This window comes from Populus alba, chromosome 4, assembly GCF_005239225.2.
Source record: "Populus alba chromosome 4, ASM523922v2, whole genome shotgun sequence".
In the NCBI taxonomy this organism is placed as follows: domain Eukaryota; kingdom Viridiplantae; phylum Streptophyta; class Magnoliopsida; order Malpighiales; family Salicaceae; genus Populus; species Populus alba.
Genome location: NC_133287.1, coordinates 5,309,547 through 5,369,389, shown reverse-complemented (window position 1 = coordinate 5,369,389; position 59,843 = coordinate 5,309,547). Strand labels below are relative to the sequence as shown.

At 34.9% G+C, this 59,843-nt stretch overlaps 3 protein-coding genes across 3 annotated transcripts; all 3 read left to right on the top strand.

Moving 5' to 3' along the window:
* The first annotated feature begins 12,587 nt into the window (after positions 1-12,587).
* On the top strand, positions 12,588-14,380 carry LOC118053653 (senescence-specific cysteine protease SAG12). Its single transcript, XM_035064962.2, has 2 exons — positions 12,588-13,141; positions 13,642-14,380. Exons 1-2 carry the CDS (start codon positions 12,706-12,708, stop codon positions 14,226-14,228), a joined length of 1,023 nt encoding a protein of 340 aa, XP_034920853.1. The 5' UTR covers positions 12,588-12,705; the 3' UTR covers positions 14,229-14,380.
* Positions 14,381-30,231: 15,851 nt separating this feature from the next.
* LOC118053652 (senescence-specific cysteine protease SAG12) lies at positions 30,232-32,534 on the top strand. Its single transcript, XM_035064960.2, has 2 exons — positions 30,232-30,713; positions 31,681-32,534. The coding sequence occupies exons 1-2, from the start codon at positions 30,278-30,280 to the stop codon at positions 32,271-32,273; spliced, it is 1,029 nt and encodes a 342-aa protein (XP_034920851.1). The 5' UTR covers positions 30,232-30,277; the 3' UTR covers positions 32,274-32,534.
* Positions 32,535-37,067: 4,533 nt separating this feature from the next.
* On the top strand, positions 37,068-38,087 carry LOC118053654 (senescence-specific cysteine protease SAG12). Its single transcript, XM_035064963.2, has one exon. It carries the CDS (start codon positions 37,255-37,257, stop codon positions 37,852-37,854), a length of 600 nt encoding a protein of 199 aa, XP_034920854.2. The 5' UTR covers positions 37,068-37,254; the 3' UTR covers positions 37,855-38,087.
* Positions 38,088-59,843: the final 21,756 nt, after the last annotated feature.

Below are 59,843 nucleotides of genomic sequence, written 5' to 3'. Positions count from 1 at the left end.
CCATGCGCGACAATAATGAGCCTCGCTCCTTTGGCTCTATAAATAGAGGCTCAATGCCAACACAAAAGAGGGAGGAGAGAAGGAACCGAATAGAGGGACGAACCAAAGAAAAAAAAAGAAAAAAGAAAACGCAGAGAAAGACGTAGAACCGAAAAGGGGGAGAAACAACCAAACAAGAGAGAACCACTGAAAAGCCAAAACTGAGAGAAAGGGGAAAGCTTGAAACCGGGAGGGAAACTTAAAAACGAAAACAAAACACAGAACCAAGAGAACACATAACCGTTTGAAACTGCCGCAGCGCCGCCTAGATCCGCCATCCGTGAGCCACAACACTGCCACCGGCCTCCACCGCAGCACCACCAGCGAAGCAGGCCGACCAGAAAGCCACCACCTCCTCCACGCCAGGTAAGCTCTTCTTCCCCCCTCATTGTGGCGTTTCTGTTGGTGTTTTCCTGCATGCAGAACGAATAGCGTTATGCATGCAGGAGGGCATGGGGGAAAATAATTCCCCCTCCCCCCACGTCAGCTATGTCGCTGGGCTAGGCTAATTCTGGCCCAGCATTTGTTTTTTTCTTCTCTGGGCCAGGCTAGTTCTGGCCCGGCTATATTGTCTTCTAGGCCGGGTATGGCCCAGATTAAAAAGAAAGATTTTGTTGGGCCGAGATCGGCCCAATCCCTTTTGGGCCAAGACCGGCCCAATCCCCTTTGGGGTCGAGTCCGGCCCAACCCACATAATATTTTATATTATTTATTATATTGTTTTATATTATTTATACATATATGGATATATATAAAAAAAAATTAAAAAATATTCTGAAAAATCCTTGAAAAATATTGTTGATTTTCCTGCATATTTTTTATCAAAATTGCCTAATATTGGTTTGTATTTTTATACCGTAAAGATACAAATCCAGTATTAAAATACCCGGTTTTCGTCAAAAACATCAAAAAAATTTAAAAAATAAAAAATGTTTTGCTTTAAAAAATTCTAAAAAATCCTTAAAAAATATTATTGATTTTCCTGCATATTTTTATCAAAATGACTTAATATTGGTTTGTATTTTTATACTGTAAAGATACAAATTCAATATTAAAATACCACTTTTCGTCAAGACATCAAAATATATATATATATATATATATATATATATATATATCATGTTTTTTGTTTTAATGCATACGGCCTAGTCTCTCCAAAATAAAGAAAAATCATCGCATCATATTTTCATACAACAAAAGAAATTTCAAAAAAATATATGTATTAGCATGCATTTTGGCTTTAACAACGAGTTTGTTAGAACCACGAGAACTAGGACAATATTTCAAAAATTCTAAAAAATCTTTTTTTTTTTTTAGTATTTAGGATTACGAATTTATACGTAAAACGTATTTCTGATATTAAAAATATAGTTTTTATATAGACGTTAGAACGATTACAATTTTACCCGATAAGATAAGGACCTCCTTATTGAGGAAGACTTTTCTTGAGCCGTAAATAGACCAACAATTGAAATAGGATAATACCTTAGTTTTTATCAGACAATCAAACAATGCAGCTTACCTTAGGTAAGGTGTATTTGGGGTGCTAATACCTTCCCTTTACCCAACCAGTCCTCGTACCCGATCTCTGAGACTAGTTAGGGTTCCTAGTGACCAAAATACTAAGTGGCGACTCCCATTACATTTTCTACCAATAAACGACAAGAATTTCTTGTCCTCCTATATTTGCCAGATATAGATTTACATTTTAGATTTAAAGTGGGACATATAATTTCGCCATGACGCCGCACACGTGCGACAGCGTCAATGAATATTTTATCTCGAATGTTTCCAACTCTGGCGTTAGTAAATATTCCACCATAAATAATTTGCACCCCTAGCACACCCTACCTAAGGTAATCTGCATTGTTGTTTTAGTCTTAAATTGCTAAAAAATATTTGTTGATTTGTGTGTAACAACGTATGATATTATTGACTCTAACTTAAATGAAAAAACCTATGAAATAAATTTAAATCAATGCATGTGTATTTTATTTTTATTTTTTTAAATGATGGTTTAATCATAATATTCATGACTCTGGCGTCAATGAATATTTGATCTCGAATGTTTCCAACTTTGGCGTCGGTAAATATTCCACCATAAATAATTTGCACTCCTAGCGCACCCTACCTGAGGTAAGCTGTATTGTTGTTTTAATCTTAAATTGCTAATTTTTTTTTGTTGATTTGTGTGTAAAAACATATGATATTATTGACTCTAAATTCAATGAATAAACCTAAGAAATAAATTTAAATCAATGCACGTGTATTTTTTATTTTTTTTTAAATGATGGTTTAATCATAATATTCCTAACTCTGGTGTCAATGAATATTTGATCTTGAATGTTTCCAACTCTGGCGTCAGTAAATATTCCACCATAAATAATTCCAACTTTGACGTTGGTAAAAATTCCACCATGAATAATTCCAACTCTGGCGTTGGTAAAGCTTGCAGCACAGTGATTTTGCTCTCATCTGTGTATGACTTTCCCCTTTTGTTTTCCTTTTGTTTCGGTGATGATGAAGGTGACGATTTGCTGCTTAGGTTCTTCCTTTTTCTGATTTGCAGAGGGCGATTGAGAAGACGGTGATATTAATGTTGGTTTTCTAGGTTTACTGCTTGCATTGGTCTCTGTTTTTTTTTTTTTTTATGTGTGTACTATTTTGTCTTTGTTTTAGGGGTTTCTTATTTCTGCTCGGTGTTTTCTCTCCTCTTCCCTCCCGCGAGGTCACCTTTGCCCAGCCTTTATAAAGCCAGTGGCAACCTCGGTGGTAGTAAGGACCGGCCTCCTAAATGCTCTGTAATCGATGCCTTCAATGAAGAAACGTACGCATTGGCTACCAACGAATGAAACGTCTCTGCTAGAGGAAAAAGATAGTGAACAGTCGCTGCAAAACGACTCCGTTTTCTAGTTCTAAAGGCTGCTTTCAATTTGGTCCTTGTAATTCTTATAATTTTACAATCAAGCCCCTGATTAAAATGTAATTGGATCCTTGCATTTTTGCGCCATTTTCAAGCTGGTCCTTGGATTTTAATTTTTGCAATTTGGACCCCAATTAAACCCAAAACTTTGATATTTCTTCAATTAAGTCCCTGATTGGATTAATTAAATTAATTTCAAGCTTAATTAAGTCTCAAAACTTATCAATTCTCTAATTAAACCCTTGATTAGATTAATTAAATTAATTCCAAGCTTAATTAAGTCTCAAAACTTATCAATTGTCCAATTAAACCCTTGATTGGATTAATTAAATTAATTCCAAGCTTAATTAAGTATCAAAACTTGTCAATTCTCCAATTAAACCCTTGAGTTGAGTAATTAAACTAGTCAAAAGTTTAATGAAATCCTTAAACTTCTAATTATGTCGCCCTTAACCCAAATTTTAATTCATTCTTCATTTTATTTTTCACTTGTTTTTCATAATCATAATTTTTTATCATTTTTCATTAAATAATAATTAAAACAAAAGGGTAAAAAATTGGGTTATGAAAAAAAAATTTCTTCAATTTTATTGTTTTATATTACATTGCCTTTGAATTGGACTTCATGATTTATTTTTCTTTGTTTTCAATGAGGTCATTTAAATGTCAAAGGAATATAGCCCAACATTATATTGATGCTTGATGTCGCGGGGGGTCGCGACGTCGTCTGGCGATGGCGGAGGCTCTTTGTTGTGCCTCCTGATGTGAGGTGTGTGTTGTGTGTTGAGAAGAGTTTTTTGGTTTTAATCATAAAATTATGATTAATTTTTAGGAGTCGCCACCTAGTATTATGGTCACTAGAAAACTATGGTCTACGAGAGTCTGAGTAAGGGACTTGTTGTGCAAGGGGAAGACGCATCACCCCTAGTGCACCCTACCTAAGGTAAGCTGCGTTGTTGTTTGATTGTTTTTCTAGGTCGGGTTTCTATTCGTTGGTCTTTTCTAAGGCTTAAGGCAGATCTTTCTTCATGAGAGGGTCTCTATCTTATCGGGTTAAATCCTAACCGTTCTAAAGTCTGAACTTTAGCATTGCATTTTTACACTTTTGTATCTTTAATACCTGAGGGTATACTTTATCGTGTAATTTTACACCCCACAAATATTAAAGTCTACATCTAGACCCTAAAAAAAGATTGGAAAAGGTTTTTGACATTTTGGCCAAATCCTAATGGATAATCATAAACTGGTTATGATATCCATTTTTTTTAAAATGAAAAAGATGCAATTTTTGTTTTTTTGTTTTCATGAAAAATATGCTTGAAAAATTTTAGGATTTTACCGTATGCAACAAAATATTTCTTTTTAAAATGTTTTGAATTTTTTTTAAAAAAAAAATTTGGAGAAAAACTGGGTATTTTAATACTGGATTTGTATTTTACAATGTAAATATACAACCCGATATTATGCAAAATGGATAGAAAAATATTTGAGAAAATAAAAAAAAATTAAAATGATTTTTGAAATTTTTTTTGATTTTATTTATTTATTTAAAAATAATATTATAATATATATTATATTATATTACATAAAATATGTGGGCTGGGTCGGCCCAGCTGACTTTTGGGTTGGGCCAATCTTGGCCCAACATATCTTTTTTTAGGCCAGGCCAGAACCAAATGGTCCGCCCCAGGCCCGCATGGTTGCTTGTCCAACCCAGCAACCATGCTAATTATTCATGCTGCATGCAGAAATGAATTCTGCATGCAGTAGTCATGGCGAGGAAGGATGCAAAGCTGGGAGGAGGAAGTTGCCTGGCGTTGCTCTTGATCGTGATGAGGTGGTTCGGCCGGTGGCTCAGGCGGCGTTGGCTGAGGTGTGGTGGCCAAAGTCGGCTGTGGGAGGAAAAAGAAAACGTTGCAGAGGAGAGAGAAAAGGTGGAAAGAGAAGAGAGAGAAGGTCACAGTGGCTGCTCTGTGATCGGTTGGCGGTTTACTGTGGTGGAGTTGGTGGTGGAGAAGCCAATTGTGGCTCTGTTTGGAGGCTGGGACGGCGAAGAGAGAGGGGGGGGGGGCTGCAAAAACCTGGGCAGTGAAGGTTTTTTTCCGACTTTAGACCCAAATTTCTCCTCCCTCAGGCCATCAACTCCGCCTCTATTTATAGGCGGTGGAAGAGGGTAATCTTGTCTTCACCGGGGTAAAATATGAGCCCTTGATTACCTTGTGAAAGATCCCAACCGTTGGTTCAAAATAGTCTCCCTGAGTTGTCAAATCTGCAGGTAAAGGTTGCCTGAGTTGACCGCTTCACGCCGTCACCAGCGTCGCCATGCTGGCAATCATCCTGACCTGTTCACATGGTGTTGTAGATGAACTGCAGGGGATCCGTTTCGTGCAAGTTTTGTTAAATTTGATGGACGTTTGGTGCATTAAATGCACCTCAAAAGTAGGCGGTCGGGCAGTTTCTTTCGGGTAAAAGAAGAAGACAATGAACAGTAAACAGATGCCGCGTCGTCTGGTCCTCTTTTTTTTTTTTTATGTAAAACGGCGTCGTTTTGGGCTTGAATTAGGAATTTAAACTGAATTTCAATTTAGTCCTTCAGCTTTCAATTGATTTCAATTGAACCCCTAATTGACCCTAAACTTTTGATTTAATGCAATTAAGCCCATGATGAACTTCAATTGGAACCCCGAAGTTACGCGCCTTTTACAACATGGTCCTTGGTCTTGGAATTTATCAATTTAACCCCTAATTAATCATTAAACTTTCAATTTCTTCAATTTAGCCCCCGGTTTTTGTCAATTAAGCCCCTAAAGTGTGGCGCCCCTTGCAATATGGTCATTGGTCTCGGATTTTGTCAATTTAACCCCTAATTGACCCCAAAACTTTAATTTTCTTGCAATTTTACCCTTGATTTCAATCAATTAACTTGTTAAAAATTAAATTTGGTCTCTTAAAATTCTAATCTTCTCAATTAAGCCCAAATTAAGCTCCAAAACTTAATTTTTCACCAATTAAGCCTCAAATAAAATTAATTTGACCCATTTAAAGTACAACTAAGTCCTTGCACTTAATTAAATTCTTCAATTGGACCCATATTAATTCTTAAACATAATTAAAATTTTAATTTGTTCCATTGATTAAATCAAAGTGGCCTATTAAAAATTTAATTATGTCCTTGGACTTAATTTTTCACTAATTAAGCCCCAAATAAAATTAATTTGACCCATTTAAAGTATAATTAAGTCCTTGAACTTAATTAAATCCTTTAATTGAACCAAAATTAATTCTCAAACATAATTAAAATTCAATTTGGCCCATTATTAAATCAAATTGGCCTATTAAAAATTTAATTATGTACTTGGACTTAATTTTTATGCAAGTACGTCCAATAATAATTTAATTTGACCTTGAATTTGCATTGTATTCCTATTTTTTGGGCATAGTGGGGGGCAAGTTAGGCTTTGAATTTCCTCCAAAAATTACAGCTTGATTTTACCAACCTTTATTTTTTTTATTTTTATTTTGAAAAACAGATTAATTTTTTTTTTTTTGGGGAATAACCCAGAATTGGGTTATGACACTTGATACACACACACACACTCTCAATTTTGTTGCTTGTTAAAGAAAAAAACAATTTTAGAGGACCAAATTTAACAAAGATGAAACGATACGGACTTCTTTGTCTACTTTTCAAAACCATGCCTTTTGAAAAATTTGTGCCTAAATATTTTGAGCAAATTTATTTTTGATCCTTTTGGTTTGATAGTTACATTTTCAAATTTAACACTTTTGTTATTTATCCAAAAGTTTATTTTATTTATATTTCAATCTTTCAGTTGAAAAGAGAAGAAAGAAAATCATCAAAAAACATGAATTAGAGATAAAATTATTAGTTTATCACATTCCAATCATAAAAGCCTAATCTTGGTGTCAGCAGGTTTTATTTAACAAAAAGAGTTTCATTAAGGTATTTTTTTGGTCTTTATCTTACTAGAAAATGTTTTCTAAGTGTTTGTCATAACCCATTTTTGGGTTAATTTGCCAATTCATATTTTTTTTTCTCTTCAAAAAACAAATAAAATACAAAAAAATAATATAAAAAATATAAAAGTGAAAAAAAGGATGTCAGAATGCTCAAAAAATGGTCAAAACTTGGTTGAGGAGGTTTAAAAATACAAAGACTGAAATTTGATAGTATTTTTTTTGACTAATGATAGCCCTGTTGACAAAGAAAAATCAAATTGAGGAAGAAAAGTCCTCAATTAAAATTGAATAATTGAGAGATTGAAGAAAAAAAAAGTCAAGGGCTTTAATTGGAAGAAAGGGAAGTTAATTTGAGAAGGTTTGAGCCAATTATGGACTTAATTGAAGAAATCTGAAACCAAGGATCAAACTGGAGAAGCCAAGGGCAAAACCAAATCGCCTTTATTACTCAATTGAAGGTCAAATTGCACTAATTCGAGATCAAGGACCAATTTGGAAATAACAACCAACTTCAAGGCTGCTGATGCAATTTAATTGATTTTTACAATCAAAATTGCAATTAAGGACTCGATTGAACAAATCACAAATTAAGGACCACTCTGACTAATTTTTTGCCGTCTTTTCCTTAAAAGAACACCAAAATGGCACATACACTGTTCATTAGATGTTTTGACATGCACAATATAGCCTTTCTTCTTCGCAAAACAGGGGAAGAAGAAGCACCGACGTTTCTGTCCCCGCTAAAACTCAAAAAGATGCTAACCCAATACCCCATTGCCTGAATACTGGGCCTACCACGGATGAGAGCCCCCAGTTGGTGCCCGAGTAACCAGACAGAGGTAGGGCATATTCAGGGCAAACAAAAAAAAAAAAAAAAAAAATAAAATAAAACCGCCATGGCCATCATATACTGAGGCTTCTTCATAAACCCTCCACCCGCTTTTATTTCTTATATGCTAGATATGCACAATAATTATATGTGGGCTATGGATATAATATATATATATATATATATAACATTGATTTCCCAGCATTTTGTTTTACATATTTTGTTTAAATATCGATCTATATTTTATGTCGTAAAAAATACAAATCCAGTAGTAAAATACCTGGTTTTCATCAACTTAAAAAAAAAATTAAAAAAATATTTTTGTGCATATGGCAAAGTGTCTCAAAGCTAAGAGATCATATTGTGCTTTTCATACAAAAAAACAATGTAAAATGAATTATCAAAGTATAAGGAATTAAAGTCAAGAGAAAATTGGCAAAATTATATATATAATATATATATATATATATATATATTAATTTTGTGTTGTTTTAGTAGAAGAGGGATTATGAATTTATACGTAAAACGTATTCCCGATATTAAAAAGGTATTTTCTTTTGACAACATAAACAATTAAGTTTTTTACCCGATAAGATAAGGATCTCCTTATAGAGGAGGACTTTTTTTAAACCGTAAACATACTAACAATTAGAGAAACACAACAAGTTTCAACATAGTTTTTTTAAAAGTTAGAAACAGACAGCCACAACTAATGACAATAAAAGATGCATCATTTATCACCTTAGGTTAGGAAGCTACAAGTTTGTTTTAATACTACATCTACTTTTACTATAAAAACAATAAAATCCATCGGTAAATGAGAACACAGAACCAGAAAACTTCAAGAAATATGACTTGTTATGCTGAGAAGAGGGAGATTTTTTTTTGGGGGGAGGTGGTTGTTTGCGGTTGGGGAGAGTTGGGATAGGGAAGAAGAAGGAAAAATAGGGGAGGAGAGGATCGGCAGAGTGGGCATATATTAACTTTTACCAATGGATTCACCAAAAGAATTATTTTGTCTATGAGTCCGTCGGCTATTCTGACGACAAACAGGACACGTCACCATATGGAGCTACCGTTTTGAATCACTCGATGATTCCATCACCATTTTAACTGGTTAATTGGTCACGTCACTGTACGAAGCTTCCATTTTGAATCCCTCGATGATTTCGTCGAAAAAAATCACCCGTAAAATCCTCCAAGTTAGTGAACCATCTCTTTTTTTTTAATGCTGAACATTTTGTCTGTAATTTCGTCGGTAACTACCGACTGAATGTTTTTGTTGGTATATACAGATGGAATGACGGACGGAAAAAATTTTGTCGATAAATGCGACCTCAAATTACCGACAGAAGTATTCCGTCGGTAAATCTGTTGGTATTAAGCAAATTTCTGGTAGTGTCCAAGGAAGCAAAACTTCTTGAGTTGGTGTCTAAGGGCATTTTCATCTTTTCACACTAGTATTTTGGTGATGGTTATGTTGGATAAGGGGCAATTTGGTATTTTAATAAATGTAAAGTATAATTAAAAAAAATTACTAGTGCATGTAAGGCACTTGTCAGCGCACACGCACCTCCTAGAGGCAAAATAAATGCTCTTTTATCGTGTCGCTAAAATCCTTGTAGCTTCCTCTTCTTGTTAGAGCATTGCTCGTAGTCGTTGGTGAGATGGTTTTCGTTGGTGTTTTTTTTTTCAATTTAATCTTTACTTTTATATTTGATTTTGCTCCTTTTGTTAAATAAATTTTTCTTTTAAATTTCACCATTCAATTAAAAAAACTAGTTCCCCTGTAATTTATTTATTTTTATTTCAGTATCGATCATTATTCTTTTAATTATAATTTTTTGTTTTAGATCCTTTTGTATAATTAAAATTTTTCTCAATTTCATCCCTCAACATTTGATTGGTTAGGCGTTGGAACTCATGGTTTTACCAGGTGGAGTGCTTCCGGTCTAATAACCTGAGTCGCAGGTTTGGAAAGTTAATGGCCATTGACATTTTTTTTTTTATAGCTAATTGTTCTTTGATACCATTATTTGACATTGTTTATATATATATATTAGGCTTTGTAATTCTCTTTGTTTTCTTTTCTTTTGGGTTATCATTATCTCATGATCTTGGGCTGCGGGTTTGGCATGTTAACCTGAGTTCACTCGGTCTTTTTTATAGAGCCATTCTTTTAAAAGAAAATTTAATCTTTTTTCAGTCATGTCCTTCAAAATCTGTGTTGTTCCTTTTATATTTAATTGGTTGGGAATTGAGCCATATTGTTTTTTCCCTTTTGAAAAAGGATTTTTTGTTGCCAAATTATCACAATTACTTCTTTTTTGGTCTAATCGATATCATTGCTTTTTTTAAATAAAATCAACTTATTTAACTCAGTTGAACCTGTATTGCATATTTTGTTTTTAAACATGCTTGCGCCGCTTGAATATCATTTTTTTATACGAGAATAAGTAGCTCTACATGCGGTGTACGTAGTGCAGGTTGTTGAGCTAGTAGTGTTTTAGCTAACACATCAATTTAAGGAACCTAGAAGTTTTGTAATAAAGTTTTCTTCCTTGGAATGATCCTGAAATCAATGGAAATTAAGTTATGACCAATCAATATCACAAATAAAAATAATTGCATGCATATTTCAATTATTTGGATGGAGCTGTGCCCAGGCTGTTCTAAATGGAATATTAATTTCATCCACGAAAATAAAGGAATCCAAACTTATTGATTACAGTATACAGTATCGTACTTGAAAAGTCAATTAATGAAGGTTCACTTGATTAGTACAGTGCTGTCTTTGGCATTGGTCGTTAAAAACATCTTCCCACTTATCGGTTGGTTCGTCTCGGTTTTAAGGAGATGGAATCTTCCCCCATTCCATTAATTGACAGTGATGGTTCGATCGTTGATCACACGTAAACTGGCAAGAAGAAGAAGATGATGGAAGTTCTAACCCATGGGATGTGTTGGCCTGTCCCATGATCAAAATCCCAAATTTCCACTGATCTTCTTGACTCCTAGGACCCTTCCTTGGTTGCCGTGATTTGCTCTCTTCTAGTTCTTTTTTATTTAGATCTCATCTAAATCTTGATTCATTTGTCCACACAAGCCGGTGATTGTGCAAGTTTGATGCTTGATTTTGTAGTGAGCATGCGTGATTACTGGCTAAACGAAAGAAGTACCTGTTTCTTTCGTCTTCCACATAGATTTTGTAGTGAGCATGCGTGATTAATGTGAAGATGCCAAGGAAATTATATATATATATATATATATATATATATTATATATATATATATGCGCGCGCATAATAGGCTTTGTAATTTTCTTTTCTTTTGGATTATTATTATTTCATGATCTAGGCTACATGTTTCACAAGTCAACCCGAAGTTGACTCGGTTTTTTTATATTATTTTTTTAAAAAAGGAAAATTTAATCCTTTTAAGTCATGTCCTTCAAAATCTAATTTCATCCTTTTGTATTTAATTGGTTGGGAATTGAGCTACATTGTTTTTTCCTTTTGAAAAATGGTTTTTTTTGTTGTTAGATTATCACAATTACTTTTTTTTGCTCTATTCAATATCATTGCTTTTTTAAAAAAAGAAAAACAAAACAAAATTTAATTAAAATAAAATCAACTTATTTTACAACAATAGGATGTTAAATCATGAAATTTTACAACAGTTTTCAACATTACCATCGACTATATATGAGCCTTTATTATGCCTAATTTTTTTACTCTTATTTATACACGTAGTCATGCTTCTTTATTTATTAGCAGTTCTATTGAAATTTTAGCAAGCTTTTCTTTATATATAGACGTACCAAGTTATTGACTTCTCCTTCCATATTAATTACAAGTTATTATCACAAATATGGTCTAGTTGTCCTACACCTTATTTCATATCATTTCAACAAAGAATCGACCCCACTTATTCCTTCAACTGTCGTTATATTTTACATAATTTGGTAATTACATCATGATCATCCCACAAAAATTTAATACTAAATAAAAGCTAAAAGAGTAATAAATCAAATTTCATACACTTAAATTTTGAATTATATATATATAATTTGTCTTCTAAACATGTATGAAAGTTAGAGCACCCATCCTTTTTATCTAACTCTATAGAAAAGTTCAAGAATAATAGTTATAAATTTCACAATAATAATATATCAAGATATTCATACTCGACATGAGCAAGGTTTTACTTTCAATTTCAAGTTTATTAGTGTATTTTGATTTATATATATAGTTGTCAAATATTTCATAACAATTTGTTATCAACCTTTAATTTATAAAAAAACAACTTAATTTATCATAATTCTCAAAACAACTTGGGAAATAACACAACATTGGCTTCAAAGATAATTAGTAGTGTAGGAGACATTAGGGCTAGCACATGGCCCTTGCTTCTTCTAATTAATAATTAATCGTAATTACTATACAACTCCACCCTTTTAACTTTCCCGATGTAACAAAAGGAATGCTGCTCTTGCTTACTATAAGAAAATAGAAAGAAAAAACAAAGAAGAGAGAGAAGAAAGAGAACTCCCTCCTCCCTATATAAATGCGAAAATCACATCGATTAATCCTCGTGAGCAAAAAGAGCTGATAATAATAAATAAATTAAGGAGATGGAATCTTCCCCCATAAATGCCAAAATCACATCGATTAATTGACAGTGATGGTTCGATCGTTGATCTTGTTGTTACGCTAGCTCAAGATACCTTTCCCACAGTACCAATCAATTAACTGGGTCACATATTACTCCAAACGTCTTCTAAGCTCCAAACGTAGAATTAAGGCTAGTCACATAGAAAGAAGATGGTTACAAAACTGTGTCTATAAAACCCCATTGCGCTGTTTTGAATTTGCAGTGCCAGTAGAAAAACACTCACTTACAAGGCTGTAGACGCATATACTCTTACACGTACCATGGCCGCAAAGAAATGCAATACTCATATTTTTCTGCCATTTCTCCTTATTTTAGCTGCATGGGCAACAAAAATAGCTTGTCGTCCTCTTGATGAGCAGGAATATATGTTGAAGAGGCATGAAGAATGGATGGCTCAATATGGACGTGCCTATGGAGACATGAAAGAGAAGGAGAAACGATACTTGATTTTTAAGGAAAACATTGAACGCATAGAAGCATTTAACAACGGTTCTGACCGCGGATACAAGCTTGGTGTGAACAAATTCGCAGACTTGACCAATGAAGAGTTTCGTGCTATGTATCATGGGTACAAGAGACAATCATCCAAAGTGATGTCTTCATCATTTAAATATGAAAATCTAAGTGACATGCCAACTTCAAAGGATTGGAGAGATGCTGGTGCAGTCACCCCAGTTAAATACCAAGGCAGATGTGGTAAGTACACATAATAATTTATCATAATAAACGCAATGTTGCCTTTTGGGTATATCAGTTTTGTTTTTTGCTTTTTGCTTTTTTCTCGAGTCCTTGAGGTTTGTTTGTTCTTCATTTAGGTACCCCAAATATTCTGGTTGTGCACCTAAACTAAAAACTATTTTGTATGAATTTAAACTAATAAAAAATTCCTAAATTGATATTTTGTCACAAAATAATTGTGGTCAAAATATTAATTCTTGTATTTTCTTCCAAAATTTCTAGTCAAAGCTACTTTGTAAAAGACATATAATTGGAAAGAGGTATATTTTAGAAAATAATAAATAAAAATAGCTAACAGGTGCCTCAAAATTTGTTTGGTATTGCTGTGACGTGGGGGTAAAAAACAGTGTTTGGTAACTAGTTGTTTTATTATATAATTCTTTAATTGCCATAATTAAATACGGGAAGTTTCACAGAGTTCTGATCCTTGCTCGTTGATTTATTATGTTGAATGGTAGGGTCTTGCTGGGCATTTTCCGCAGTGGCAGCAATAGAAGGGATTATAAAGCTTAAGACAGGCAACTTAATATCATTATCGGAGCAACAGCTTGTGGACTGTGATGGTGGAAATAAAGGCTGTGGAGGTGGTTTCATGGACAATGCTTTCAAATATATTATACAAAACGGAGGGCTAGCAAGTGAAGACAATTACCCCTACCAAGGAGTAGATGGCACTTGCAGTAGCGAGAAGGCAGCATCTATTGCAGCAGAAATAACCGGGTATGAAGACGTGCCACGTAATAATGAAAACGCTCTTCAGCAAGCTGTGGCCCAACAGCCAGTATCTGTTATTGTTGACGGTGCCGGGCACGATTTCCAGTTTTATAAAAGTGGTGTCTTCAATGGGGATTGTGGGACAGCGCAAAGCCACGCGGTTACTGCAATTGGATATGGTACTGACAGTGATGGGACTGATTATTGGTTGGTGAAGAATTCTTGGGGAACCGATTGGGGTGAAAGTGGGTATATGAGGATGCAAAGAGGCATTGGTGCAAGCGAAGGCCTGTGTGGCATTGCCATGTATCCTTCGTATCCGACTGCATGAGTAAACGTCAAGGGTCGTGTGATTAATATTATACTGAATATGTAGTACTTGATTATAGATATCGTTTGGAAAGTTTGTAAACACACTTAGTATGTGTTTGGTATTGTGGTAACTTTTACAAGCACGGTTTAAAAAAAGTAAGTTTAAGAAAATCACTTTTTAGTTTAAAATACGATTGAAATTATTATTAAATAAAAAGTAATTAAAAGGTGTTTGGTTAAAACTGTTGTTAAAATATGTTGTTATATTCCGATTATTTTTGTGGATGAATCTTAATTTAAGTAGTTAAATATAAAATATGACTGATGCGACAAGATGGATTGTGATGTTATGAGTTCAAGAAGATTAGATAATGAATGGAACTTGAATTGATTGTTTATTGAAGTATAACAGGTTGAGTCAATAATTTGGAATCTCCTAGCATAGGAGAGACTTTGCTCAAATTTCGATAGATTCTAAAATCATAAAAAAAAAACAATTACATTGTTTTCAGACGTATTACATGGAAATTGTACCTAAATAATTGGTGATGTTATAGTGTGTTTGCACAATCTTTTCTGTTGTAGTTTCTGATGTGAACTTCGAGGTGGGGTGACGTGTAAGAGGGGTAAAATAGGAAGAAAAAAAAATTATACACAAGTTTAATAATAACTAAAAACCTTAACTGGTTTTAAGAGTTTCTGGGTAAATAATTGATTGTGTAATAGGGAAAATAGACGTCACCTTATACATCATAGCTAAAATAAGCTGCATTGTTGTTTGTTTTCAATAATAAATGAGTTTTAATATGGTTTGCCTAGATTGGTATGTATGTTATTCAAGGTATTGTGAGTGTTTGGCGTTATGGATGTGGTTGCAAGAAAACATGGGTTACAAGTGTTTGGTTAAATATTAACCATATTTTTATTGTACGAGGGTCCCACACAAAACTAAGGACGGACCTCAGTTTGTGAAAATCAATTTGCAAGTGCTTTTTTCTCGTCTCCTCTCTCTCACCGACAATGTAGATTACCATTGAAAAAATTTCTTAAAACATTGTTCTCCTCTGATCCCTTCTCTCGTTTCTTGCCAAAAGACAACGAAACCATTGAAATTTTTTTTCCAAAACAACCTGAGAGGCTTCACTTTTCAGATCTGGCAAAATCCTGTCCTTATTTCCCAAATTTTTCATCATTGTTCCCCTCTGTTCTCTTCTCTCATATCCTTCTAAACGACAGCGAAAAGTAGCATATCATTTGCCATGTTCCCCCTTGTTCCCTTCTTTGAAATGAAGATTTGTCACCTTTACACATATAAATTGTGCCGAGAGGTCTCCATTGTTCTGATTTGCAGAAAAAAGGAGCAGAAAAACACTAGCTGGGAAAACTCACACGAGAGAGAGAGAACCGTATGTTCCTACCTTATCTCCATCTTGAAATTTATTTTAATTAACTCTAAATTTAATTTGTGTTTTGCTTCATTAATTTTATTTATTGTGATTAATTATATGTTGTTTTGCGATTAAATGGGTTTCTTATTTGTTTGTTTATAATAGTTGACACTATTACTGCTTTATTTTTCTTTTGTATACTAGAAACAATGTGATTCATCCATGTTAATTATTGTTGAATTTGACACTAAAAGCTATAGAGTTCTTTACAATTGTTTTTTTTTTTTTTTATAAATTGTTGTAATCCTATTAGTGGCCTGATTAACCAAGTAGAAAAGTAATTTTATGTGTTGTGTGCTTGATTCTTTTATGTTAACAAGCATATTAGGTTTTTTCATCCTTTGTTTTTCATAAAAATTCCTATGCAATGTTGAACTTTAGATTTACAATAACATTTTAAAGCCATTATCAACAAGAAATGTTTCAATTTTTGCCTTGCCACAATCTTTCCTGGAAAATTTTAACTAATCAATTATAGTTAACCGTGGCTTGTGATGAAAGGATAGAATATTGCAATGAAATTGGAACCTCCTTCAATTTTGTTACCCTATAAGCCTGTTTTTTTTCCCTCCAAAACCTAAATAAATTTGTTGTCTTGAATTGAAAATCAAATTTATGTTTTCATGTGCTTTAGTTTCTGTAGTCGATAAAAGAATCCATTCTCAGTTGTTTAAGAAAACTATAATAAGGTAAAATAGAAGTTTCATTTGTTCATTTATTGGAACTTCAATATTTCAAACTTCTTCCAAAACATAAATCTTAGACCGACAGATATGTCCAAAACAATTTTGACTTGAGCAATTACAGCTAAAGAGACAAATCACCAACAAGCAAGCATGAAAAAAAAATTGTGGATTCTTCTGTTGTATTGGTTGAATCGATGATTATAATATTTCTCTAGCGCTAATCAATATTCAACTACGAATATTTCCAACTTTGATTTTAGTAAATATTACGTAGCTATAAAATAAAATAAATTTAAATCATTATTTTTATTCCTGACTTTAGTGTTAGTAAATAAAAATAAAAATAAAATTTATTTTTATGCACACAAATTTCTTTATTTTTTTTTAAATCTAGATTTACATTTCACAGTAAAAAATCCATAGATTAAACATACAATGAAATACCTAAAAAATACAAGCGACCTACAAATAAATTCATAGGGACCCACGAATATTTTTGGATTTTTTTATATATTAAAAAAATAACTTGTTTGACTAAAAATAAAAGAAAAATAAAATAAAATAACTAAAAAAAAAGCTAGACCCAGCCCGGTCACTGGTTCAAACCAGTGACCCAGCTGTTCACTTGGTCACTGCGCATGCATGCGTGAATGATTCACGCATGCTTTGCACAGTGACAGGGTAATTACATTTCTAAAGGCAGGGAGAACGAAAGCTTACCTGCGTAGCTGGGGACGAAGCCGAAGATGATGGTGTATCGGACAATGCTCCCTCTGTTCCTGTGTTCGTCTGTTTTCTCTCTGGTTGGTCTTTTCTTCGGCTCTGTTTCCTTCGTTCGTATTCTCTGGTCTCTCCTTTTTTATTCTTGTTTCCCTGTTTTCTCTCTATCTCTCTGCGTCCTGGTTCAGGTGCTGCGGAGAAGACTGGCCAATGTTCCCTGTTTCTGTTTCTCGCTAGCCTATCCTCTCTGTTTATCTTCTCTGTTCTCTTTGGTCTCTCCCTCTCTGTATGTCCCGTTCGTCCTCTCCTCCCCTGTTTTTCCTCAGCCTCCTGTCTGTTCTTTTTCTCTGGCTTTTATAAAGCCAGAGAACATTGTAATCATTTTGGGGGTGAGCCACGTTCATCCATGCGTGCTTCAGAAAAGAAAATTGAGGAACCCCTACATCGTGTCCCACGATCTACAGTTACAGGTCTCCTGCTGAAACTGTCCTGGGCGACGAAGAAGGTGGAGCATCTGATTCAGAAACGGCGTCGTTCATATCTGGGAGTGGCAATTTTCAACTTGGCCTCTGAATTTCTGACATTTAACAATTGGGTCCCTGATCTCATTAATTAAATAATTTCAAGTTCAATTAAGTCCCTTAACTTCCAATTTATGTTGTCTTGTCCCAAATTTCAATTTATTCCTCATTTTTATCATTTCACACATTATTTTTTATAAAATAGAAAAAGTCAAAAATTAGGTTATGACACACACTATGAGGAACTTTTTTTTTTTTCCCCCTTATAGAATGATCTTGTTAATTTCCATGCAGACAACATGTTAAATAATGATATCTAAGAAATGGAGACAAAAAGTCACTCACAATGTAACGAAAGAGAGATCAAAATGAACAAGGAGATTTTGGTGATGGAAATGAGGGTGGCTGGAGAGGTAATGGCTGATTAAACAAGGAGATTACGTCGAAGTTGTTATAAACAATCATTGGACCAGTGTCAATTGTGAGGATAGGGCTTTAGACCAATATGCATGGTGAGAATGAGGTTTTGAAATTCATATATGCCGACCCAATGGGCCTTTTGATTTCGGCCGAATCTTAACGGACATAATAAACTTGTAATTTAGTTCAAATATACATATACAAATTTTTTAATTTTTTAAAAAGGGAAACTAGACTTTTTATTCAAAAGTTAATGCAAAAAAAATAAAAAAATTGGACCTTTTGAAAGACAATTTTTTTTTTTTTATCAAATGTTAAACTATTTTTGGCATTTTCTTTTCTTTTCTCATTTTTTTTTTCTTTTTCACGATCAAACTAGAAAGAAGATTAACAATCCCATCAAACCCATGAATACAGCCCACAGAATTTATCCCAGATTAACAAAGCCATGGCCCAAACTTATTAACATTTATGAAAGAAGATTTAAACCCAACCCGACGTAGATTGAAGCCCACAAACCATCACATGCAGCACAAGCCTCACTAAAAATCAAACCCGTGTGTTTGAGCTATCCTTTTTCCCAAACCCGTAGCCTACCACCACTTCTCCACGAAATACAGTAGTCTTTTATGAACAGGACCAAAAACATAATCACGCCAGTCATAAATTTATTTTTCATGACAAGTTGACTTTCCATACAAGATTCAACGAATTAATCTCTTTTGACGGCATTTGTCAGAAGAACAAAGACCATTTCATCAAGTTCAATCACATTTGGGGTCTTATCTAAGCAACAATCATGAAAAAAATAAAATGATGAGTGAAAAAATAAAAAATTCTTTTAAAAGCTAACTTAGCCCTCGCTTAGTTTCACGGGTAGAGCCAACAACACATTATGTGTAAATTTAGATGAGTGAAAAAATTATTCAACACATGAGCTATAACTGGGAACCATAGAATTTAATCATAATGAAGAGAATGGAGAGAAGACTATAGAAAACACAAAGTAACATATAAAAGGGGAAACACTCATATCCAAATAATAAAACCCCCTCCTCGGTATATATTGGTGGGCTAATTTCCAACAAAGTTCTAAGAATCTAAAAATCATACCATATATTTTTCATGCGCGCATGGACTAAGGAGCCGTTTGGCTCTGCGTTTTAACCGGCGTTTTCATCAATTTCAATTTTATTTTTTTTGCTAAAAATTGAGTGTGGTTTATACTTTTTGGATCGTTTTGATGTGCTAATGTCAAAAATGATTTTAAAAAAATGAAAAAACATCATTGGCATGTATTTCGTCACGAAAAACTATTTGAAAAGCAACTGCTACCACACTGCCAAACACGCTTTAACGAGCTAGTGGAATTCTGTTCTTGGGTTGGGGATTCCAAATCATATAGAAGTTTCTATATTGGAGCTATAATTTCAAATATCTCCACAATCCATATTCATATCTAAATCTCCTCTAGGTTTTACTTTAACACGTGAGAAGAAATATTTTGAATTTGCTTAGTGTTTTTTTTAGTCCTTCAATTATTTTTTAATTCAATTATTAATTTTTTTCTTTAATTTTATCTTTTTATATTATGTTGCTTTGAATTGAACTTCATGATTTAATTATTTTTTTTTGTTTTTAATGAGGTTATTTAAATGTCAAAGGAATATTCCAAGATTATATTGATGCTTGATCTTATATATATATATATATAAAAACTCAATTTTGGTGCTTGTGAAAAAAAAAAAAAAAAACAAGTTTAGAGGGCCAAATTTAACAAAGATGAAACAATACAAGGCTTTTTTGTCTACTTTTCAAAAACCATGCCTTTTGAAAAATTTATTCCTGAATATTTTGAGCAAATTTATTTTTGATACCTTTGGTTTGATAGTTTAATATTTTGGTTTAAAATTTTATTTTATTTATATTTTAATTTTTAAATTGGAAAGAGAAGAGAGAAAATCATCCAAAAAACATAAATTAAAGATAAAGTTGTTAGTTTATCACATTCCAATCATAAAAATCAATATTAGTTTTAATAGATTTCATTCAAAAAAAAAAGTTTTATTGAGGTGTTTTTTATTATTTTCTAAGTGTTTTCAAAACAAAAAAAGTTAAAATAGTTTTGTTTTAAATTTATAAGTTAGAAACATGACTTTTTAGCCACCATAGCCACCATAGATGGCTAGATTTTGACAATAAAAGATGCATAATTGGCCAATGCATATGATGGTTATTTGATTTTTTTTTTGAAACAAGGTTGAGAAAAATGACGCGTCATTGGTCTAATCTAATTAAAAAAAATAAAAATATGTCAGGTGCACAGACCTACTCTTGCAAGCCCACCTTGCACTTTACCTGCTTTTGTTTTTTGTTTTTAAAAAAATTAGCCTAGGAGACCACGGTTGTTAGAATATTTTTTTTAGCCCTTTGTTGTTTTTTTTTTTTAATTATAATTGGTTAAATAAAATAAATAAGTTACTTTTAGGATATCATTCCATTAAATACCATTCTTAAAAAAACAATATTATAATATCTTTTATTATAGTAGCAAGCCTTGTTTTTGTACATCCCTTATTGATTGTTTTTTTTTTTAACTATTTTTTCTTAAAGTTTAATCAAAATAAATTATTATGATAAAAAAAATTATTGTTTTTCAAAATTCTATTTCTTTTTATTCAATGAGCTACGCTTCTTATAGTTTAGTAAAAAGAATTACATGAATCACAAAAGTAGGTTTCAACCAAAAAAAAAATACAATTTAGTTCCAAAATTTTATTCATTGTATTGCGTGCTAATGCGTTTTTTATTTTCATTTGATTAGTTAAAAAATAGATTTCAAAAGGTTTTTTTTTTTTTGTGACAACACATGAAAAGTATGTTATTCTTTTATATTTGCATAAAAAATATTAAAACGTAATTGTTTTATTTATTTTAACACTTGGTTTTAAAGTTATGATAAGTTGTTTTAAAAAATAATTATTCTAATAAAGCAAATGTGGCAAAAAAAGGTTTGCATTAATAAGATATAAGGGGTGTTAATTAAAGAGATGCCTTTTATCCTTATTTCTTTCCTTTAATATATATTTTTTAAAAAATCATTAATTTCCTCCATATCTCAAAATGCTATATTAAAAAAATCATGATAGGAAAATGAGGAATTATACTAGAAAGTTATTTTGTTTTTGTTGAAATTTAAATTAGTGCTTTTCTTTTGAAAGAAAAAAAATATTTGACATTGTTTTTATATAAAAAATTATTCTAGAGATGTAATAACGATTGTTCACCCAGACTCAAGAACCATGTTCATTGGAACAATGTAATAACAATTTTTTTCTTTCCATAAAATATAATTGAACTAGCTATTGGCGGTTGTGAGGTTTTTGCCTAAGGTTCATTCATCATTATCAAATTTTCGGGGTGCAAGTACAACTTTTTTCATTTTAAAAGAATAGTGAAACAATTAAAATATCCCATTATAAGATTTCACAGTTTTACCAACGAAAATATTATGTTGGTATGTGATTCATAGTTTGTTGGTAATTTTATTACCGATAACATCACCGACGGAAACCGTTTGTCGGCTTTTCTTTCCTCGGTAATACCTCATTTTGTCGCTAATGCGGTCGGTAAAAAAAAAAAACATTGTTGATGGTTTTACAGACAAAAATTGCATGAAAAAAAAAATGGTTCTCGCTTGAAATATACTGACGGATTTATTCTGTCAGTGAGTGTATGAAATACCAAAGACTATTTCTGTTGGGAACCTCGTTGCTGATTGTGAAATTTGCACCAAGCTAATGTGAAATGCCAACGGATTTATTCCGTCGATAAATTCATCACTAAGATTGACATTTCCCCGCTCTCTGTCAAATGCCGACGGATACATTCCGTCGGTAAAACCCTTGGTGAGTATTTTTAAATATTTTTTAAAAAAATTACTTAGAATACATAATATAAAATTATATAAATTAATAGTAAAATAACCAATTATGCAAATAAAATTTTTATTAAACATCAAAAACAAAAAAAAATAAAGTTAAATAATATTCATTACAAACTGAATGTGTTTCAAAAAAAAATATTAAATTAACTATTTAAATTAAATAATATTCATTACAAATTAACATAATGGTGGAGCTGAAGGAGGAGGAGGAGGCTGGTTGTTATACGACTAAAAAGGAGTAGGCGCACATGGATCACCACTCTGTAATGCCATGTTCATAACTATTTGGCGAAGCTATTCATGATTCGCTTTGAGTTCTGTATACTCTGCTGATAGGTGGTCGTATTTTTCGATGAACTGAGCCGTGTGTTGCTTCAAGGCCACAAACTCCTTAGATTGGGTGCTCGATACCGATTGGGAGTTCCCAACAGTTGAGACACTACAGGCCGCCCGCAAGTTCTCGATCGTAGTGTTGGAGATCCTGTAAACCTGATTTATCGGATTTGTATACGTGTGTGGCGTCGCGGTGAAAACATCCACCCTTAAAATGTGTTATCTTCTATCTATTTGGCAAATATTCAGAGACAAGGAATTCTCATCTCTTATCAATGAAAAATTGGAATGAGAGTCGCCACCTAGTATTTTGGTCACTAGGAACCCTAATTGGTCTTAGAGATTAGGTACGGGAACTGGTTGCGTAAAGGGAAGGTATTAGCACCCCAAATACACCCTACCTAAGGTAAGCTGCGTTGTTTTATTGTTTGATAAAATCTAAGGTCTTGTCGTGTTTTCTAGTTGTTCGTTCATCTATGGTTAAGAAAAGTCCTCCTTGATAAGGAGATTCTTATCTTATCGGGTAAAATCTAATTGTTCTAACGTTAGCAAAACAATTTAATATCCAGAATACGTCTTACGTATAAGGTTGTAACCACATATATTAAAAGAAAACAAAATAATGTTTTTGGAATTTTTGAAATATTGGCCTAGTTCTCGTGGCTTTAATAAATTGGTTATTAAAGCCAAAATGTATGCTAATACATATTTTTTTGAAATTTTCTTTGTTGTATGAAAATACAACAAGATGATTTTGTTTTTAAATTTTGAGAGACTTGACTGTATGCATGAAAACGAAAACATTTTTTTAATGTCTTGACGAAAACTAGGTATTTTAATACCGGATTTGTATCTTTATAATATAAAAATACAAACTGATATTGATCAAAATGCAATAAAACATATACGAGAAAACCATAAATCTTTTTTTGAAAAGATTTTCGAAATTTTTTTTTCCGAACTGGGCCCAGCTTGACCCATGTGGCGGGGCTGCAACCAGCTGGTTTCTACCAACAAGCATGCGTGAACAATTCACGCACGCCTGCTATAGTCACGGTGTAATTAATCTTCAAGTGCACAGTGTTTGTGCATTATCTGCAAAGTTGAAGAAGTTTACCTGGAAACAACGAAGGCAACAACATGCTTTGGACCTCTATCTTCTTCTTTTCGTTTGTTTTTCTTCAGGTTATTCCGGTTCTTCCTTTTTTTTTTTTCTTGTTTCTGTTTGCCATCTCTCTTGTTTTCTTGTTCCCTGTTCCCTGGTGCAACTGGAGGCGAAGCTGGCGCTTGGTGATAAAGACGATGGTTGACAATGCTTCTCTTCGTGTTTTTGTTTTTCTCTTCCCTTCTACCCCTTTTTGTATTTTATTTTTTTTTAATGTTTTTTTCTTTTGTGCTCTTTGTTTTCTCTCGCACTTCCTCCTCTTGGTTTTCTCCTACCCTGCTTGCTCTGCCCCTCTGTTCTTCTTTCTCCTCTTTTATTGCTTCCTCTCTTGCCCAGTTCTTCCTTATGTCTCCCTTTACTTTTTTATTTCTCACTGTTCTCTCTCCTTTTCTTTCTTCCCCCCTGTCTCCTTGTTTTTTTTTCTTCCCCTCGGGTCCTCTTCTCTGACTGCTTCTTTCCTCTGGCTTTTATAGCCAGATGATGCAGACGTTTTCCGGCAACAAAGTAACGGCCGGCGTATATGGTGGCGTGAGACATGCCCCCTGATTAAAGTGGCTCCATTATCGCTGCTAACATCTCTTGCCTTTATCGCCACAACTGTTATGTTTAAAAAGATAGTGAATAGTGCTTCAATGGAAACGACGTCATTTGGATTCTTTTGTTTGTAATCAAACCCTTAAAAAATTGTAATTGGGTCCCTTAATGTTAGCACCTTTTCTGGTTTCATCTTTAGTTTCAGATTGTTTCAATTAAGTTCCTAATTGGCCATCAAACTTCAATAATTATGCAATTAAGCCCTTGATTTGACCAAATTAACTCTTCAAAATTATAATTGGACCCCATAACTTTAATTTCTTCCAATAAAAGCCTAAATTGACTTAAAAGATCAATTTTCTTGCAATCAAACCCTCTATAAATTCAATTATACCTTGGATAAAATTTAATTGAGTCCATAAACATCTGATTTTGGACTTTTCTTTCTCAAATTGAATTTTCCTTGTCCCCAAGGCTCTCATCAGTAAAAATATACTGTCAAATATTAACCTTTTATATTTTTGAACCTCCGAAATCAATTTTGACCTTTTTTTTTGGCATTCCAGCATCCTTTTCTTGCTCCTATTATTTTTTTGGATTTCTTCTGAATATTTTCTTTGTATTTTCTCATTTTTTGTGTGGAAACCTAAAAATAGATAACAAGGTCTACTGGATGATCCAACCTCCATCCACAAATACGGATTGGATTCTGAATAGGTCGAAGGATCGTCCCCATATCTCTCCCCCAGCCAGCTATTATTGGTCTCTTAAAAATGAAAAAAAAGTAATCATCATATTCAATTCAATAAAAATAATAACTTACAAAATAAAATGGTTGAACAAATATACCACAATGTGTTGAGCACAGTTGTCAATGAACTATTGCGCCCCCTTTTGATGGTCTTGACTCCGCATATGCGTCTTAACAAACAGGTCCATCGGGCTCGGCTCACGTCCAAGAGATGTAGCCTATAATGAAAAAAAAATAATTAACAACAAATTAATTTAACAATCTATTTTGTTTAAATTAATCTTACCATTTGTTTCGCATGTGCAGCAAACGGAACAGAGCCGCCGGTGTGCGTTGTCATCGAGCCATGAAGTGGCTGATTCCGGTTGCTAGCATCGGATGGTGTGCGTCCTGTGAACCGCTCAGATGTCACGTCCTCAAGATAAAGCGACTATATATCTGTCGGGATGTATATCGGTTTGAAAACCCTCCAAACCACCAAATCGTTCCAGCTTTGGAGACCATTATCTCTCGCGTTTTTTTTTGCCTTTTTTTGTGCGTCATACCAAAAAACACACAACCTGCTTCCATAGCGAGAAATTAAATTTTGAAACATAAATTTTTTTCTAAAAAAATGTCGTATAGTTTTCGATGTTACCTAGTTGCTGCGAGATTTTCCCACACCCTCCTCACAACAGTGTCATGCGCACTGTCCCAGTCGAATTTGTCTTGTGTATAAATAATTAATTTTAAATAAAAATAATAATTTATTTACAATTATATTAATAATTTATTAGAAATAAGCTAGAAATTATAAATTAACACCAACCTCAAATCTGTCAAACCATGCATTGATTCGAGGTGTCCATTCAAGATGTCTAGATATCAAACTCTATTGAAATAATAGAATCTTCATCAATGATTTAAACGCCGATGATATTACTCAAGCGGCCTCAATGTTTGTGAACCTGAAAATAAATTAAATTAATGATATAGTGATTAGTTATTCATAAATTATGTTATAATTAAAAAAAAAAAAAAACTAAAACCTTAACAAACATACATTGAAAGGTCGTCCTTCCACTGTGCCTCGTACTTGCGGGTGAATTTAATTATTTCAAAACAGCACATGTAATTCGGTAATTCAATAAAGTTTCAACAATTTACAAACAAATACAATCTTACAAAATATAAAACAAACCATAACAAGTATAAAATTATACATTCATATACAATAAGTTTGTTTGAGAAACAACAATAAAATATTTACATCTACTAACAAAATACATATACTATAAAAACAATAAAATTCACTTTTAAATGTTAAAATTTAAAAGTATAGAATTACTTACAAAAAATGATAAAATCCGTCGGTAAATCAGAACACAAATCCTATGACCACAAAACTTCAAGAAATATGACTTGTTATGATGAGAAGAGGGAGATTTTTTTTTTGGGGGTGGTTGTTTGCAGTTGGGGAGAGTTGGGATGAGGAGGAAGAAGGAGAAATAGGGGAGGAGAGGGTCGGTAGAGTGAGCATATATTAACTTTTACCGATGGATTCACCGATGAAATTATTTTGTCTGTGAGTCCATCGGCTATTCTGATGGCAAACAAGACACGTCACTGTACGAAGCTGCCGTTTTGAATCACTCGGTGATTCCGTCACCATTTTAACCGGTTAACCGGTCATGTCACTGTACGGAGCTTTCGTTTTGAATCCCTCGATGATTCCATCGAAAAAAATCACTCGCAAAATCCTCCATGTCAGCGAACCGCTTTTTTTTTTTTTTTAATTCTGAACTTTTCATCCGTAATTCCATCGGTAACTATCGACTGAATGTTTCCATTGGTATATATAGATGGAATGATGGACGGAAAAAATTCCGTCGGTAATTGCGACCTCAAATTACCTACAGAAGTATTCTGTCGGTAAATCCGTTGATATTAAGCGAATTTCTGGTAGTGTCCAAGGAAGCAAAACTTCTTGAGTTGGCGTCTAAGGGCATTTTCATCTTTTCACACTAGTATTTTGGTGATGGTTATGTTGGATAAGGGGCAATTTGGTCTTTTAATAAATGTAAAGTATAATTAAAAAAAGTAACTAGTGCATGCAAGGCACTCATCAGCGCATGGGAGGCGCGTGTAATGCCTCCTGGAGGCAAAATAAATGCTCTTTTACAATGTCGCTAAAGTCCTCATAGCTTCCTCTTCTTGTTAGAGCATTGTCCGTAGTCGTTGGTGAGATGGTTTTCGTTGGTGGTTTTGTTTTTTCAATTTAATCCTTATTTTTTAATTTGATTTTGCTCCTTTTGTTAAATTAATTTTTTAAAAAAATTTCACCATTCAATTAAAAAAACTACTTCCCCTCTAATTTATTTATTTTTATTTCAATATCGATCATTATTCTTTTAATTGTAATTTTTTGTTTTAGATCCTTTTGTATAATTGAATTTTTTATCGATTTCATCCCTCAACATTTGATTGGTTAGGTGTTGGAACTCATGGTTTTACCAGGTGGAGTGCTTCTGGTCTAATAACCTGAGTCGCAGGTTTGGAAAGTTAATGCCCATTGACTTTGTTTTTTTGATAACTAATTGTTCTTTGATACCATCATTTGACATTGTTTATATATATATATATATATATATATATATATATTAGGCTTTGTAATTTTCTTTGTTTTTTTTTCTTTTGAGTTATCATTATCTCATGATCTTGGACTGCGGGTTTCGCATGTTAACCTAAGTTGACTCGGTCTTTTTTTAAAGAGCCATTCTTTTAAAAAGAAAATTTAATCTTTTTTTAGTCATGTCCTTCAAAATCCGTATTGTTCCTTTTATATTTAATTGGTTGGGAATTGAGCTACAATGTTTTTTCCCTTTTGAAAAACATTTTTTTGTTGCCAAATTATCACAATTACTTCTTTTTTGGTCTAATCGATATCATTGTATTTTTTAAATAAAATCAACTTATTTAACTCAGTTGAATATATGACTTGTATTGCATATTTTGTTTTTAAACATGCTTGCGCCGCTTGAATATCATTTTTTTATACGAGAATAAGTAGCTCTACATGCGGTGTACGTAGTGCAGGTTGTTGAGCTAGTAGTGTTTTAGCTAACACATCAATTTAAGGAACCTAGAAGTTTTGTAATAAAGTTTTCTTCCTTGGAATGATCGTGAAATCAATGGAAATTAAGTTATGACCAATCAATATCACAAATAAAAATAATTGCATGCATATTTCAATTATTTGGATGGAGCTGTGCCCAGGCTGTTCTAAATGGAATATTAATTTCATCCACGAAAATAAAGGAATCCAAACTTATTGATTACAGTATACAGTATCGTACTTGAAAAGTCAATTAATGAAGGTTCACTTGATTAGTACAGTGCTGTCTTTGGCATTGGTCGTTAAAAACATCTTCCCACTTATCGGTTGGTTCGTCTCGGTTTTAAGGAGATGGAATCTTCCCCCATTCCATTAATTGACAGTGATGGTTCGATCGTTGATCACACGTAAACTGGCAAGAAGAAGAAGATGATGGAAGTTCTAACCCATGGGATGTGTTGGTCTGTCCCATGATCAAAATCCCAAATTTCCACTGATCTTCTTGACTCCTAGGACCCTTCCTTGGTTGCCGTGATTTGCTCTCTTCTAGTTCTTTTTTATTTAGATCTCATCTAAATCTTGATTCATTTGTCCACACAAGCCGGTGATTGTGCAAGTTTGATGCTTGATTTTGTAGTGAGCATCCGTGATTACTGGCTAAACGAAAGAAGTACCTGTTTCTTTCGTCTTCCACATAGATTTTGTAGTGAGCATGCGTGATTAATGTGAAGATGCCAAGGAAATTATATATATATATATATATATATATTATATATATATATATATGCGCGCGCATAATAGGCTTTGTAATTTTCTTTTCTTTTGGATTATTATTATTTCATGATCTAGACTACATGTTTCACAAGTCAACCCGAGTTGACTCGGTTTTTTTTATATTATTTTTTTAAAAAAGAAAATTTAATCCTTTTAAGTCATGTCCTTCAAAATCTAGTTTCATCCTTTTGTATTTAATTGGTTGGAAATTGAGCTACAATATTTTTTCCTTTTGAAAAATGGTTTTTTTTTTGTTGTTAGATTATCACAATTACTTTTTTTTGCTCTATTCAATATCATTCCTTTTTTAAAAAAAGAAAAACAAAACAAAATTTAATTAAAATAAAATCAACTTATTTTACAACAATAGAATGTTAAAACATGAAATTTTACAACAGTTTTCAACATTACCATCGACTATATATGAGCCTTTATTATGCCTAATTTTTTTACTCTTATTTATACACGTAGTCATGCTTCTTTATTTATTAGCAGTTCTACTGAAATTTTAGCAAGCTTTTCTTTATATATAGACGTACCAAGTTATTGACTTCTCCTTCCATATTAATTACAAGTTATTATCACAAATATGGTCTAGTTGTCCTGCACCTTATTTCATATCATTTCAACCAAGAATCGACCCCACTTATTCCTTCAACTGTCGTTATATTTTACATAATTTGGTAATTACATCATGATCATCCCACAAAAATTTAATACTAAATAAAAGCTAAAAGAGTAATAAATCAAATTTCATACACTTAAATTTTGAATTATATATATATATATATATATATATATATATATATATATAATTTGTCTTCTAAACATGTATGAAAGTTAGAGCACCCATCCTTTTTATCTAACTCTATAGAAAAGTTCAAGAATAATAGTTATAAATTTCACAATAATAATATATCGAGATATTCATACTCGACATGAGCAAGGTTTTACTTTCAATTTCAAGTTTATTAGTGTATTTTGATTTATATAGTTGTCAAATATTTCATAACAATTTGTTATCAACCTTTAATTTATAAAAAAACAACTTAATTTATCATAATTCTCAAAACAACTTGGGAAATAACACAACATTGGCTTCAAAGACAATTAGTAGTGTAGGAGACATTAGGGCTAGCACATGACCCTTGCTTCTTCTAATTAATAATTAATCGTAATTACTATACAACTCCACCCTTTTAACTTTCCCGATGTAACAAAAGGAATGCTGCTCTTGCTTACTATAAGAAAATAGAAAGAAAAACAAAGAAGAGAGAGAAGAAAGAGAACTCCCTCCTCCCTATATAAATGCGAAAATCACATCGATTAATCCTCGTGAGCAAAAAGAGCTGATAATAATAAATAAATTAAGGAGATGGAATCTTCCCCCATAAATGCCAAAATCACATCGATTAATTGACAGTGATGGTTCGATCGTTGATCTTGTTGTTACGCTAGCTCAAGATACCTTTCCCACAGTACCAATCAATTAACTGGGTCACATATTACTCCAAACGTCTTCTAAGCTCCAAACGTAGAATTAAGGCTAGTCACATAGAAAGAAGATGGTTACAAAACTGTGTCTATAAAACCCCATTGCGCTGTTTTGAATTTGCAGTGCCAGTAGAAAAACACTCACTTACAAGGCTGTAGACGCATATACTCTTACACGTACCATGGCCGCAAAGAAATGCAATACTCATATTTTTCTGCAATTTCTCCTTATTTTAGCTGCATGGGCAACAAAAATAGCTTGTCGTCCTCTTGATGAGCAGGAATATATGTTGAAGAGGCATGAAGAATGGATGGCTCAATATGGACGTGCCTATGGAGACATGAAAGAGAAGGATAAACGATACTTGATTTTTAAGGAAAACATTGAACGCATAGAAGCATTTAACAACGGTTCTGACCGCGGATACAAGCTTGGTGTGAACAAATTCGCAGACTTGACCAATGAAGAGTTTCGTGCTATGTATCATGGGTACAAGAGACAATCATCCAAAGTGATGTCTTCATCATTTAAATATGAAAATCTAAGTGACATGCCAACTTCAAAGGATTGGAGAAAAGCCGGTGCAGTCACCCCAGTTAAAGATCAAGGTGCTTGTGGTAAGTATACTTAATTTATCATAATAAGAATGCTGTCTTTTGGGTATATCAATTTTGTTTTTTGCTTTATCTCGAGAGTCCTTGAGGTTTATTTGTTTTTCATTTTGGTACCCCAAATATTCTGGTTGTGCACCTAAACTAAAACTATTTTGTAAGAATTTAAACTAATAAAAAACTCCAAACTTGAAGTCTTAAGTAGATAAATTGATATTTTGTCACACAAAATAATTGTGGTCAAAATATTAATTCTTGTATTTTCTTCCAAAATTTATAATCAAAGCTACTTTGTAAAAGACATAGAGTTGTTTTATTTTATTATGTTTCGTTAATTCTTTTTGTTGTGCTTTTGAGGTATAGAATAATCAAAAAGTATTATAATATATTAAAAATACTTTTTAAGAAATAATAAGTTATTTATGATTATTTAATCGTGAATATATTTTTTATAATAGTGATTTTTAAGTGTAAAAGGCTAGAAAAATAAAATTTGATTAGAATGATAATATATATATATATATATATAATTAAAATTTATTAAAAAGATTAAATAAATGTTATTTTATAAGGTGGTATTTTTTAAATAAAAACATATTATGATTAATTATAAGTACTCTTAAATGATTCTTAACACGTACTCTAAAAAGACCATTAGCTATACCCAATAATAAGGAGAAAATTGACGTAACTATATCAATTAATGATATTTTTAATCTGCATGGAAAGTCATACACAAAGTGTAACAATATCAGATCCTTTTAAGTTATTAAGACTTGAGAAAAACTAGAGTCCGATTTGATATAATTCATAAATAATGACCTTCATAAACTTGTTTGTATATAAAGTGGGGATATATAATATTACTCCTAGTATTCTTTAATTGCCGTAAGTAAATACGGGAAGTTTCACAGAGTTCTGATCCCTGCTTCGATGATTCTGCTCGTTGATTTATAATTATGTTGAATGGTAGGGTGTTGCTGGGCATTTTCCACGGTGGCAGCAATGGAAGGAATTATAAAGCTTAAGACAAGTAAGTTAATATCATTATCAGAACAACAGCTTGTGGACTGTGATGTTGGAAATAAAGGCTGTGAAGGTGGTCTCATGGACACTGCTTTCAAATACATTAAACAAAACGGAGGGCTAACAAGTGAAGACAATTACCCCTACCAAGGAGTAGATGGCACTTGCAATAGCGAGAAGGAAGCATCTATTGCAGCAGAAATAACTGGGTATGAAGACGTGCCACAGAATAATGAAAACGCTCTCCTGCAAGCTGTGGCCAAACAGCCAGTATCTGTTGCTGTTGACGGTGGGGGGCACGATTTCCAGTTTTATAAAAGTGGTGTCTTCAAAGGGGATTGTGGGACAAATCTAAACCACGCGGTTACTGCAATTGGATATGGTACTGATAGTGATGGGACTGATTATTGGTTGGTAAAGAATTCATGGGGAACCAGTTGGGGTGAAAGTGGGTATATGAGGATGCGAAGAGGCATCGGTTCAAGCGAAGGCCTATGTGGCGTTGCCATGGATGCTTCTTATCCAACTGCACGAGAGTAAACGTTAAGGGTCGTGCGAGTAATATTATACTAAATAGTCAAAAAATATATAGTACTTGATTAGAGGTACGGTTTGGAAAGTTTGGAAAAGCAATTAGAGTGTGTTTGTGATTGTGATAGCTTTCACGATTCTAGTATTTTAAAAAATAGGTTTTAAAAAGTCATTTTTAGATGTTGTTAGTTGCGTTAAATTATGTGTTTTGTTAAAAATATGGTTGAAATTATTATTAAATAAAAATAATTGAAAGGTGTTTGGTTAAAATTGTTGTTGAAAGTGTTGTTAATAATAAAATGATTAAAAAACACATGTAGTAATTTTGTAGTTTTGAATTATATTATTCTACTTGAGATTATTTATACGTCATTAAAACAACAATGTAATATTATAATTTTATTTTTATTGTTTCATTAAACTAGCTGTAATATCATCATTAACATAATCTATTTGAGAAGGTCTCTTATATCCATTACTTTATTAGCATGTAACGACATCAGTTAAAACATCTTCTCTTCTGGTGGTATATATGTATTGTGAATGGCTCTCTCACATTTTTAGTCAGCGAAGACAAATTGAAAGAAACGTAATGGGGAAGGGTAAAGGTTAAGGTTATTTTGGTTTCACTATATTTTCAACGATCGTTTTTTGTTTTGGAAATATAAGCTTGCAAAGATAAACTAATAACTAAGATCAGATTTCAATAAAAGCAAGTTAAAGTTGAGGTCAGACCTCAGTTATTGGTGGAACTCACTATTTTTATCGCAACTTCTTATAATTAACTAAACTCTATATGTTTATGGTTGAGAGGAAAAGCAAATGCAAACTCATTCTTATATAGAATACATGTTTAATATTTAATATAATAATTATTATGCTAGGAATTTTATGACATGTTGGGATTAAATATTAGTTAAATATTGTCGCACCCGATATCGCGGCGGCCTTAAAAAATATATTTTTTGAAAAGAACGGATTTCTAGCATCCTGTTCTTTAATGGGAAATGGTCTTATTTAAGGAGTCGCCACCTAATATTATAGTCACTAGGAACCCTAATTGATCAACAGAGATTCAATGGTTCGGGACTGATTACATAAAAGAGAAGATATTATCACCCCTTAAACGTTCTGCCTGAGGCAGACTGCATTACTGGTTTTGTCTTATATTGCTAAATGTTTATTAGTTTTTTGTGCTATGATAATTTGCTTATAATATTCCTAACTCTGGCGCCAATGAATATTCAACTACGGATACTTCCAACTCTGGCGTTGATAAATATTACGTAGCTATAAAAACAAAATAAATTTAAATAATATTTATTTTTATTCCTGACTCTGGTGTCATGAATAAACAAACAAAATAAATTTATTTTTACACATGCACAATTTTTATTTTTTCTTGCTAAATAAAAATAAAAATACAATGAATAATATAAATTTAAACTAGTTTTTTTATTCATGACTCTGACATCAGTGAATAAACCAATAAATTTATATTATTTTTATTCATGCATACATGTTTTATTTTTTATATATATTTTTTATTTTTTTAAGCTGGGCTGGGCAAAGCTCAATTCAGCATATATTTTTTGGGGTTGGGCCAGCTTGACCCGGCCACTAGCCCAAGCGAGTGGCCCGGCTGGGCCTAAGCCAGCAGGAGGCACGCGTGGAGTGTCCACGCGTGCATACACAGCGCGAAGGTAATTAATTACCTTCGCACAGTGCAATGCTCCTCATTTAAATGAATCAAAGAAAACGAAAGGAGAAAGAATGGCTTACCTGGGCGCAGGGAAGCAGAGACGCGATGGAGGACATCGGGTCGTTACTTTCTTCCTCCGATTTTGTTCCCTTCGCCCTCTGTTTCCAATCCTCTTCTCTCCTGCTCTTTCTCTCTCTCTCTTCTGCTTCTCCACTCGTGGCCTCCTCTGTTTCTTTGAGAAGAAACAGGGGGGGAAAAACTTGGCTCCCTTCTGTGTTCGTTTTTTTTCTGTATGCTCCCTCTCTCGTTCCTATTTCTTTCTTTTTTCTCTGTATAATCTCTTTCGTTCTGTTTTAATGCCCTGTGTTTCCCCTTTTTTTTCTGTGTACTCCCCTCTTCTGGTTCTTTTTTCCCGTCTCTCACCCCTCTGTTTTCTGGGTTCCTTCTCTTCTGTTTTTTCGTCCGTTTAGCTGGAGTTTTTCCTCTGTTTCTCGTCCAAAATCCCACTGTTGCTGAGGCCTTTCTACGATTTCCCCTGCTCGTTCCTCTGCCCCCCTGGGTTTTTGCCTCCACCCTTTTTTTTCCTTTTTCTCTGGCTTTTATAAAGCCAGAGAACGTGGTAATCATGGTGAGCCACGTTCGTCCATGCGTCCCACGATCTGCCGTTACCGATCTCCTGCTGAAACGGTCTTGAGCGACGAAGAAGGTGGAGCGTTTGATTCAGAAACGGCGCCGTTCACAACTGGAAATGGCAACTTTCATTTTGGACCTTGAATTTTGGAAAGTTTTGTAATTAAGCCCCTAGTTAAATTGAAATTGGAGCCCTGCATTTCGGCATCTTTTACAAGTTAGTCCTTGGATTTTAATCTGTTTGCAATTGTGCCCCCAATTAACCCCAAACTTTGCTATTTCTTCAATTAAGTCCTTGATTTCATTAATTAAATTAAATCCAAGTCCAATTAAGTTCCAAATTTATCAACTCTCCAATTAAACCCTTTGGTTTGATTAATTAAATTAATTCCAAGCTCAATTAAGTCTCAAAACTTATCAATTCTACAATTAAGCTCTTGATTTAATTAATTAAATTAGTCAAGAGTTTAATTAAATCTTTAAACTTCCAATCATGTTGCCCTTAACCCAAATTTTAATTTATTCTTTATTTATTTTATTTTTACTTGTTTTTCATCATTTTTTAGTAAATAAAATAATTAAAATAAAAAGGTCAAAAATTGGGTTATGAAAAATCTCTTATTACCTAATGTAGAATTTCCTTTAATACTATTTGTATTAACTCTAAACATGGTAGTTAAATGATACTTAATTTAAATTATATGTTGTTCATATTTCGATTATTTTGTGGATGAATCTTAATCTAATTAATGTCGTAGTTAAATGTGTCATATAAAATATGACTAGTATGTTGGGATGAACTGTGATGTGATGAGTTCAAGAAGATTGGATAATGAATGGAATGTGAATTGACTATTTATTGAAGCAAGATGCATTGTTGTTTGATTGTTTTTTCTAAGTCGGGTTTCTATTCGTTGGTCTTTTTTAAGGTTCAAGGTTAATCTCTCTTCATGAGAGAGTCTCTACCTTATCGGGTTAAATCCTAACCGTTTTAAAGTTAAAATTTTAGCATCGCATTTTACACCTTGTATCTTTATTACCTGAGGGTGTACCCATTCGGGTCATTTGCTGCACCTTATTTTTGTTGGTCGGTCATAAAGCCAGAGAACGTGGTAATCAGGGTGAGCCACGTTCATCCATGTGTCCCATGATCTGCCGTTACCGATATCCTGCTGAAACGGTCTTGAGTGATGAAGAAGGTGGAGCGTTTGATTCAGAAACGGCGCCTTTGAGCCCTCGCTTCTCTTCAAGCGCCTTTGAGCCCTCGCTTTCATTTTTTTAGCGCGCCTTTGAGCCCTCACTTCTTTTTTGAGCGCCTTTGTGCCCTCGCTTTCTCTTCGAGCCCCTTCGAGCGCCTATGAGTCCTCACCTCCCTTCGAGCGCCTTTGAGCCCTCACCTCCCTTCGAGCGCCTTTGAGCCCTCATTTCCTGTTCGAGCGCCTTTAAGCGCTCGCTATCCTCTTCGAGCGCCTTTGAGCGCTCGCTTCCTCTTCGAGCGCTCGCTTCCTCTTCGAGCGCCTTTGAGCCCTCATTTCCTCTTCGAGCACCTTTGAGCCCTTACTAACAAAGAGTATATTTTGTTCCTTGCCTTTACCGCTTTGTTCTTTTCATTAGCTACTGTGTTGCTTTGTTCTTTTCATGAGCTGCTATTCTTTGCCTCCCTGGTATGCAAATTTCTCATAAAGTATAGTTAAACAATTGATCTTCTTTTTTTTTTTTTGTGGTTTTTGCTTTATATTTTAGGTAAATTTTCTTTATTTTTTTTATTTCATTGTTTAATTTTAATTTTATTATTTTATAATTAGTTATTAAAAATATTAGGGTTTATGATAATTTAGGGGTTTTGATATGAATATGTTCAAATATGTTTAAAATAAATGTTTAAATCTACTAATATAATTAATTAAATGTTTCTTTTTTTATTATAAAGGAATAAATTAATATTCATGCAAAACCACTATTATTGATATCTCTTGCATTGGTAGAGTTGTTTTATTTTATTATGTTTCGTTAATTCTTTTTGTTGTGCTTTTGAGGTATAGAATAATCAAAAAGTATTATAATATATTAAAAATACTTTTTAAGAAATAATAAGTTATTTATGATTATTTAATCGTGAATATATTTTTTATAATAGTGATTTTTAAGTGTAAAAGGCTAGAAAAATAAAATTTGATTAGAATGATAATATATATATATATATATATATATATATATATAAAATTAAAATTTTTAAAGAGATTAAATAAATGTTATTTTATAAGGTGGTATTTTTTAAATAAAAACATATTATGATTAATTATAAGTACTCTTAAATGATTCTTAACACGTACTCTAAAAAGACCATTAGCTATACCCAATAATAAGGAGAAAATTGACGTAACTATATCAATTAATGATATTTTTAATCTGCATGGAAAGTCATACATAAAGTGTAACAATATCAGATCCTTTTAAGTAATTAAGACCCGAGAAAAACTAGAGTCCGATTTGATATAATTCATAAATAATGACCTTCATAAACTTGTTTGTATATAAAGCGGGGATATATAATATTACTCCTAGTATTCTTTAGTTGCCGTAAGTAAATACGGGAAGTTTCACAGAGTTCTGATCCCTGCTTCGATGACTCTGCTCGTTGATTTATAATTATGTTGAATGGTAGGGTGTTGCTGGGCATTTTCCACGGTGGCAGCAATGGAAGGAATTATAATGCTTAAGACAGGTAACTTAATATCATTATCAGAGCAACAGCTTGTGGACTGTGATGTTGGAAATAAAGGCTGTGAAGGTGGTCTCATGGACAATGCTTTCAAATATATTATACGAAACGGAGGGCTAACAAGCGAAGATAATTACCCCTACCAAGGAGCAGATGGCACTTGCTATAGCGAGAAGGCAGCCTCTATTGCAGCAGAAATAACTGGGTATGAAGACGTGCCACAGAATAATGAAAACGCTCTCCTGCAAGCTGTGGCCAAACAGCCAGTATCTGTCGCTATTGACGGTGGTGGGAACGATTTCCGGTTTTACAGCAGCGGTGTCTTCGAAGGGGATTGTGGGACAAATCTAAACCACGCGGTTACTGCAATTGGATATGGTACTGACAGTGATGGGACTGATTATTGGTTGGTAAAGAATTCATGGGGAACCAGTTGGGGTGAAAGCGGGTATATGAGGATGCGAAGAGGCATCGGTTCAAGCGAAGGCCTATGTGGCGTTGCCAAGGATGCTTCTTATCCAACTGTGCATGAGTAAACGTTAAGGGTCGTGCGATTAATATTATACTAAATAGTCAAAAATATATAGTACTTGATTAGAGGTACGGTTTGGAAAGTTTGTAAGCACATTTACTATGTTTGTCACTGTTATAACTTTTACTATTATAGTTTGAAAAAAATAAGTTTTAAAAAGTTATTTTTAGTTGTTGTTAGTTGCGTTCAGCTATGTATTTTGTTAAAAATACGGTTGAAATTATTATTAAATAAAAATAATTAAAAGATATTTGGTTAAAACTGTTGTTGAAAGTGTTCTTAATAATAAAATGACTAAAAAAACATGTAGTAATTTTTTAGTTTTCAATTATATTATTCTGCATGGGATTATTAATACGTCATTAAAATAACAGAGCGATATTACATTTTGATTTTTATTGTTTCATTAAACTAGCTGTAATCTCATAATGAACATGATCTATTTGAGAAGATCTCTGATATCCATTGATTTATTAGCATGTAACGACATCAGTTGAAAAATCTTCTCTTCTCTAGAGCTAACATTGGATTTATTAGAGACTTGAAACTTGGTGAGCTGTGTTAGTCCAAAACAAAAGAAATGAATGTCGTTGATATGCTAAGGTATTGAAAGTTTGTTAGTTAACGAAAAAAATCCAAGAGTTACTTTGAATTTTGAAAAAAGAATTTATCCAATTGTTTAACTATGAAACTTGACAAACATCTTCATTCAGGTATTTTGGCATATGTATTGCTAAAGTATGTGTCTTGTGAATGGCTCTCTCTCTTTTTTTTTGTTAGCGAAGACAAATTGAAAGAAACGTAAAGGGGAAGGGTAAAGGTTAAGGTTATTTTGGTTTCACTATATTTTCAACGATCGTTTTTTGTTTTAGAAATATAAGCTTGCAAAGATAAACTAATAACTAAGATCAGATTTCAATAAAAGCAAGTTAAAGTTGAGGTCAGACCTCAGTTATTGGTGGGACTCACTATTTTTATCGCAACTTCTTATAATTCAGGATAAGAAGCTGAATTATATCTTATAATTCAGATATCAAATCTCTGTGCCTTTTATACTGATAATGTTAAGCTTCAAAATTCCTACACAAAGAAACCAATTTCATGTTCCGTTATCGACCACCCATCTTTGCACCGCATATTCCCTGTCTTCTCCGCAGATTCAAGTTCGTTGACAAGTATCGGTCAGCTAATTCGATGCCCTGTAACTATCGGAGGCCACTATCAGAGCAACTTGAGAAAAGCAACTCTGCAAATTGCTTTGTTTCCTTGTTGGACCAGCGATGGGTTTTGACAAATTGAGAGGCCTCAAGTTATTGTGAGTTTGAAAGCATAGTAATTGATTTGAGGAGCTGACCTGAGATGGAAAGCGTCGACTACAAGAAGGTCAGCAGACAATGTTATGAGAGGAATTGAGCAAGTTAAGATGGGCCCAGTCTTAAGTTCAGGCTTAATCCATTGCAGCCCGCCAATTCTTCAGAGCCCGATTGTTTTAGTAACTCATATAGATATTATTTTTTTTTATTGGAATCTGGAAATATGGCATTTCCATTCGCGATTGCAATTTGAAGTGCAGTTTCATTTAAATCTGAAGTAAGTATTTTGTTTAAGGATTAGTGTCTTGTTCAAGGCTATGAAACTAGATACCTTGGATGAGAGTTTACTATCAGATCAGAGTTTATTACTAGTAATTAAGTTATTTATTAACTTAATTTTTGTTGGAAGTGCATCCCTTAGTTACTTAGAAAATTCATTAAATTGTATATATATAAAAATATTATGTTATATTAATTAATTGATTGTAGTATAAAATGATTTTAGAGCCTTTGTAGCATTGTAGACATTAGTAGATTATGGAGCACTTTGTGTTTTGTATCATACAAGAACATAATTGATGTTGTATATTTGGAGAGATTTTGGGATGATAAACATATATGTTAAATATTTAATATAATTATTATTATGCTAGGAATTTTATGACATGTTGGGATTAAATATTAGTTAAATCTCTTATTACCTAATGTATAATTTCCTTTAATACTATTTGTATTAACTCTAAACATCGTAGTTAAATGATTCTTAATTTAAATTATATGTTGCCATTCATATTTCAATTATTTTTATGGATGAATCTTAATTTAATTCATGTGGTAGTTAAATGTGTTATATAAAATATGACTAATGTGATGGGATGAATTGTGATGTGATGAGTTCAAGAAGATTGGATAATGAATAGAATGTGAATTGATTGTTTATTGAAGTAAAATTTATTGTTGTTTGATTGTTTTTTCTAAGTCAGGTTTTTATTCGTTAGTCTTTTTTAAGGTTCAAGGCCGATCTCTTTTCATGAGAGAATCTCTACCTTATCGCGTTAAATCCTAGCCATTCTAAAGTCGGAATTTTAGCATTGCATTTTACACCTTGTATCTTTATTACCTGAGGGTGTACCCATTGGGGTTATTTGCTGCACCTTATTCTTGTTAGTCGGTCATACTCACCGTTTATAACTTGCCACTATGGATGTTTATAAGGCCAGAGTTCATGATTTTATCTACTGTCATACCCAATCCTAGCAGTCCGGGCCGGAATATAGATGTTTGTCTTCGATCGTTGATTTATGAGTTGATGTAGTTGTGGTCCTCCGAAGCTTTGACTTATGATATATCGAGGAAGCATAATTTTGTTATGAGGGTGGCTTTAATGTGGATTATTAATGATTTTCTAGTTTATGGAATGGTTTCTGGTTGGAGCATGTATGGAAAACTAAAATGTTCATATTGCATGGAAAACAATAAGGCATTCACTCTAACAAACAGAGGTAAAACCTTTTTTTTTTATTGTCACCATTGTTTCTTGCCAACGAATCACAAGTATAGAAAGAATAAAAAAGATTTTTTTATTGGAAGAATTGAAAAGGATGTTGCACCCCCGCATCTTTCTAGTAAAGAATTGCATGATGTTTGTTATAACCCAATTTTTTACCATTTTTATTTTAATTATTATTATTATTTTATTTACTAAAAAGGATAAAAAAAATAATGAAAAAAAAAATGTTGGAAAAACAAGTAAAATGAAATAAATGAAGAATGAATATAAATTTGGTTTAAGGGCAACATGATTGAAAGTTTTGGGGTCTAATTAAACTTTGAAATTAATCTAATTAAGCTTGGGATTAATTTAATTCATCCAATCAAGGATTTAATTAGAGAATTGATAAGTTTTGAGACTTAATTAAGCTTGGGATTGATTTAATTCATCCAATCAAGGATTTAATTGGAGAATTAATAAGTTTTGAGACTTAATTAAGCTTGGAATTGATTTAATTAATCCAATTAAGGGTTTAATTGGAGAATTGATAAGTTTTGAGACTTAATTGGACTTCGATTTAATTAAATTAATGAAATCAGGGACTTAATTGAAGAAATATTAACGTTTGGGGTCAAATTGCGAAATTAAAATCCAAGGATTACATTGAAAATGACGCGCAAATGCAGGGGGGCAATTACAGTTTAAACCAGGGGCTTAATTATAAAATTTTTGAAACTTCGTGGGTCAAAGTGAAAATGGCCACTGTTATCCCAAAACGACGTCATTTTGAAGACGTTGTTCATCTTCTTCTTCTTTAAGCCAGCAACGGTTGTCGACAGTAAAGGCAGAGAGGCGTTGCAGCAGTAATCGTCCGTTGGCTTCAGTTATGGGTGCTTTAATGGTGGTCGACCCTTAGCCTACCACCCGTTACCAACCCGCCGACCTCTATATAAACCGAGAGAACCCGAAGAACAGGGGGCTGGTTGGAGAGTTAGAGAGAGAAAGGAGGGGCATAACCGAAAAGCCCCTGGAGAAACATAGAACCGGGGGGGAAGAATAGAAAAAACTTTCATTCCTCTGTTTCTTCTCAAAGAAAGAGAGGAGGCCGCGGAGAGAGACCACGAGCAGCGGAGGAAGAAAGCAGCTAGCCCACCAGTCCTCCATCACGTCTCCGTTTCTCTGCTTCCAGAGAGGAAGTAACACCGGGAACATAACAAGGCGCAAGAACAGAAACTGTACAGAGGGAGGCAAGTTTTCTGCCCCTGTTTCTTCTCACAGAAACAGAGGCGTTCGTGCCTCACGATCATGAGGCATGAACGTGTGAAGAAAGGCCATTCTATGGCTTTATAAGCCAGAGAAGGCCACATAGAAGGAAGAAGAACTGAGGAGAAACACGAAAAAGAAGAGGACAGAACCAGTGGACGAGAAGAACAACACAGACGGATGCAGACGAGTGAGGAAGACGACGAGCAGGGGAACAAACCGAAACAAAAAAGAAGAAGAAAACCGAACAAGGAAAGCTAAAACAAAGGAGTAGATAGAAAGCAGTCACAGAGAAGAGTAACGCTAGTCAGTTGTCATCCCCGTCTTCAAGTGCAGCAACAGGTAAGTTGCGTTGCCCCTCCCTGCATTTTAATTGCATGTTGCTGTAACAGGCGTGCGTGAGAGGTTCACACACGCCTGCGGGTAAAAAAAAAATAGAAAAATGGCCAGCTGGGTCAAGCCTGTGACCCGGCTAGGCCTGATGGGTCCAGCCTAGCCCATTTGGGCTGAGCTGGGCCCAGTCCCAAAAAAAAAAGAAAAAAAAAAAAATAAATAGAAAAAAAAAGAAAAAAAAAAAGAAAAATAAAAAATGTGTATGCATGAATAAAAATAATGTAAATTTATTGGTTTATTCACTGACGCCAGAGTGAGGAATAAAAATACCGGTTTAAATTTATATTATTTTTATTCGTTGTATTTTATTTTATTTAGCTAGAAAAATAAAAAATTTGTGTATGCAAAATAAATTTATTTTTATTTATTGACTAGCGCTAGAGTAAGGGATAAAAAAAATATTGATCTAATTTTATTTTTCGTAGCCACGAATTTTTACCAACGCCAGAGTTGGAATTATTCGAGCTCGAATATTCACTGGCGCCAGAGTCAGGAATATTATAAACAAATCATCACAGCATAAATTAATAAATATTTAGCAATTTAAGACAAAACCAACAATACAGTTTGCCTTAGGAAGAACGTTTAAGGGGTGATAATATCTTTCCTTTTACGTAATCAATCCCGAGTCATAGAATCTCTGTTGACCAGTTAGGGTTCCTAGTGACCATAATACTAGGTGGCGACTTCTCAAACGAGACATTTTTTCTTAAAAGAACCGGATGCTAGAAACCTGTTCTTTTTTCATAATTCAAGAGAATTATTTTTAGGGCCGCCGCGATGTCGGGTGTGACAATGTTGTATCAGAGTACGGTGGCATTATGTTTGGTTTCCAATCAGGTAAGCAGAAGTTTCCTAGTTTTGGTTTGACCCATAATTGGGAAAATCGAAGTATTTTTTGGGAGCTTCCTTATTGAAAGACCGATCTCCTCTACCATAACCTTGACGTCATGCATATAGAAAAGAATGTGTTTGAGAACATTTTCAACACCATCATGGATGTGAAGGGTGTTGTTACCCAATTTTTAACCCATCTTTTTGATAAAATTTTTGGAAAATCCAAAAATAGCGAAAAACAACAAAAATCCAAAAAAATATGTTTTTAATATATTTTGCATCGTTTTTAGCATTTTTAATGTCATCTAAAAAAAAATTAATTTTCAAAAGAGTTTCAAACGTGTTCGACTTTTCACGCGTCATTTTAAAATCATTGATTTTCCTCATTGAGTCAATGTTGATATTGCTTGTTTTTCAAAAAAATACAGAAAAAAACGAGAAAAATCAAAATTTACAAAAAAAGAAAAAGTTGAGGGACTAATTTTGATACCCGGGCAACATTTCACCTATAAATATGGGTCAAAACTTAAAGAGTAAGGGAGGGGGTAATTTTGTAATTTGGGGAAGGCAAGACAAAAAGTGGAGAAACCCTAAAAGCTAAACTTTTCTTCTCCCTCAGCAAAGAGCCGGCCGCCGCCCCCTCCTGATTTTTTCTTCTCTTTCACCCGGAGCCAAACAGAGCCGCCCCCTCACCCATCTCCTGCAGCCTCTCCATCCCCACATATCCGGCCATCTCACTTCTTCTCCCTCACCCGGAGTCGCCACCTCCCCCTCGATCAAATTTTTCTCTTGTTCTCCAACAACAACTGCCAACCGATCTTCCCCACCCTCACAAATTAGCCTCCACCGAACCCAACTGACCAGACGATCTTCATCTCCCCTCCAGAGAAACCCACCGTCCCTCTCATCTCTCAGCCCCCACCGAGAACGCCACCTTGCAACGCACGACCAACAAATCTTCCCTCTTCAATAGGCGACAGACCCACGGTCTCCCTCTTCAGCCGCAGGCGCCATTTCTTCTTTGCCCTCCGATCGGACAGCCGCTCACATCTCCACCGCAGCTTCAGCTGCCACGGACGATAGCGCCACCGCCAGATCGCACCTCCAGTAACCCTCGTTCACAGAAGATCCAAAGCAAAGGGCTCTCCTTCACAGCAGAACCATCTCCGAAGGAGATGAAAAATGGAACCAAAAGCAGATCTGTAAAAATGAAGAAGTAAAATCGACTGGCTTGTGTTTTTCTTCTTGTGTAGGTGACGGTGGGTGTCACCGCCGACAGAAAAGTGAAGAGGGGAGGAAGCCGCTCCATGCGCCCCTTTTTTTTCAGGTTTCCAGCGGCGGCGCCTGAACCCACGCACCGCCAGTGGTGGTGGCGCGTGGGAAGACGCGCCGCCACTGTTCAGGCAGACCAGAATGCTTCCCAGAATTGTTTTCAGAGTTTTAGGGCTATTTTTGTAAATTTTACATTGATTAATGTAATTTTTGTTTAGTTGTTTTGAATTTGTGTAAATGTGGATGTAAAAGAAAAGAAAAGAAAAAGAAATGTTTGTGTGCGTTTGAATTTTTTTTTTTATGTATGTTATTGAATAAAAAAAAGAATTTAATTTATATGCACAAATATCTAAAGGACAGATAAAAATCATGTTGTATTTTCCATAAAAATATAGAACATGTATCTACATATATTCTAGGAACTAATAACTGATTTATCAAAGCCTTAGAATTTGGCTAAAATTTTATTTTTAAAATCACATCAAATACGCGAAGCAGTTTACCTCAGGTAGGGTGCGTTAGGGGTGCTAATACCTTCCCTAACCACAACCAGTCCCTTACCCGGGAATCTCTGACAAGACCAGTATATTCAGTTTCCTAGTAGCCTTCAATAAATTACTAGGTGGCGACTCCAACAAACCAATTCAAGCAAACAAGAAAGAAACGAGAAAAGTCGCCTAGCCGATGCCGCGCGGATTTTTTTGACGTGCGACAGAATGGCGACTCCACTAGGGAAGGTATTGTTTTCAACACTATTGGACTAAGCTTTGTATATTTGACGTGTTTATGTTTTTGCATTTTTGTCTTATTTTATTTTTGTTTTCTCCATGCATTTTGTAGAATTGTCTCATGCATCATATAGTGTAATTTTTTAAAGCACACACAAGCTTTAGGTTAGGAAGGGGACTAACAGCTTACCTTACGACTTTTAGTCAAGGTTTAAGTTTGTGTAAACCCCAACTTTTCGTTGAGTGCTTAGACTGGTAATAGTTGGACACGTGCCATCTCATTGCCTACTAGCCCCTATATTGCCTTCAAAAGGGTGATCACTAGGACAACGAAAGACCCTTTTTAGAGACCAAGTAGTAAACCTACCTTTTGTCTCACTTAAAAAGATTAGAACCTACGTTTAGGATGTATGCTCCGTATATATTGTTTTGCATCTGAGCAAGCCCTTCTTGAAGCATCTTGAACTCTAGACTTATGGGTGACACAATGACCGTCGCTCAGAAAATTTTCATTGTAGAGTTTGTGCAAGAATCAAGATTCTTGTTTCATCATACAGGAGTTGCGACCATATGTCACCCCTTGAAGGGCGAGTTCGTCTTATAGATTACATATTCATACATTTATCATGCATGTACCGGGTTGAAAGGTAGGTCCCCCACACAAGCTGTGCTGCACATGATTGAAGAAAAATGATGGAGGTGAAGAAAGGTGTCAGATAGAGGCTCATTATCAGATTAAGGTTGAGAGCATCAAAGGTGAAGTAGCTAGACTCATATATGCTCGAACAAGGGTTGAGCATCAAATGGAAAGAGAATGTCTGCATAGTCTTCTGTGGGAACACTGCTTGTTCACGTCCAATTGAATTTGTACCTCTCCTTTTCAGTTATGAACAACAACAACAATGCCTTCAGTCATCAACTAATTACAACTCTTGTTCTTGTCTAGTTGCACTGTTAAGTGTTCATTGCCTCCACATCATCTAATGGAACCAAATGACTACTAGCCTCCTGTACATGGTGCATTAGTCTTTCTTTGAAGTTACCCCAATTATGAGCTCAATTCCAGTTTAGCAGCACAAGATATTGGTCTGAAAAACCATGATTAGACACTGAACTTCTATGTGGTAGAGCTCTCTCTATAGAGATTTATTGGTGGATCTACCAATGGGAAATGCAAGAGAGGATTTACTAATTGCATATGCTACAAATTTTCTCTCATCAGTTTCAGCACGAAGAAACTGTAGCAGGTTGAAGAGCCAGACTTGGTTTGAAGAACATGAGCAGACATAAAACTTCAACATTGCAGAGATCTCTCGGCAGGAATCTATTTGTGGATCTGTAAATGGGAAATCCAAGAAGGGATGCAGTGGTTTTAGATTGTCCATAATTTTCTCCTACCAGTATTGGCATTAAAACGCAAAGGTGGCTCTTTGCTGCATCGTTAGTGAGGAATCAAAAAGGAAATAGAGGAGTTGTGGATTCATCAGTTTCTCTTCCAATTTTGACAATATATGATTCCATACATTTTTGTTTTTACGCACTGCTAGGATTACCTAGATATTGAGAGATTTCCAACAGTCCTAAAACAACAACAACAACATTGGAAGATTGACATGATGTTGTGAGAATTGCTGAGGGAATTGAACAAGTTATAAAGAGAGGAAAGATTGAAGGTTATGCCAAGGATTCCAGAGAAACGGTGGAAAACCTTAATTATGTTGGTCTAACCAAGTCTTGTTGTATCATCGACTACTCCAATGTCTTTGCCAAAGATAGACATTCTTTTGCTATGTGGGTTTATTTACCAGAATCTGCCATATTCTAGACTTTTGCTAGACTCCGACAAATCCCATGCAACTACTGTTTTCTAGGTGGTATAATCCAGACAAGAGATGTGATGTCATGGTAGGGTCCTCAACCATTTCATATGAGTAGTTGCAAGAATTGCAAGAACTGAGTCCGAAAATTGGTGAGCAAGAGACAAGTGGAGTTAGTGAAGGAGGGTGTCATTGGCTATATTGTCCCCCGAAAATCTTCAGAATGACATATGATCGAAAATGCTTGGCAAAACACAGATATTGCTAGAAAAGCTGATTCAAGAATGGTGATGAGTAGTCAATCATATTGTTATGGAATTCTGCATTTTGTTTTGGGATCACATCTCATCCTTCAACAAAACATGCCTTGCTTTTGTCTTTTTGTTGTTTTGAAATCAACAGATGTTTAGCATTTTATTCTGATAAAATATTTTGATCAAACTCCAACATGCGATAAAGGTTAATCAATCCAGAAGATTAAAAGTGTTTTGATTACAGAAATGACTCGATGCTTGAAAATGACATGAGGTGACTAAACAATTTTGAACTCATAAATCCTGAAACTGAACCACACATCATATAGCTAAGTTTTAGCAGTATGTATAATGACATGTAGTGGATTCGATAGTTATGGACTCATGAATCATGATTCTTACAAGTCCAAATCATTATACTGGATGTGGTCAAAATTTATCGGTTCTAACCGACTTTGCTTGAAATGAGAAAAGGTCATCTTTGATATCCCTTCACTTTCTAAAAATTATATCCCTTATAGTCCCATTTTGAGTTCGATAGAATATTCTTTTTGTAAAAACCCTGACTTGGATCACACCCCACACTGGGGGCAAATGAGAGATATTTTGAAGACATTGATATAATTAATGGATAAAGGGGAAGGCTTAGAACAAAAGTCCAATGATTGAGAGAGCGTTAAAAGAAAACACATAGACTAGGGGCATATAAGAAAATTTTGAGGAAGGCTATGAAAAAAAAAAGAAAAAAAAAAGAGGAAGTTGAAATTGCCTTCACTTAAAGACAAGTCAAAGATAAAGGGAGGAGAACGCCTATCAAGTCTAGGAAGAGCAAAAGAAATTTCAATCAAGGAAAGGTACAACAAAAGTCAGTATCAGAAAAAAAAGACTAAGCTATAAACGTGACTTTTGGTATCCATTATAAAGCTATGATGTTTGTCATAACCCAATTTTTGACCATTTTATTTTAATTATTATTATTATTTTATTTACTGAAAATGATAAAAAAAAATAATGATGATGAAAAAATAAGTACAATGAAATAAATGAAGAATGAATTAAAATTTGGGTTAATGGCAAAATGATTGGAAGTTTTGGGGTTTAATTAATCTAATTAAGCTTGGAATTAATTTAATTAATCCAATTAAGGGTTTAATTGGAGAATTGATAAGTTTTGAGACTTCATTGAGCTTGGAATTAATTCAATTAATCCAATTAAGGGTTTAATTGGAGAATTGATAAATTTTGAGACTTAATTAAGCTTGGAATTAATTTAATTAATCCAATTAAGGGTTTAATTGGAGAATCGATAAGTTTTGAGACTTAATTGGACTTGGATTTAATTAAATTAATTAAAGCAGGGACTTAATTGAAGAAATAGCAATGTTTGGGGTTAATTGAGGGCACGATTGCAACAAATTAAAATCCAAGGACCAATGTGTAAATGGCGCTGAGATGCAGGGGTGCAATTACAATTTACCCAAGGACTGTACTGCAAAAATTCAAATGTCGAGGATCAAAACGCAAATTGCCATCAGCACTGTTCATCTTCTTCACCCAAAAACAAGAAGAAAACGCATGCCTTTATTGCATTAAAATCCATGAAACCGCATGGCATTCTCTGGTTATAAAAACCAGAGAAGGAGAACCGGCAGGAAGGGGAAAAGAAAGGCAGAGAGGGAGACGGGAAAGGACACGAAAAAACCCAGGAAAGGGGAAGAAATACAGGGGAGAACCAAGGGGCTGAGAGGAGAGGAAAAAAAGAAAAAAAGGGAGCCACGAACTGTGGAAAAGAAAGAACGCATGGGAGAAGACGCAGGAAGAGAAGAAAGCATAGGAGACTGAACCAGGAGGGGGAGGAGAGAACCGAAAAGCCACTGGTGATCACAGAACCGGGGAGACTTAAAAAAAAAGACTTTCGTTCCTCTGTTTCTTCTCAAAGAAACAGAGGAGGCTAAAGAAGAAAGCCACGAGCAGAAGAAAAAAAACTTGGGGGAAGACAGGGGAGACCACAGAACCGGAGAAGAAATTAGAAACCAAAGAAAAAGCTTGAGAAAAGGAGCAGAACCGAGGAGGGGAAGAAAGAACAGGGGAACTGGGAGGAGAGGGTGAACTGACGAGAGAGAGAGAGAAGCAAATAAAACAAAGAGGAAAGCAGAATAGACTAGAGAAGACGCAGAGCAACAGAAACAGAGGGGGAAGCAGTAGCAATCGGGCCAGCCTCCGTCACCATCGACATCGTCTTCGCCTTCACCCAGCAGCTGCGCCACCCCAGCAGCTCTTCCTCACCGTGACATCCAGCAGTTTTCCATTGAAGCAGCCGTCTCCCTCGGCCTTGCCAGGTAAGTCCTTCAGCTTTCCTTCTTTTGGTAAATTCATTACCTATTACTGCTGCATGCATGCGTGAGTGATTCACGCATGCATGTAACAGTGGCCAACCGGGTCACTGGTTTGGACCAGTGACCCAACCTTTTTTTTTTTTAGACCATGCAACATAAATAAATAAATAAATAGAAAAAAATAAAAATAGAAAAATAGAAAAAAATAAAAAATATGTATGCACGAATAAAAATAATGTAAATTTATTGGTTTATTCACTGACACCAGAGTCAGGAATAAAAATACCGGTTTAAATTTATATTATTTTTTATTCGTTGTATTTTTATTTTGTTTAGCCAGATAAATAAAAAATATGTGCATGCATAAAAATAAATTTATTTTTTATTTATTTATTCACGGATGCTAGAGTAGGGAATAAAAAAAATATTGATCTAATTTTTTTTTCTTAGCTACAAATTTTTACCAACGCCAGAGTTGGAATTATTCGAGCTCGAATATTCACTGGCGCCAGAGTCAGGAATATTTAAACAAATCATCATAGCATAAACTAATAAACATTTAGCAATTTAAGACAAAACTAGCAATGCAGTTTGCCTTAGGCAGAACGTTTAAGGGGTGATAATATCTTCCCTTTTACGTAACCAATCCCGAACCATAGAATCTCTGTTGACCAGTTAGGGTTCCTAGTGACCATAATACTAGGTGGCGACTCCTCAAACAAGACATTTTTCTAAAAGAACCGGATGCCAGAATCTGTTCTTTTTTCCGTAATTGAGAATTATTATTTTTAGGGCTGCCGCGATGTCGGGTGCGACAATGTTATCAGATGATTAAGGTTGGTTATTCATCAAGGAAATGGGGATTTGCATTATGACTTATGTTAAGAAAAGTCTGAACTTTGAGGTTAATAAGGTTATATGTCGTTTCATTTACAAAGACAATAATAGAAAACAAGTTGATGAATAATTGATGTTGATCCTAGGTCTTTGAAACCCTTAAACACCTTTTGAGCCTTTAAAATTCCTTTCTTTCATAGCCGTGAATCATAGCTTGCATTACATGCTTTTAAAAGCCCTTTTTAATCAAGCAAGCGATTTGAACCGATAAATGGCGCTCTCAAAACTTGAAGAGCTTTTCCATAAGGGTCATGACTTCATGAATTAAGCTATTGGTTATTATGCATGCTGATAAAACAAGTGCTAAGAAAAGAAATAACCTTTCTTGATAAAGCCTAACTGTTGACTTGGGCGCCTTGCTTTTGAAATTCACGCAAAGGTCACCTCATCATAGACTATCAAATGATATACCCAATATCAAGGATTCAAATTGATACAGAACCATGGAAAAAACCATTTTTATCCTACATTGGGTCAATTTCTGTTTTCAAAATGCATGACAATCAAAGGACTGTATATTTCAAATAATGTGTGTTGGGTCTTTGATAAAAAAGCTTGATTTTCAAAAGGTCTTTTAAAAAAGGACATCTCTGATTTCATTTCAACAAATTAGACTTTGTGAACAGACATGATCGTTGAAATATGAGAGTTGATTCCAAAACAAGGAAGATTATCAGACACAAAAGAACATCGATTGAGTCTCCGAAATCCTTGATAGAAATGACATTGAAGTCCTTGACACTCCTTGAAAAGTTGAGCAACTGGGGGCAATATAGTGGACCTTGAAAAGGAAAAACAAGCAGTATTCAGATTAGCTATGAGGCAATGAAAGATGATTAAATGATGAATCAGTGAGCTGAAGACAATGATGTTCAAGGAAAGATAATCAATGAACGAGCACATTCAGATCATACTGGGGGCAATGTCGTTCCAAAATAGTCCATGCTCTAGTGAACCCTATCGACAATGGAGAAACAAAGATGTACCTGAAGGACACTTTCATATCATCATGGCTAGCGATCGATGAGGATACATGAATGGATGTAATTGAATGGTGAAATGATGCACACCACCAAGACTGACTGTGGAACAATGCTGCACTTGAAGGACAATCTCATATTGTCATCCTTTGAAACATGTTTATCGATAGACGTTATCACACAACTGCATTGAATGAATGGCAGAAAGGACTCCCACCTCGAAGACTGACTGTGGGACAACTTGTTTTGAAGCCAAAGGTGCACTTCACCACATGAGTATGGGTGATAAAAGCAACGTCACTGATGAGGCCGAGATATTTCTTTTCACAATCTAATTAGAAGAGCTGAGAGGAATCTATTGAGAAGAACACTGAGCATACAACTATGAGCCTTTCATTGAGATGCATATCTGGATGGCTGGATGATTTCCGAGAAGGTTGATGATAACATGTACTTGAAGAGTATTGTTTCGACTGGAGGCAAGTTCAATCTGATTGACACTTTTAATGGGCGTTGGCACGCACAACTAATCAAAGGGCAATTCTGGAGAGAATCTAGGAGATGGATGAAGTGAGCTACATCACACATGGAAACATGGTCAAGCTTGAGAAGCAATAAGAGCAGTAATTGTCATGGAGGACCCATGATAGGCACTTCACTTACACATGAGTGGAAAGCTAGTACATGAACCAGTGCATTGAAAGAATGAAGAAAGCTTTGAATAATAAACAAAGGCACCCTGTGATGATGGAACATCGAAGAGGGGGGACCTAGATTTCAAATCAGGTAAGGATGCATGCATGTCATCTAACACCAAAGCATTGCATATATTTTTGATTTGTTGTAGAAAAAAAATCCTCAATGTAGTCCAACAAGATTGGGAATTAAGAAAGAAATGTTGATTTGAAGAACAACAAAGAATCATGGTTTTGACCCTGGAATGGGAGGAAGATGAGATGAACCCTAACATTAGGGAAATCTCAAAGAAATAGGAAGATCAATGAAGAAGAGTCTTCAATTTAAACCCTATCATCTAGAAGAAGGAACATATTTTTTTGGGTAAAGGAGATTGCCAGAAGGAATCTTAGGTTAACCACAACATGAAGATTTTAGCTTTGGTTGAAGGGAGTCACCAGACGGGATTCTAGGTTGACCGAGCTACACACAGACCTTGGTTATGGTTAAAGGGGATCGGCGGAGGGATCTCAGTTTAACCTAATTGGAAAGGATTTTGGTTCTGGTTGAAGGGGATCGGCGAAAGGATCTCAGTTCAGTCTAACCACACAGACCTTGGTTATGGTTAAAGGGGATCGGCGAAGGGATCTCAGTTTAACCTAACTGGAAAGGATTTTGGTTCTGGTTAAAGGGGATCGGCGAAGGGATCTCAGTTTAACCTAACTGGAAAGGATTTTGGTTCTGGTTGAAGGGGATCGGCGAAGGGATCTCAGTTCAGTCTAACCACAAAGACCTTGGTTCTGGTTAAAGGGGATCGACAAAGGGATCTCAGTTTAACCTAACTGTAAAGGATTTTGGTTCTTGTTAAAGGGGATCGACGAAGGGATCTTCAGCCGCAGGCGCCATTTCTTCTTTGCCCTCCGATCGGACAACCGCTCACATCTCCATCGCAGCTTCAGCTGCCACGGACGACAGCGCCACCGCCAGATCGCACCTCCAGTAACCCTCGTTCACAGAAGATCCAAAGAAAAGGGCTCTCCTTCACAGCAGAACCATCTCCGAAGGAGAAGAAAAATGGAACCAAAAGCAGATCTGTAAAAATGAAGAAGTAAAATCGACTGACTTGTGTTTTTCTTCTTATGTAGGTGACGGTGGGTGTCACCGCCGGCAGAAAAGTGAAGAGGGGAGGAAGCCGCTCCATGCACCCCTGTTTTTTTCAGGTTTCCAGCGGCGGCGCATGAACCCACACACCGCCAGTGGTGGTGGCGCGTGGGAAGACGCGCCGCCACTGTTCAGGCAGACCAGAATGCTTCCCAGAATTGTTTTCAGAGTTTTAGGGCTATTTTTGTAAATTTTACATTGATTAATGTAATTTTTGTTTAGTTGTTTTGAATTTGTGTAAATGTGGATGTAAAAGAAAAGAAAAGAAAAGAAAAGAAAGAGAAAGTGATAATAAAAAAAAGAAAAAGAAATGTTTGTGTGCGCTTGAATTTTTTTTTTTTATGTATGTTATTGAATAAAAAATGAATTTAATTTATATGCACAAATATCTAAAGGACAGATAAAAATCATGTTGTATTTTCCATAAAAATGTAGAACATGTATCTACATATATTCTAGGAAGTAATAACTGATTTATCAAAGCCTTAGAATTTGGCTAAAATTTTATTTTTAAAATCACATCAAATTCGCGAAGCAGTTTACCTCAGGTAAGGTGCGTTAGGGGTGCTAATACCTTCCCTAACCACAACTAGTCCCTTACCCGGGAATCTCTGACAAGACCAGTACATTAGGTTTCCTAGTAGCCTTCAATAAATTACTAGGTGGCGACTCCAACGAACCAATTCAAGCAAACAAGAAAGAAACGATAAAAGTCGCCTAGCCGATGCTGCGCGGATTTTTTCGATGTGCGACAAAGGGGAAGACAAAGGACAACATTAATGCTAAATTGGATATAGCTTTGTTCTGTAATTGTAAAAACATGGAGTTGGTTTTTGATGGTAAATGGAATGTTGCCTTTTGGGTATATAAAGTGGGCATATATAATTACTCCTAGTACTATTCTTTAATTGCCATAAGTAAATACGGGAAGTTTCACAGAAATCTGATCCCTACTAGTTGATTTATTATGTTGAATGGTAGGGTCTTGCTGGGCATTTTCCGCAGTGGCAGCAATGGAAGGAATTATAAAGCTTAAGACAGGTAACTTAATATCATTATCAGAGCAACAACTTATGGACTGTGATGGTGGAAATTGATAAACTCGATTTACTGATGTTATGAATGAATAATTTATTAAGCATCATTGGTGGCTTTATATATAGCCATACAGAAGGAATCAACTAACTGAAATAACAGAAAAAGCAAAGAACATGGGATATGGCCAAGGACCAGATCAACACCCTGATATTCAGGGATTATTGCTAACAGAAAACGTAAATAGCTGAAGACTAAGTCTTTTCAGGTGACATTTCCCTCCCTTAAACTGACGAATCTTCTTTAGTTTATACCTGGATTTTGACAAACACCCATCAACATGCGCAATTTCTCAAAGGCTGCTCGTGTTAAAGGTTTAGTCATAATACCGGCCAATTGTTCTTGAGAATAACAATGCAGCAACGTCACAACTCCATCTCGAGTTAGATCACGAAGGAAATGAAAGCGAACATCAATATGTTTGCTTCGACCGTGCATGACAGGATTTTTCAAAAGTTTAATGGCAGAGCTATTGTCACAATACATTACTGTTGCTCCCTCGAAGTTCTGATTCAATTTTTCTAACATTCTTCGTAACCATACTGCCTGACAAGCACATGATGCAGCAGCAATGAATTCAGCTTCAGTTGTGGAAAGAGTGACTACCGGTTGTTTCTTTGAGGACCATGATATAGCTCCAGAGCTTAACAAGAATAGAAAACCTGAAGTGCTTTTCCGATCCTCTAAGTCTCCTGCATAGTCACTATCGGTGTAACCGAGAAGTTCTTCATTGCCTTCGTGCTTATAAAATATTCCATACGCAAGTGTGCCTTTGATATACCTAAGCACTCTTTTTACTGCTTGCAGATGAATTTCTGTAGGATGAGTCAGGTGTCTGCTAAGCATATTAACCACGAACATAATATCTGGTCTAGTAGATGTGTGATACATCAAGCTTCCTATTATCTGCATGTATAGAGTATTATTAATTGCTGTGTTGGTGGATTCTTTGACCAGCTTGAATCCTGGAATAATGGGATTAAATACACCATTACAATCAGCCATGTTGAACCGTTGCAACACCTCCTGGGCATACTTTCTTTGACATATAAAAATTCCATCAGCTCGTTGAAATACCTCTAAACCCAGAAAATATCTCATTCGACCAAGATCAGTCATATCAAATTCTTTCATCATGGATTGTTTAAATGAATTAAACATCATCTCATTGTTTCCGGTAAATATGAGATCATCTACATAAAGACACACAATTAAGAGAGTACCTTCTTCAATTTTCTTTAAGAAGAGAGTATGTTCATATGAACATTTCTCAAACCCTTCCTTTAAGAAATAAGATTCAATCCTGCTATACCATGCTCGTGGAGCTTGCTTCAAACCGTACAAAGCTCTCCTCAAGCGACACACCTTTTTTTCTGCTCCTTTTATCACATAACTAGGAGGTTGTTCAATGTACACCTCCTCATTCAACTCACCATGAAGGAATGCAGACTTAACGTTGAGTTGAAACAATGACCACCCCTTCTGTGCTGCTAGTGCAAGAATTAACCGTATAGTATCCATGCGAGCCACAGGTGCAAAAACCTCCATGTAATCCACCCCATATTGTTGTGTATATCCTTTGGCGACGAGGCGGGCTTTGTACTTATCAACTTCTCCACGTTCATTAAGCTTAGTCTTGAATACCCATTTGACCCCAACTGTTTTTGCACCGTGAGGAAGATCAGTGATATCCCATGTATGATTCTTTCGAATTGCTGCAATTTCAGAATCCATGGCATCTCTCCATTTTGCACTTCGAGCTGCATTCTCATAGGACAAAGGATCTTCATCAACAAATAAAGCAAAGTTACCTTGATTGTCATCAGAATAAACATCTCCACTGTCATAATCACGCATCCATATTGGTGGTTGACGAGGACGATTTCCACCACGTGAAATAGAATCAGCAGATGTTTGTTCTTCAACTACTGGATGCTCCAAATTTCCTTGATGACTTGCATCATGATTATCTGCCACATCATGACTTGCATCATGATTATCTGCAACGTCATGAAAGTCATTTTGATTATCAGCATAATCAAAGAATCCATTGTCTTCTTCATGAGCAGGAGCAGGAGTAGCTTCGCCTGCATTGTAATCCAGTGTTTTATCTTGAATATTATTGTTGCTGTCTGCATCATTCCAATCAAGGGAGGCTTGTATGGCCTCAGTATGAGTATCATCCCACGACCAACTTTCTTCTTCATTGAAAACAACATCACAGCTGACAATCACCTTTTGAGAGAGTGGATCATACAAGCGATAAGCTTTGGACTCTTCACTGATTCCAAGCAGAACACATTTTACGCTTTTGTTGTCCAGTTTGGTGCGTTTGTTATCTGGAACATGAGCATAAGAAAGGCATCCAAACACACGAAAAAGAGTGACAAAAGGTTTAATACCACTCCATGATTCTTCTGGTGTTTTATTTCGAATCGCCAGTGTGGGACTTCTATTGAGTATGTGTGTTGCCCAGTTGACAACTTTAGGCCAAAAAGTTTTTGGAACTCTTCTACTGGTGAGCAGATTTCGAACCATATTCATGATTGCTCGATTTTTTCTTTCGGTCACTCCGTTCTGCTGAGGAGTGTAACTTGCTGTGAGTTGGCGATGTATCCCATTAGCTGTGCAAAACTCAATAAAGTCAGTAGATGTAAACTCCCCCCCTCGATCAGTTTGCAAGCCTTTGATACTGGCTCCAGTCTCCTTTTCAACCTTCACTTTAAAATGCTGAAACATTTTAAAAGCATCAGATTTTTTAGCCAAGAAGAAGACCCACAACTTTCGGCTAAAGTCATCAATGAATGTTAACACATATCTCTTATGACTATTAGAGATAGGGTTAATTGGCCCACATATATCCGAATGAATGAGTTGTAGTGGATGTGTTGCTCTCCACATACTAGCTCGCGGGAAGGAGCTCCTATGCTGTTTTCCTAATATGCAATCTTCACATAACAAGTTTGAATACTGCAAGTGGGGTAATCCATGCACCATTTGTTTCTGCTGCAAAGTTTTAAGACCTCCAAAGCTCAAATGGCCATAACGACAGTGCCATAGATGATTTAAATCTGGTGTTGGTGTGAGAAAACACTGTTGATTTTGAGTTTGAATCTTGGCCAGCAGAATGAACATTCTGTTCAGAGACATTCTTGTCTCTAAAATAAGACCCCTTTCTGGATGATACACCTTGCATGTATTGTTGCGAAACACAATTCCAAGACCTTTCTCCTGTAATTGACCAATACTTAAAAGATTGTTTTTCAGCTCAGGAATATAGAATACCTCTGTAATGATCTGTGAAAGTTGATTGATTTGGAGATGAATCTTGCCTTTTCCCACCACGTCAATGCTGGAATTATTTCCTAGCTTTACAGACTTACGAAAGCTCTCATCTATCTCTGAGAAGAACTCCTTGTGCCCGCACATATGATTGCTGCAACCTGAATCTAGAAACCATGTTGTTTCATCAAGTGCTTTCTTGACATGAGTCATGAGAAGCATCTCCATTGTGTGATTGTCTGTCATCTCCATCATGGGCTCGGTTTCTGCATCTGCAGGAATTTCTGGTCCTTCACAGTAGCTGCATAGCTCCTTGTCTAATCTCTCTTCAATAAAATCAGGAGCCATGAAAAACATCTCCATCGTATGATCATCATCTTCAAGAGTATTTGGTGCATCACTGCACAAATTCTCATCTTCACTGCACAACTTCTCTATCTCCTCAATTTCAATATATGCCATAAGCAGTAGTGGTTCATCGTTAATTGCTTCAGTGAAATTTACTTGTGACTCGTTTCTTCTATCTTCTATCATTCATACTGGAAATGTCCAAAGTCATGGCAATAAAAACACTCAACGAGAGATTTGCCAGTACCTTGTCGTTCACGTCCTCGTCCCCTGCCTCTGAAAGAACTTCTACCACGACTTGGTCTGCCAAAATTGTTGTCATGAGTGATCTATAATGCTTGCTCCTCAACAATATGTCCTTGCATACGTTGTGCATGAACCAATAGGCTACTTTGCAGTTCATCAATAGACATTGTGTCTAAGTCTTTGGACTCTTCAATGGAACACACCACGTAGTTGAACTTTGAAGTCATAGAACGTAGAATTTTTTCAATAACTGTGACATCTGATAGTTTCTCTCCATTAAAAAACGCATTCTGTTTGTGATGGTAAGGGTCCGAGCAAAGTAATTAGAACAGTCTCTCCTTCCTTCATGTGAAGAGTTTCAAAGTCTTTGTGCAGGGCTTGTAATTGTGCTCGTTTGACTCTAGCATTGCCGTGAAACTTCTTCTTCATGGAATCCCATATTCCCTTTGAAGTCTCTTTATCCAAAATCGTCTCAAGGATTGAACGATCTATGGCTTGGAAGAGATAATTTTTGGCTCGTGAGTCCTTCAACCTCTGATCTGCCAGCTCCTTCCTTTGTTCATCTGTGAGATCAACATTATCTGCTGCAGCAGATATTCCAGCTTCAACTACATTCCAGTATTCTTTGGAGCGGAGAAAATTCTCCATCAACATGCTCCAATGATCGTAGTGCCCAACAAACCGAGGGATTGCTGGTTGAACAAAACTCCCTTCACTAGTCATTTTAGCTGCGGCTAAAAAACAACTTGACACAGGTTTCTAGCTGCTGCTAAAGAGAATAACCGTGTGCTCTGATACCAAATGATAAACTTGATTTACTGATGTTATGAATGAATAATTTATTAAGCATCGTTGGTGGCTTTATATATAGCCATACAGAAGGAATCAACTAACTGAAATAACAGAAAAAGCAAAGAACATGGGATATGGCTAAGGACCAGATCAACAACCTGATATTCAGGGATTATTGCTAACAGAAAACGTAAATAGTTGAAGACTAAGTCTTCTCAAGTGACAAAAATAAAGGCTGTGGAGGTGGTTTTATGGACAATGCTTTCAAATATATTATACAAAACGGAGGGCTAGCAAGTGAAGATAATGACCCTACCAAGGAGTAGATGGCACTTGCAGTAGCGAGAAGGCCAGCATCTATTGCAGCAGAAATAACTGGGCATGAAGACGTGCCAAAGAATAATGAAAACGCTCTCCTGCAAGCTGTGGCCCAACAGCTATTTGTTGACGGTGGTGGGCACGATTTCATGTTTTATAAAAGTGGTGTCTTCAATGGGGATTGTGGGACAGCGCAAGCCACGCGGGTACTAACAGTGATGGGACTGATTATTGGTTGGTGAAAGAATTCTTGGGGAACCGGTTTACTCCTTTTCTCACTTTGTATGCCTTTTCCTTTTGTTTACTCTGCAACTTTTGAAGCAAGAGGATGATGAGAGGCCGGCTTTGCCTGGAATTTCTTTTGATTCTGAGTTTTTTCTTTGTCTGCAGGGACGAAAGCAATGGCAAAACCAATACTCCTCTTTGTGTTGCCCCTTGATTTTCCTTCTCTTTCTGTGTTTTTCTTTGTTTGGTTCGTGCTCTCTGTTTGGCTC

What these genes read in the sequence shown, in the direction of transcription:
- LOC118053653 (XM_035064962.2), top strand. Translation starts at nt 12,706, where the DNA reads ATGGCCGCAAAGAAATGCAATACTCATATTTTTCTGCCATTTCTCCTT. An exon ending in TAAATACCAAGGCAGATGTG is followed by an intron (nt 13,142 to 13,641) that starts GTAAGTACACAT and finishes GTTGAATGGTAG; the next exon opens with GGTCTTGCTGGGCATTTTCC.
- LOC118053652 (XM_035064960.2), top strand. Translation starts at nt 30,278, where the DNA reads ATGGCCGCAAAGAAATGCAATACTCATATTTTTCTGCAATTTCTCCTT. An exon ending in TAAAGATCAAGGTGCTTGTG is followed by an intron (nt 30,714 to 31,680) that starts GTAAGTATACTT and finishes GTTGAATGGTAG; the next exon opens with GGTGTTGCTGGGCATTTTCC.
- LOC118053654 (XM_035064963.2), top strand. Translation starts at nt 37,255, where the DNA reads ATGGTAGGGTGTTGCTGGGCATTTTCCACGGTGGCAGCAATGGAAGGA.